This window comes from Lagenorhynchus albirostris, chromosome X (genome assembly GCF_949774975.1).
Source record: "Lagenorhynchus albirostris chromosome X, mLagAlb1.1, whole genome shotgun sequence".
Classification (NCBI taxonomy): domain Eukaryota; kingdom Metazoa; phylum Chordata; class Mammalia; order Artiodactyla; family Delphinidae; genus Lagenorhynchus; species Lagenorhynchus albirostris.
In genome coordinates, this window is record NC_083116.1 from 108,475,352 (window position 1) to 108,547,440 (window position 72,089).

Here is a 72,089-nt window from a genome sequence, read left to right on the forward strand (position 1 = left end):
CCTTTTTCAAACCATCACCACTAAAGACTTAGTATTACTACTAGATAGCATTTTGCAGTGCACAAATGCTTGTAACAAATATAGCGCCAGATTTCTCTTAATACAGCCTGACAGACGAAGAGAGCAGATATTATTTCCATTCTAGAGGTAAGGAAACAGAGGCCCAGAGTAGTTCTGTGACTTTTCCAAGTTCACATAGCTAGTAAGATCCAGGTGGAACTGTGTCTATGTTTATGAAGAAGCCACAGAACAACAATTCAAATACGTTATAAACTGCTGCTACGTAGTAATGAGTTAAAATAATGTATAATCAAATTATTCTTACCGTACATACTTTGATTTATTAATGGAGAAGTATTAGGTGAATTGTCACTAGAATCTTGTTTTGCTGAATGTGTGGCAATTTTGTGTACTGTTTCATCTAGATCTCCCAGAATTCTTTCCAACAAAGTGGGGATGCTTTGTTGCTTCATCAGAATGGATACATTAAGGCACAATCAAATGCTTTGGATGCATAGAGCATGCAACTTTCTGAACATTACTAGGAGAAGGAAATAATACTACATAATATTACAGGTTCTTCCCCTCTCCCCCTACACACACCAATAGGAATTCAGATTAATTCCTTTTCACATGACCCCTATCAAACAGGGGAGAAAGTATGATACATTTATAATGGCTTACACTGTGTTATCAAATAAGTTTCTGACTGGAAAGAATTTCTGCTTTGACAAGCATCAGTGGAAACCAGATCCTTCCCTTACAACATTGTGTGACTGATGAGTGGAAGAATTTCCCACAGCCCAGCTCCTGGTTTAAGACATTTCAAACCTTCTTTCTCCTCCCCTATCCACAAACTTTCAATCCTAAGCTCCTTAGAGCATGTTAATGTCAAAGTACTACTTCTGGTCCTGCATATCCCTGTCACAGCTGCACTGGGTCAGACAGAATGGGGAACTAGAGGAGTTTTCCTGGAAGCCATTGCTATATGCATGGCTAGAAATAACTTTTCTTGAACATGGCTAAAAATCACATAAATATATCCCAAAGTAAATCTTTCCCAACTCACCTTCACCCTAGTCATATCCCCAAAGTTTTTTGGCCATACTGTTGGAATTGACAGAAGGAAAACGTGACAGAAGACATGTCACAATGGAAACAAACAGTGACTACAAAAAATAATCTTAATTTGCAAATTTTACAAAGCACATGATTGTATGGACACATTGTTCAAGGCCCTTGAAAACGTCACCAACAAGTGCAGGGCCTTGAAGTTAGAGACTCCTCAGCCTTATGGAAAATCTGCTTCTGCCAGGTGCCCATATCTGTCCTTCCTGCACTGTCAATGTGTAATATGAATATGACTATATTTTTCAGTCTATCTTATATTTCCCCTTGACCTAAAAGTTTCTTTATACCAATGTATTGGCTCTTTAAGTCCACAGAATCCAATAATTAATTAATCATAAGGTTTAATATACATGCATTCTGAAACATACATGTTTCAGAAATCAGGTATGGCTGGATATCCTTAGGCTGGGAGGGCTCTCTCTAAGCTTCAGAGCCCTCCCAGCCTAAGGATATCCAGCCATACCAGATTTCTGAAACACAGTGATTAGTGTCTGTTCCAAATGTGTTTCCCTCAGTCCAATGTATCGCCTGCATGTTGCATTTTAAAAGTTCAGGAGTGAGTGAAAAGCTATTCCACTACTTCAGAAAAGCCCAAAGGTTGCCTAACTTTCAACCAGCCTCCAGTCTCTGTCACCAACATTCAACTGAACTGTCCTTGCTGAATTTTCTGGTTTCCAGATGAGCAGGCCCTGAGCATACTTCTGCACAATCTCAGTCATCTGTTTATTCACCACGGGTCTAAGTGTAACACACTGTAAATGTCTTTGGCTTGACTTTCTGGACTAGCTTACTTTGGTGCCTCTGACTATGAAAGATTGGCTTCAAGCATGTTCCTCAGGCAGGGCATCATTGCTCCCGTTATACCAGAAATACCTCTGAATAGCCAGAGGCCATCATAAGAGGATGGATTAAAATACTGAGAAATTTATGTCAGTTGCCCCAGCCACACTAACTGTTGGTGTGTGTGTAGATTTGTTTTTGTGTATATATGTGATTTCTTAAATATCTCTTATTTTCACACCTTAAGAGATGGGGAAAGAGTGCAGATGTCAACCATGCTTTTGGCAGAAAAGTGAAAATCTTGTACTGGTGACTGCTGATAGTGAAAGTGTGTTGGTAGCTATATTGACATACCCTGAAATATTTTTTAAAAATAGTTGGATCCATAGGAACTAAATCTTTTGATTTCCTGACCTTAGACAAGTGAACCAATAGGAAATAAGCCCCTACTTCTGATGTAGTAGCAGTGAGAGGAGACAGGTCAGTGAAGAGCAATCCCAGTGGAGGAAGATTATTTTAGGAGGATTGAGTCCTGTTCACTGACTAGAAATACTGCAGTGATATTGCAGATCAAGCTTTGAGACTTCCAAAAGTTTTCAGAGAATGTAACCCAAGTGGGAGCTCTAAGTCGACAAGCCATGGGAAAAGAGAATAACATGTACACAACACCCTCAATAAATAGATCTGTTGCAAGACCCTGACATTTAGGACTCAGTATTCATGGTCCTTATGGATAGACCAAGGAATACTGGGATATACTGCAGTTTTGCCCCTCTCCTTCCAGTACACATGTAACCACATTCTCCATCACATTACTTTAACTTTATTCCTGTAACAAAACTAAATTAGCAATCATTCTTCCATGTAAAAGTAGAAGACACAACACTTAACCTTTTGACTTAGAACAGGTTGGAGTTGAGCTTATATTAATCCCATCATGATAGATAGGTTACATTTTATCTCCATGTGGTCTCTTGCAGCAGGGTGGTCGTACTTCTCACATGGAAGCTCAGGGCTCCAAGCTGAAAATAGCAGAAACAGCCATAAAGCGATAAAATTGCCTTTTTAGCATTTTGGTCTTTCCCAGTGTCCCAGGAGAAGCTAACTGTGGTGGCCAAGAAACGTAGAAATCTAAGTCCTTGGAGAAATACTTGTCTATATGATAACTATCGAACCCTCTACATTAACCTCAGAGGTCACAGCCACAACCACATCCTCTTAGCTGGAGTACTTAAAGATACTTACATGATAAGGGGATATTGAGAGACATACAGAAAAGGTGGCAATATGGAGAAAGGGAATTGTGTTTCTTTCCTGATCTGCTTATCTATTGTTACATAACAAATCATTACAAAACTAGTGACTTGCTAGAACAATTTATTATTATCTCTTAAAATATTATAGGTCAAAAACTGAGGCAGGTCTTGGCTTCTCGGGGCTTCAAGAGGATAGAAGTGGTAGCTGCTAGACACAAGAATTTTCTCTGTCCCTGCCATGTGAGAATACAGTGAAAAGGTGGCTGTCTACAAGCCAGGAGGAGGGTCCTACCCAAGAAATGAATCTGCCGACACCTTGATTTTAGACTTCCCAGACTTTAGAACTGGGAAACAAATTGAGAAACAAAATGTTTGTTGTTTAAGCCACCCTGGGCATAATATTACTTCTTCCATATTCTGTTGGTCAAAGTAGTCACAGGCCAGCCCAGATTTAAGGGGAAGAAATATAGACTCAACTTCTTGGAAGTACAACCAAAAAATTTGTGTTCATCTTTAATTTACCACACCTCTCTTTGGTAGAGATTGCTGAAGCCCTAAAGTTAGCCCTGGCACTTGGAGTCATGATGTCAGAATCCTTCACAAAGTCAGAATTCTTAAGGATTGCACTCTCACCAAAGGCTTCAGAGCTCTAGCACTGATTATAGAAACCTTAGGTATACCCTGATTAAACATGAACTGCACCAAACCCAAGCAGCTATACACAAAGGCATTGTTCTATTCGTCCTGAGGGGAGTTGAACTTTGGTAGAGGAAAGTGTTTAATTATGCAGCTTTTTCCTGGGAACATTTGGAGGCAAAGTTTAAATCTTCCCATTTATAAAAATATGTGGGAGAAACTTTAAAGGATCCAGGGAAGATCAACTGAAAAGATTAAAGGATAGGAAATTACTTTTCTGAACAAAAATGAAGGCGTTCAGGCTATTGAGCCATAACAAAGGAAACTATCCAAGCTTAATAGATGTCTTGAAGTGTAGAAGAGGATATGCTCAGAAGGAAATTAAGCAGTTGCTCTGCTTAGAAAATGCTACAGCAAGAGGAAATGACCCAACAAAATAGATGAAACAGGAGTAGGATCTTTCTTTCTATGAGAGAATCAAAGAGCTTGAAGGCAGATGTTTTAAAAAGTAAAAGAGGCTTTACTGGTTTTTGGAGTTAATGTATTATTATTGAACTCTACTGCTTTAAATTAATGGGAAAAATAAACTAAGTAGCAAGATGAAAGATGAGGGAGGAAAATCATACAAATGTGAAGTGGCCCCTGACATTAGGTTGCTGACAGTCTATTTGGGAAGACAACAAGTGTGTGTTAAATGAATAATTAAAGGTAAGAGAGAAAATTTATAGACATAGATGAGCCCCCACCTGGGAAGAGTGGCCCTGATTGGCCTGCCCCAGGCCCATATTTATTTTACCCCTATGGAATATTCATTCTGTCTTCCTTTTGGTTGCTTCACAGGCTTCCCTTGCCTTTCACTGTAGGAAGAGTTATGGAAAGGGGAAAAGGGGAGAGACTTTCTCTTGAATTCTTTACAAATGCTCTCCATTAATTCACTGCACTGCAAAACACCCATGGGCGAAACAGGAACTGCAGGGGGGAGGGGTTTTCAGTCATTCTAGCAGTTACGGAAAGAATTGATGAAATAGAATTCATATTTTATGGCAAGAAGAGAAAAACTGAAACAAAATTTTTCTTTGCCTGCTTGGGCCTCCTCCCTCCCCTTTAGTATTATTTAGTTTGTATTGTGCATCTGCATTAACCAGACCTCCTTAGCAGATAACCTTCCTTCTTAATCTTGTAAGGGGCCACAATGACCCACAGCCCAGTACTCACTTTGTACATGTAGATCTGGATTGTGTAAACCATCAATAATACGTCATTTAGCATATAACCCTTTCTCTCAAAAACTTACATAACTGTGCTTTGACCTGTAATGGGCTGAACAGTCGTCAGAGCTTACTGAAAGATGATCTCCCAGGTTATAATCCTTAGGTTGGCTGGAATAAAATTTTCCATTTCTTTCTTAGATTGACTATTGATTAATTTTTTCATCAATAGAATCAATAGAAAGAAATAGGGATAGAAAAAGCCAACAAGTATCCCTCCTCCCAACCTAAATTGTTTGCATCTTCACAAACCAAGGAGCTTCAAACCTCTCCTCAATCAATAGCAATCTTTTCTCACTCTTAGCACACGCTAGCACACATCCTGTTTCTCACTTTTTAGATCACAGAAGTGTCAACCTACTTTTCCGTTACTTCTATCTTAGCCCCTCCCCTATGGGATACCCTTGAACCACCACCCAAAAACTTGTGGTAGGGAAATCATAACATTTTTAGAGGTAGGGAAGAGAACAAAGCAGATTCTGTGTTTCTACTACCAAGCTTCTGGAGGTGTAGTAGGAGGTATTATGGAAGGGGAAGTTCTTTACCAGGTTTCCCACAGAAATAACAAAAGCTACACGTTATTTAGTGGTTTCTGTGTACAAAGAGCTTTATATATAATTAAGATTGTGAACCACAAGAAAACTGCCAATTTTGTAGGTTTCCAAAAGTTGAATCTTGACAATTTTCATTTGGTTCAACCTACAAATATTATATAATACTTTAATCCTTATACTAACTCTCAGAAGAGGATATTATTAACTTTTTGTACTTAACACATTTAAGAAAACTGAGGCCATGAGAGTTTAAATAACCTGATGAATATCACACAGATAGTAAGAAAAGGACCCACCATATTATCAGAATTTTATTCCATTCCCAAACCCCATCTACTATCTCCATTATACCGTGTTCCGTTGATACCCACTGCTATTTTAAGTCAAGTATGTTTTATTTTGCATAGTTTTGTAAAAGCTTCCTCCTATCTTAAGCATAATTTCTATACTATTTTTAAATTAGAAAATCTTACTAGAGTTAAACATTTATTTTATTTTATTTATTTTTAACATCTTTATTGGAGTATAATTGCTTTACAATTGTGTGTTAGCTTCTGCTTTATAACAAAGTGAATCAGCTATACATATACATATGTCCCCATATCTCTTCCGTCTTGCATCTCCCTCCCTCCCACCCTCTCTGTCCCACCTCTGGGGGTCACAAAGCACCGAGGTGATGTCCCTGTGCTAATTGGCTGCTTCCCACTAGCTATCTATTTTACATTTGGTAGTGTATATATGTCCATGCCTCTCTCTCACTTCGTCCCAGCTTACCCTTCCCCCTCCCCATGTCCTCAAGTCCATTCTCTAGTAAGTCCACGTATTTATTCCCGTCCTGCCCCTAGGTTCTTCATAACCATTTTTTCTCTTTATTTTTAGATTCCATATATATGTTTTACCATATGGCATTTCTTTCTCTTTCTGACTTACTTCACTCTGTATGACAGACTCTAGGTCCATCCACCTCACTACAAATAACTCAATTTCGTTTCTTTTTATGGCTGAGTAATATTCCATTGTATATATGTGCCACATCTTCTTTATCCATTCATCTGTTGAGGGACACTTAGGTTGCTTCCATGTCCTGGCTCTAGTAAATAGAGCTGCAATGAACATTGTGGTACATGATTCTTTTTGAATTATGGTTTTCTCAGGGTATATGCCTAGTAGTGGGATTGCTGGGTCGTATGGTAGTTCAATTTTTAGTATTTTAAGGAACCTCCATACTGTTCTCCATAGTGGCTGTATCAATTTACATTCCCACCAACAGTGCAAGAGGGTTCCCTTTCTCCACACCCTCTCCAGCATTTATAATTTGTAGATTTTTTGACGATGGCCATTCTGACTGATGTGAGGTGATACCTCATTGTAGTTTTGATTTGCATTTCTCTTATGATTAATGACGTTGAGCATTCTTTCATGTGTTTGTTGGCAATCTATATATCTTTAGAGAAATGTCTATCTAGGTCTTCTGCCCATTTTTGGACTGGGTTGTTTGTTTTTTTGATATTGAGCTGCATGAGCTGCTTGTAAATTTTGGAGATTAATTCTTTGTTACTTGCTTGATTTGCAAGTATTTTCTCCCATTCTGAGGGTTGTCTTTTCATCTTGTTTATGGTTTCCTTTGCTGTGCAAAAGCTTTTCAGTTTCATTAGGTCCCATTTTTTTATTTTTGTTTTTATTTCCATTTCTCTAGGAGGTGGGTCAAAAAGGATCTTGCTGTGATTTACATCATAGAGTGTTCTGCCTATGTTTTCCTCTAAGAGTTTTACAGTGTGTGGCCTTATATTTAGGTCTTTAATCCATTTTGAGTTTATTTTTGTGTATGGTGTTAGGGAGTGTTCTAATTTCATTCTTTTACATGTAGCTGTCCAGTTTTCCCACCACCATTTATTGAAGAGGCTGTCTTTTCTCCATTATATATTCTTGCCTCCTTTATCAAAAATAAGGTGACCATATGTGCATGGGTTTATCTCTGGACTTTCTATCCTGTTCCATTGATCTATATTTCTGTTTTTGTGCCAGTACCATACTGTCTTGATTACTGTAGATTTGTAGTATAGTCTGAAGTCAGGGAGCCTTATTCCTCCAGCTCCGTTTTTCTTTCTCAAGATTGCTCTGGCTATTCGGGGTCTTTTGTGTTTCCATACAAATTGTGAAATTTTTTGTTCTAGTTCTGTGAAAAATGCCATTGGTAGTCTGATAGGGATTGCATTGAATCTGTAGATTGCTTTGGGTAGTATAGTCATTTTCACAATGTTGATTCTTCCAATCCAAGAACATGGTATATCTCTCTGTTTGCATCTGTTTGTGTCATCTTTAATTTCTTTCATCAGTGTCTTATAGTTTTCTGCATACATGTATTTTGTCTCCTTAGGTAGGTTTATTGCTAGGTATTTTATTCTTTTGTTACAATGGTAAATGGGAGTGTTTCCTTAATTTTTCTTTCAGATTTTTCATCATTAGTGTATAGGAATGCAAGAGATTTCTGTGCATTAATTTGGTATCCTGCTACTTTACCAAATTCATTGATTAGCTCTAGTAGTTTTTTGATGGCATCTTTAGGATTCTCTATGTATAGTATCATGTCATCTGCAAACAGTGACAGCTTTACTTCTTCTTTTCTGATTTGGATTCCTTTTATTTCTTTTTCCTCTCTGAATGCTGTTGCTAAAACTTCAAAAACTATGTTGAATAACAGTGGTGAGAATGGGTAACCTTGTCTTGTCCCGGATCTTAGTGGAAATGGTTTCAGTTTATCACCATTGAGAACAATGTTGGCTGTGGGTTTGTCATATATGGCCTTTATTATGTTGAGGTTTGTTCCCTCTATGCCTACTTTCTGGAGGGTTTTTATCATAAATGGGTGTTGAATTTTGTCAAAAGCTTTTTCTGCATCTATTGAGATGATCATATGGTTTTTCTCCTTCAGTTTGTTAATATGGTGTATCACATTGATTGATTTGCATATATTAAAGAATCCTTGCATTCTTGGGATAAACCGCACTTGATCATGGTGTATGATCCTTTTAATGTGCTGTTGGAGTCGGTTTGCTAGTATTTTGTTGAGCATTTTTGCATCTGTATTCATCAGTGATACTGGCCTGTAGTTTTCTTTCTTTCGGACATCTTTGTCTGGTTTTGGTGTCAGGGTGATGGTGGTCTCGTAGAATGAGTTTGGGAGTGTTCCTCACTCTGCTATATTTTGGAAGAGTTTGAGAAGGATAGGTGTTAGCTCTTCTCTAAATGTTTGATAGAATTAGCCACTGAAGCCATCTGGTCCTGGGCTTTTGTTTGTTGGAAGATTTTTAATCACAGTCTCAATTTCAGTGTTTGTGATTGGTCTGTTCATATTTTCTGTTTCTTCCTGGTTCAGTCTCAGAAGTTTGTGCTTTTCTAAGAATTTGTCCATTTCTTCCAGGTTGTCCATTTTATTGGCATAGAGTTGCTTGTAGTAGTCTCTCAATATCCTTAGTATTTCTGCAGTGTCAGTTGTTACTTCTCCTTTTTCATTTCTAATTCTATTGATTTGAGTCTTTTCCCTTTTTTTCTTGATGAGTCTGGCTAATGGTTTATCAGTATTTTTTAATCTTCTCAAAGAAATAGCTTTTAGATTTATTGATCTTTACTATTGTTTCCTTCATTTCTTTTTCATTTATTTCTGATCTGATCTTTATGATTTCTTTCCTTCTGCTAACTTCGGGGGTTTTTTGTTCTTCTTTCTCTAATTGCTTTAAGTGTATGGTTAGGTTATTTATTTGAGATGTTACTTGTTTCGTAAGATAGGATTGTATTGCTATAAACTTCCCTCTTAGAATTGCTTTTGCTGCATCCCATAGGTTTTGGGTCGTCGTGTTTTCATTGTCATTTGTTTCTAAGTATTTTTTGATATCCTCTTTGATTTCTTCAGTGATCTCTTGGTTATTTAGTAGTGTATTGTTCAGCTTCCATGTGTTTGTATTTCTTACAGATTTTTTCCTGTAATGGATATCTAGTCTCATAGTGTTGTGTTTGGAAAAGATACTTGATACGATTTCAATTTTCTTAAATTTACGAAGCTTGATTTGTGACCAAAGATATGATTTATCCTGGAGAATTTTCCATGAGCACTTGAGAAGAAAGTGTATTCTGTTTTTTTTAGGATGGAATGTCCTATAAATATCAGTTAAATCCATCTTGTTTAATGTGTCCTTTAAAGCTTGTGTTTCCTTATTTATTTTCATTTTGGATGATCTGTCCATTGGTGAACGTGGGGTGTTAAAGTCCCCTACTATGATTGTGTTACTGTCAATTTCCCCTTTTATGGCTGTTAGCATTTGCCTTATGTATTGAGGTGCTCCTATGTTGGGTGCTTTAATATTTATAATTGTTATATCTTCTTCTTGGATTAATCCTTTTATCATTACATAGTGTCCTTCTTTGTCTCTTATAATAGTCTTTGTTTTAAAGTCTATTTTGTCTGATATGATAATTGCTACTCCAGCTTTCTTTTGATTTCTATTTGCATGGAATATCTTTTTACATCCCCCCATTTTCAGTCTGTATGTGTCCCTAGGTCTGAAGTGGGTCTCTTGTAGACAGCATATGTATGGGTCTTGTTTTTGTATCCATTCAGCCAGTCTATGTCTTTATGTCTTTTGGTGGGAGCATTTAATCCTTTCATATTTAAGGTAATTATCAATATGTATGTTCCTATTACCATTTTCTTAATTGTTTTGGGTTTGGTATTGTAGGTCTTTTACTTCTCTTGTGTCTCCTGCCTAGAGAAGTTCCTTTAGCATTTGTTGTAAAGCTGGTTTGGTGATGCTTCATTCTCTTAGCTTTTGCTTGTCTGTAAACGTTTTAATTTCTCCATCGAATCTGAATGAGATCCTTGCTGGGTAGAGTAATCTTGGTTGTAGGTTTTTCCCTTTCATCACTTTAAATATGTCCTGCCAGTCCCTTCTGGCTTACAGAGTTTCTGCTGAAAGATCAGCAGTTAGCCTTATGGGGATTTCCTTGTGTGTTATTTGTTGTTTTTCCCTTGCTGCTTTTAATATTTTTCTTTGTATTTAATTTTTGATAGTTTGATTAATAGGTGTCTTGTGTTTCTCCTTGGATTTATCCTGTATGGACTCTCTGTGCTTCCTGGACTTGATTAATTATTTCCTTTCCCATATTAAGGAAGTTTTCAACTATAATCTCTTCAAATATTTTCTCAGTCCCTCTCTTTTTCTCTTCTTCTTCTGGGACCCCTATAATTTGAATGTTGGTGCATTTAATGTTGTCCCAGAGGTCTCTGAGACTGTTCTCAGTTCTTTTCATTCTTTTTTCTTTATTCTGCTGTGCAGTAGCTATTTCCACTATTTTATCTTCCAGGTCACTTATCCATTCTTCTGCCTCAGTTATTCTGCTATTGACTCCTTCTAGAGAATTTTTAATTTCATGTATTGTGTTGTTCATCACTGTTTTCTCTTTAGTTCTTCTAGGTCCTTGTTAAACGTTTCTTGTATTTTCTCCATTCTATTTCCAAGAGTTTGGATCATCTTTACTATCATTACTCTGAATCTTTTTCAGGCAGACTGCCTATTTGCCCTTCATTTACTTCGTCTGGTGGGTTTTTACTTTGCTTCTTCATCTGCTGTGTGTTTCTCTGTCTTCTCATTTTGCTTAACTTACTGTGTTTGGGGTCTCCTTTCTGCAGGCTGCAGGTTCGTAGTTCCCACTGTTTTTGGTGTCTGCCCCCAGTGGCTAAGGTTGGTTCAGTGGGTTGTGTAGGCTTCCTGGTGGAGGGGACTATTGCCTGTGTTCTCGTGGAGGAGGCTGGATCTTGTCTTTCTGGTGGGCAGGTCCGTGTCTTGTGGTGTGTTTTGGGGTGTCTGTGACCTTATGATTTTAGGCAGCCTTTCTGCTAGTGGGTGGGGTTGTGTTCCTGTCTTGCTAGTTGTTTGGCATGGATTGTCCAGCACTATAGCTTGCTGGTCGTTAAATGGAGCTGGGTCTTGGCGTTGAGATGGATATCTCTGAGAGATTTTTGCTGTTTGATATTACATGGAGTTGGGAGGTCTCTGGTGGATTAATGTCCTGAACTCGGCTCTCCCACCTCAGAGGCTCAGGCCTGACACCCAGCCACAGCACCAATACCCTGTCATCCAGGTGGCTGAGAGTAAAAGGGAGAAGAAAAGAAAGAAAGGAAGAACAAACAAACAAACAAATAAATAAATAAAATAAGGTTATTAAAATAAAAAATAATTATTAAAAATTTAAAAAATTAAAGAAAAGAAAGAAAGAAGAGAGCAACCAAAACAAAAAACAAATCCACAAATGATAACAAGTTCTCAAAACTATACTAAAAAAAAAATACAAAAAAAAAGGGACTGACAGAACCCTATGAGAAATGGTAAAAGCAAAGCTATAGAGACAAAATCACACAGAGAAGCATACACATACACACTCACAAAAAGAGAAAAAGGAAAAAAATATATATAACGTTGCTCCCAAAGTCCACTGCCTCAATTTGGGATGATTCGTTGTGTATTCAGGTATTCCATAGATGCAGGGTACATGAAGTTGATTGTGGAGATTTAATCCCTTGCTCCTGAGGCTGCTGAGAGAGATTTCCCTCTCTCTTCTTTGTTCTCACAGCTCCCGGGGTTCAGCTTTGGATTTAGCCCCACCTCTGCGTGTAGGTCGCCTGAGGACGTCTGTTCCCGCCCAGACAGGGCGGGGTTAAAGGAGCAGCTGATTCCGGGGCTCTGCCTCACTCGGGCCACGTGGAGGGAGCGGTACGGATTGCGAACCGAGCCTTTGGCAGCAGAGGTCGGCGTGACGTTGCACCAGCCTGAGGCGCGCCGTGCGTTCTCCCGGGTAAGTTGTCTTTGGATTCCGGGACCCTGGCAGTGGTGGGCTGCACAGACTCCCAGGAGGGGAGGTGTGGAAAGTGAGCTGTGCTTGCACACAGGCTTCTTGGTGGCGGCAGCAGCGGCCTTAGCGTCTCATGCCCGTCTCTGGGGTCCGTGCTGATAGCCGCGGCTCGCGCCCGTCTCTGGAGCTCCTTTAAGGGGTGCTTTTAATCCCCGCTCCTCGCGCACCAGGAAACAAAGAGGCAAGAAAAAGTCTCTTGTCTCTTCAGCAGGTCCAGACTCTTTCCCGGACTCCCTCCCGGCTAGCTGTGGCGCACTAGACCCGTTCAGGCTGTGTGCACGCAGCCAACCCCAGTCCTCTCCCTGGGATCCGACGTCCGAAGCCCGAGCCTCAGCTCCCAGCCCCGCCCGCCCCGGCGGGTGAGCAGACAAGCCTCTCGGACTGGTGAGTACCGGTCGGCACCGGATCCTCTGTGCGGGAATCTCTCCGCTTTGCCCTCTGCACCCCGTTGCTGTGCTCTCCTCTGCGGCTCCGAAGCTCCCCACCTCCTCCACCCTCAGTCTCCACCCGAGAAGGGGCTTCCTAGTGTGTGGAAACCTTTCCTCCTTCACAGCTCCCTCCCACTGGTGCAGGCCCTGTCCCTATTCTTTGGTCCCTGTTGTTTCTTTTTTCTTTTGCCGTACCCAGGTACGTGGGGAGTTTCTGGCCTTTTGGGAGTTCTGAGGTCTTCTGCCAGCGTTTAGTAGGTGTTCTGTAGGAGTTGTTCCACGTGTAGATGTTTTTCTGGTGTATCTGTGGGGAGGAAGGTCATCTCGTCTTACTGTTCTGCCATCTTGAAGGTCTCCCCAAACATTTAGATTCTAAACAGTCTTTGTGAATATAACCTCCTGACGTTAGACACTCCCTCATGCAAGGAAGTATATAGATCCTGACACATGATCTCAAACAATAACAAAGTCAATGAGAAGGGAGATTTTAACCCTAAGGTTTGTAAGCTAGTGATGCTAGGATTGGGAAATTGGTGTTCATCAGGTACCCTTCAAGTGTGGGAGGATAGAAAAGGCTTGGATCAAAATTTTAAATGTTTTATTTGTATTATTAGTTTGTGACCATTATGAAATCTAAGCCACCTTGGGGAAAATAGGGTTGGTTTTATTTAAAAGTAGCATTGCTAAGTCTAATCAGTGTTATCTTGGGTCAAGCCACTTTATCCATTGCCATAAGGCTACTAAGAAGAGTCACGTAGCTGGTGTCAATACAAGTTCAATTGGTTTCCGAAAAAAAAAAAATTAACTACCCTGTGCATACATTTTAGGTTCCAGAGTCTTGGTAAGTTGTGAGAGAGAAGGGAAAAGAATTAGGAACTGAGTGCCAACTAGTTCCTATACCTGATCCTTGCTCCACATGCCTCTTAATTGAATAAAAGTGTCATGAGGACAAAAAAATAGAAAATCTAGCTTCTAGCTGTTATAACTGAGTTTCAGTTTAAGTTATAGTTCTGACTAAAGAGAATAGTTTGTAGTGCCAGCACTCAGAAAGAATGACTTATTTAGATAATATAGTATTTTAAATTATTTATTTAAAGGCAAGACTTTGATTCATGTCATGCCTTAAGGCCAAGTTATGGTTCTCAAAAATTTTCCCATGGACAGAGGTAAACCAGATCGGCTAAAAGCTTTGAAGCTTGATTTGAAGAAAAGAGATTTATGGAAAGAAAATCTTCTATATCTGAAAAAAAAAATGAGCAAGATTATGAAATTATTTTAGGGAGTTTAATGCTCTTTCTTATGACATAAGCCTTAGTTTCAAAGAACACCTTCTAAGTTATATCTGGTTTCATATATATATGCCTCACATATATGATGGTTGTTCATTAAAATAAACATGTTTTGGTAAATAAAAGCAGGTTTTTTCCCCCATAACCAAATATATATTCCTGAGTTCTCTAGATGTCCTATTAATAGAAGAGATGTAAATCAGTAGTTTCTGCTGCCAAGGTTGTCATCTAGTGCTAGAACAAACAAACGCAGAGACATGATGACAGGGGAAAAGAATGCAGGACTGATAATTTGACAGTATCTCAATATCTCATATAATACAGATCCAATTTATTCCTATACTTATTTTTCTTAAGAGAGTAATTATTTCAGTTTAAGTTGTAGCCCACGTCTTTTTTTAAAAAATAAATTTATTTATTTATGGCTGCGTTGGGTCTTCGTTGCTGCGCGTGGGCTTTCTTTAGTTGCGGCGAGCAGGGGCTACTCTTCGTTGTGCCGCGCGACCTTCTCATTGCAGTGGCTTCTGTTGTTGCGGAGCACGGGCTCTAGGTGCACGGGCTTCAGCAGTTGTGGCTTACGGGCTTAGTTGCTCCGCGGCATGTGGGATCTTCCCCGACCAGGGCTCGAACCCCTGTTCCCTGCATTGGCAGGCAGATTCTTAACTGCTGTACCACCAGGGAAGCCCCTGTAGCCCACATTTTATCTCAACTCAGAGGCAGAAAAAAGAACAGGAAGTCACAAGATTTCACTTAACAAGAGTCACCTCTCTTCAGGATTTTGCCAGGACTGAAAGGATTTTAAAGAAAGTATGTCACCAAATTACTAGCAGTTGAGTTGTATGGACAACTGTGTTTCCACAGAGGAAAATTACCATTCTGTTCTTTAGCAACTATTTTGTTCGGGCCTTTTAGGATGAGAAGTAATCCTCTTATTCTGGTAGCTGAGATGGGCCCATCGACCCATTTCTAGTCTGTCTCTTATTTACTGTGATAAATTCTGTACAGGAGAAGAAAAATCAGATAAACTCCCAGGTGTCTTGATATAGCATAGAAGCCCATGTTGTGTGTGTGTGTGTATGTGTGTGTGTGTGTGCATTTCAGTTGGGATAAGAACTTACCCACTCTTTCTCATGCTAAAAATTCACTTTCATTTGCCTTTCATTTCAACTCACTGGAATTCACAATTTTCAGGCAACATACAGACACATCAAAGTTAAAGTGTTGAAAACATAGACCAGTGTAAAATACTTAGAATGAGAGACAGATACTGGACCCTCTTTAGTTAAATAAATACACAAGCTATTAAAATACAGAAGCCATTAGAGCATATCAAATGAAATGTCTACTTGTTGAGAAAAAAATAAAATACATATTGTACGAGAAAGTCATTGCCTAGAAAGCAATATCTAAATGTGTATTAAAAGTATTTTTCCTTGTTATTCACCTCTACATAAGCATATTTGAAACTACTTTGTATTAAGTATAAATGGGTAGTGTACCTGCCACTTAAGGTAGGAATTCCAATACAATTTGCCTTTTATAAGTATCTCTGTAACAAAATGGCCTAAACTGATTTAGGTTCTTCAAAGTGCATATTGTATTACATTTTATTTCAGTCAATTCTACACCCAAGAGTGAATGTCCAAAACATGAAAGTTCAGTGCATTTGCAATATAACAATTGAATATCGAAAGAGTCATGTTCTAATATCAAAAGGTCAAATTATAGAAAAGCCTAGAAAAGTGTGAGAAATGTGTCTATGGTTCTCTCTTAAGGCTAGTGGAACTTTGGGTAAAATTTTACCTTTTATTTTGTAATAAACTCCTTTGGCATGAAATTAAGTGCCTGTTGCAGACAAGAGTTTTCAAATGAGAGAAAATCATTTTGACCAATATCTAACTTTAAGAAGAAAGAATGTTAAGCAATGAAAACTACCAGAGTAGTGTGTGTGTGTGTGTGTGTGTGTGTGTGTATACATATATAGAGAGAGTGACTGATTGATTTTTTTCATTCAAGACCAAGTAACTCAGGCTATGCAATTTTATGAGTCATCAGGAGGAAACCAGTTTGTACTTCTATTTCTACAGAATGATAAATAGGCAGCAAAATATAAATATATGCAAATAAGTAAATAACTGAAAAGAGGAAATTAACCCCTGCATATGATATCTATCAACACTTCATATTCATCCCTTAATTATTTGATGTTTGAATATTATTCAACATGAGCAAAAGCTACTTAATAGTATATAACAATTATTAGGAAGGCCTCTAAGTTGTATCCAAGTACAATATATGTGGTAGACATGGTGATGTGATACCCAGATCACTATGGAAGGAAAAGATTTGTTGCCCAGCTTTTGGGAGGGAAGTCAGTAGACAGCCTCCAGCTGTCCACTCCTTCTGGTTTTACCTCATCTGCAGAGATTGGCCTTACTTGAGGTACACCCTTCTGAGGGCAGCCCACGACTGGTGGCTGGGTCAGAGAAGGATATAAAGACCTGACCATTTTGGCCTCAAACAGGACACTATGATGAGCAAGTGTTGTTCCAGAACTCTCCACCAGGTTAGCCAGGTCTGTCGGGCCTGCATTTCACTTTGACTTCATCCTCTGACAATCCTCCTTCCTCTATCTCCCTTTACAAATGTTGATTCCTAATAAAGTAGCTTATACCACAAACTCTTTCTCACATCTGCTTCTGGAAAATTCAATCAGCAAGAGTTGGCACCAGGAGTGATTTGAGAAAGCAGGCAATAAGATGGTGTTTTGGAGCTAGATCACTCACCACCCAAACTTCTGTGAAGACTCCTGGTGGCAAGTACAGCATGGTGAGCTCTTGTCACAAGGTGGCTATTAAATTGTTAAAACCTTCACTGCTGGTGAGTTAGTAGTATGTACCAATGGAAGGGAATGCCCTAGAAGGTGCAATGTACCTGGTATGTGATAATTATGAAGAAAATATTAGATAAAAGGATAAAGAAGCACAAAAAATGTGCTCAACATCATTATTCATTAGGGAAATAAAAATCAACCCACAATGAAATACCACTTCATATCCAGTTAGGATGGCTATAATGGAAAATGCAGACAATAGTAAGTATTGATAGGGATGTGGAGAAACTGGAACTCTCATATTTTGCTGATGGAATGAAAAATGGCCCAGTCTCATTAGAAAACAGTTCCTCAAAAATTTAGTCATAGAGTTACTATTGATATATGACCCTGAAATCCCATTCCTAGGTATATTCCTAAGGAAAGGAAACAATATGTCTACACAAAAACTTGTACAGAAATGTTCATAGCATCATTACTGATATAGCCAAAAGTGGAACCAACCTAAATGTCCATCAACTGATGAATGAATAAATAAAGTGTGATGTGTTCATACAAGTAAATATTATTCAAGAATAAAAAGAAATGAAGTACTGATACATGGTACCACATGAATGAACCTTGAAAAAATATTATACTAAATGAAAGAGGCCAGTCACTTAAAACCACATACTGTATTATTTCATTTATATCAAATGTCTAGAATAGGCAAATTTATAGGGATACAAAGTTAGTTAATGGTTGTTAGGGCTGGGAGCAGCAGGGAAGGTGGTGGGATGATTGCTAATGGGCGTGGTTTTCTTTCAGGGGTACAAAAATATTATAAAGTTAAATCATGGTGATGGTTGTACAACACTGTGAATATACTAAACAATATTGAATGTAAACTTTATAAATGGATGAATGATATGGTATGTGAATTATATCTCAATGAAGTTGTTAAAAGATTAAACCCACTCTGATCTGGGAATGCAGGGGTTTCTCTCATGGACAGAAAAAAAGATAATGGGATTGGATGGCTATAGCTAAGTGCCACTGTCCCAGTACAAAATGATAACAAGCAGCTGAGGGAGAATAGCAGATAATTGAAAGCCAAGTGTGAAAGTCCACGAACATCTTTGGTAGCATAAAGAAGAGATGCCTAGAATATAGAGGCCTTGGAAAAACACACAAGTTCACAAGAAATAGGGGATAAACCCTGCAAAGATGAACAGCCAATGACGGCGACGGCCTTAAAATTTTAGAAGTCCTCTAGTTAGGGCATGCTGAGACATTCCCTCCAATGTAAAAGGCAAGCAGGTCTCTTCAGGTTCTAAAAGCAGCATATTCCACACTTAGGAATACTGCTCCCACCCAAATATTGTGTAGCATGAAAGGCTGCCAGCTTTGAACAGGAAACAGAGAATAAGAGGGCTCTGCAGCAGTTCAGTACCGCAGTGCAAGCAGCCTTTCTGCTTAGGCCATAAGATTTGGCAGACGCTATCATGTTGGAAATATCGACAATTGGAAAAGATGTTGTGTGGAAATTGTGGCAAGCCCTAGTAACAGAATCACAATACAAGATCCTGGCAGTTCTGAAACAAAGCATTGCCATCAGCAACAAATAATTATATTCCTTTGGAAAAACAACTTCTGGTGTAGATGGAATGATTGCCCGTAGGACACCAAGTCACCATACGGCCAGAGCTGTTCAGCATGAGTTAGAACCTGTGAGAGTCACCAAATCATAAGGTTGGATAAATCCAGCAAAAATCCAATGTAAGATGGCAATGGTACATCCAGTATCGAGCATGAAAAGGAGTAGTGGCCAGAAGTAAGCTGCATGACAGGTAACCCAGCTCCCCATCACTGTCAGCATCACTCTCAGCTCACTCCTATGGCTACACGGGAGAAGGCTATATCATCATCTGAAGGAGGAGAAAAAAGCCCAAGAATGGTTTACACATTGTTTGGCTTAGCATGTGGGCACAAGTTGAAAAGTGGGCGGTAGTTGAATTACCACCTCACACAGTAATGACCTTGAGAGACTGGTAAAGAAAATCTTCCCAGTGAACAGAGCTTAAGGCAGTTCACCTAGTCATACCTTTTGTGTAGAACGAGGAGTATCCCAAGTTCAAAGTATATACAGACTCATGGACAGTAGCAAATAGTCTGGCCAGCTTGTCAGGGGCCTGACAAGGTAAAAGAGTGGAAGGTTAGGAAAAAGAAGTTCTAAGGTAGAGGCGTATGGAGGTACCTACAAGAATGGGCATGAAGTGTAAATAGAAGGGCTTTGTATCACTGTAACACTCAAAAGTAATCATCCGCCGTGGTAGAGGCACTAAACAGCAAAGTAGACAGTGACCTACCCAGCCAGTTATGTTGGCCAGCCCTTGTCATCAGCCATCCTCTAATAAACATCTTGTCTCCAAACTCTGTGGCAGCAGCTGCTCCTGCAGAATTAAACTTGGGACAACAAATTTAATAGCAATAGCAATTTTTATTCAGATTCAGACACATGTGGTAGTAATGCACACCATTATATTCCTTTCAATTGGTGAAATACTCTCCTAGAACATGAAAATGTCACTATTACTTAGTCCAAGTTCACTTTTAAAGGCATTTTTAATAATTACGATATTACCAAAGGTAAAGATTCAGTTTTCACATTTTTATTGTCTTTGAGATACCATGAAGGACATTAAAAATTGTTTGATAACAAGATAATCTAACCAAAAATACCTATAATATTTTGACCATTCAAGCTGAGGGAAGTAGCTTTGGTACAGAAAAAGTTATGTTTGACTTTTTTGACTGCTTCTATTCTTTTTTACACCTTTGAATTGGATACTTAAACATATTTCAAAATCACTTGCACAATTCATACAGAAGGATTTACATTTCAATTTCTTGACCCATTTTTTTTCTATACTACTAATTTGAATACTTGATAATATTTCGAAGCCATTTACCAAGTGAAAAATAACATTAAATTAATATATTTATGTGTTATTTAGGTCGGAGTATTTCCAGAGGTAAGACAAAGTTAATATTGGTGTTTAAATTCTCCATATTCCTTTTCTCACCAAAGTTCATCATGCACTCCCTTTAAAGGATGCATTTGGCAGATGAAAAGCACAGATGACCTGTCCCAAAGCACATACCTAATGGTTACATCTGGAGCTGATGTTATTTTCCTGGATGCATTAGCATTCAGCTGTGTGATAAATATCAACTGCCTGGAATTTCTAAGCTTTGTAAACTTGCTTGGGTGATTTTGCACTTCTAGTCTTCAACTGTTTGTCGTGTTCTTATGGCACTTCAGTCAGAATTCTTCCTCTAAGTGAAATTTTATGATAGAGAAGGGGATGTTTCATCATATCACAGCCTGCATTTTCAACTTTTCTGCATGAGTGAGAATGACAATTTGAAAATAAGCCACAAACAACTAGACCATTTTTCAGAATCAGGAATGGTGGTGGCATAATAACCAAACATTTGTATCAATAATCAGATATGAAGTTTGCAAAGTCAGTCATTTACCATTATTTATTAATATAAAAATAAAATAGCTTGCATTTATATTGCACTTAACAAAATGCTGTACATACATCATATCAATTGATCCTCAGAAACAACATGTGATCTTTGTGGGGTTTTAGTGCCTGTTTTATAGAAGGAAGTACTGGGACCCAGAGAAACTGTAATTAAAACAGGGGAATTTAATATAAATAACTATTAAGCTATGATAAAAGAATAATTATAAGATGTAAGAGAACTCTGTATGGTGCCCTGTGGCTGAGGAGACAGTACCCAAGGAGATACCAACTTGGAAGGGGACCTCCTTCCCCAGGGCAAGCATGCAGATTTCATTGGAGAAGGTGGAGTTGCAGCTCACTGGATGCCAGAAATTTTGCTGGTTTCTGTAGGCAGAGCTGGGTCCATAGTCACTGGTCAAGCAAACAAGCAACATAAGGTGGGTGGGTGAATGGGTGTGCAGAAAAGAGTGTGGGCATCGGTGCTAAAGAAAGGCTGGGACCATATGATATTAGTGTTGGGAGGGCCGGGGGAGGTGATCAACAGGCAAAGCCAGAGCTGTCAGGTCGCCAAGGGACTGCATGTTCTTCACACCTGGCTGGGGCAGAATACCACCCGAGATCCTCAAACTCACACCTCTGACTAGTGGCACAGCCGCAGGAATCAGCAGAAATTCCTTTCTCCTACAATGTCACGACAGCGACCTCTAGTGAGAAAGCTTAACATCATGTTCACCACACAGGAGAAATGCTTAAAGAATTCTGTCTGTTATTGCAGAGTAGGTATTGAAGGGTGAATCTGGAGCTGATAAATAATAAATTAATACAGTCATGACCTTGGGTGAGGCAGCTTTTTTGGCAGAGGGTAGCTCTTGGAGAGGGACTTGAATGTCTCTATGACACTTCCAGCCCCTGGGGAAATGAATGCCTCTGTTTTGAAGGGGAAATCTTAATGGCTCACCACAGTAACCATTACAACCATTAATCTATAAATCAGTGCTAAGAAGCTGTCTGAACTGTGATATATATATATATATATATATATATATATATATCCCCTTTAAGATAAGTTAACAGGCTTTTAATTTTAATTATTTCCCTCAGTGTTGTTTTCTCAAGCCTTCTTTTATTCACCAGAGTCGCCATTGAAATCTTTGTCCTGAATATGGAATGTATTTAAATTTAATAATAATACTGATAATTATCAAATCAAATATTGTTTGCCCTGGCAATCCCTAAATTTCATAATAAGCTTTCACCAACATTTCCTTCCTTAAAGTTGTCCTTCTTACAGAAAGCTTGGTATAGCTACTGTGCTGCTAGAGACCATTATTTTCAACTCACTGGCATGAATGGCAGTTAGCCAAATACCATGAAGATATTTTCAAGACGCTTGTGATCAATAATCTTTTTTTTCATGAGCTGAAAAAGGAATCACTGCATATGCCTTGTGTATTATAAGTGCCCTGTTTCATCTATTTTTCAGATTAAGGAGAATTTTTTCCAAAAAGCATTGTTATTTCAGAATTTGAAGGGGATAAAATAGAGGGATATTTCTCTTATATACTAATTAATGCAATTTCCACTAAATGATGCTGCCTCCCACTGGTTCTATAATAAAAATAATTATCTGTGTTCACTGCTGCAACTTCTTCTGCAGTCACCCAGAGGATTAAGGATGCATTCCACACTGCAAACATGGAGTTACAGCCTTGCGTTTTGCTTCTGTTCTGGATCTCTTTTGGTGTAGGCACATATACAGTATATTTATTTCTCTCTTTTATTTGTATAAGTCCTCTTCTTTGGCTAAAACGCTTAATGCTTACACACCACTTTGAAGAAAGAGTCCAAATATCTAGGCATAATAATAAAGACTCTCTTTAGTTATGGTAAGTTTTCCAGTTTTAGCTCCTCAGGAAACACTTTTCATTTCAGTGCCTGGTAGACCTGAATATTCTCTCACTCCTTTAGGCCTCTATACAAGTTATTGCTTCTGTTCTGAATGACTTCCTCCACCTGAAATATTCATACACATATTCACTGATCAGCTTCATTACTAGGTCCTTTATGAAGTCTGCCAATCTCCCCTTACCTACTCCTTACTCCCCTCTGTTCCCATGGCATTTAAGAACCATCTCGGTTATAGCATTCCTCATGCCTTTTTGTATACTTGGCTGTCTCCGCTACTAATTTCTAATCTCTTTGAACACAGGGTGCAACATACTCTATTGTTGTCCAGATTGCCTCTACCAAGCTAGGCACACAGCTGTGGTGCTGGTATTAACTTTCATTACTCTTCACTGGAAGACTGCTCTTGGCTAACTGGAGCCATCACACCTGAAGACACTAGGACGTTATAGTCCCCTTCCAGCAGCTCTAACAAATGAGTTACTGGTATTAGGTTGTAATAGCTTACCCCCACTACCCTGTCTGTAGACTGGCAAACCCCTGTGTTGAGATTCATACTCCCCATGGGATCAAGCTGAGGCTAAACTTCTCATGAAACCATGTCTTTGCCTAGGTTCTTCATCTGACATATTCTGCTTTCCTCTCTCCTTAAAATTTTTCTCCTGAGATCACTCCCTCAACAAGTCTTCTTGCTGAAGAATCTCCATTCCTAATATGCTGACACACAGGGATTTTCATCTGCAAATATTTGTAAACCTGGGCCTAACCTAGTGCTGTTAAGGCATAGCACACTCAAGAAGTTGGCTTAGTGGAAGGAACTGAGTAATTAAATTAAGTATATTTGATTACTCCTGTCTTTCCTGCTTCATTGCCATGCTGCCTGGCTTCTCTCTCTAAATTCCTGGTCCTGAGAAGAGGGTGATGCCTCAATGGGCTCCTGGTAAATACTTAGTTTCAGTTGAAGTTACCAATCTTTGAGATCCCAAGCCATATTTTTGCTTTTAGGTTTTGAATGAATGATTTTCTTAACTCCTTTTTTATCAGTTAGGCCCAGAGCTATCTGAATTATGTGATCAATGAGTAAATCACACATAAGCAAACATTTTTAGGAAGTGCAGAAGAGTAAAGAAACCATCACATTGTAAATGGCTTACATCAAAAGTCAGCTTTGGTGGTCTTAAGGTTTTATCCAATCCACAGATATGTTTTATTGGATTCATACACTGTTTAAAAATTTTTAGACCTATTGCCAACACAAAATTCCAAATTCAAGATTTTCACTCACACATAATTGAAAGATCTCTGATTATTTGCCTTCAATCTTTATGAATAATCTTGTTCGCCATAGTCCTGGTTACTCATTATTGTCTTACATCCAACCCACTTCTTCTTTTTTTTAAAAAAATTATTTATTTATTTATTTATTTTGGCTGCGCAGGGTCTTAGATGTGGCACGCAGGATCTTCATTGCGGCCTGTGGACTTTTTAGTTGTGGCATGTAGACTCAGTTGCGGCATGCAGACTCTTAGTTGCGGCATGTGAACTCTCATTTGCAGCGTGCATGCGGGATCTAGTTCCCTGACCAGGGATCAAACCCGGCCCCCTGCATTGGGAGCTCGGGGTCTTACCCACTGGACCACCAGGGGAGTCCCCAACCCACTCCTTTTTTAAGGGATTTCTTTGACTGCTTTAAATACTTTGGTTTGGGACCCCCTAAGAGGTACTTGGGAGCATATATACAAGGACCATTTTCAATCCATTTCTGAATCCCTAGCATTTAGCACAGTACCTGCCAATATAGGTGCTCTGTGTTTACTAAGTTTACTGTTTAAAAGGGAAGGGAAATATCTTTTGGAAAAAAACTGCTTTTCAACCCAAAGTAAGAGTCTTATAAAATACCCTTACTGCAGCAGAAAGAAGGCAGCAGTAAAAAGGCAGGAGTAATAGAGAGATGTAACAGAGGAGAGGTGCTTGGTTTACAGTGGCAGTGGCAGTTCCAATATCATACAGATGAGCACAACAGCAATTAGGAAGAGAAGTAGTAACAGTGACTGACCTAGTAGTACAGTTGATTAATTCTGTATTCAGGAAGAGAGATTTAAGGACTGAAATGAAAGCAACTGCAAGCAGAAGGACACTGACAAATTACCACAATTAACATTTCTGATAGCCTAAAGCAACTAGCACAGCATGATAAAATGTGGAGCATAGAAGTTACAACAGGTGAGAGATACAGACCTCAGTAGAAGATTGAGATGTCAATCTAGATAAAGACTATAATGCCTTCTGGCTAAGACAGCACCAACATCCCATTAAGAAATAGAAAACAACCCCCCCCAAAAAATGAATTAGTTCAGGCTTTACACCAGATATAGATTGTATAATTTTCTGCACTTATTTATGACTAACTTTACTACTTAACTATATACATGTGTATACACACAGACAGACATATGCACACATACAATAAGGATTCTCTCAGCAAAACTTTTAACAATTTTACTTTCAAATAAATATTGAAAGGATGAGCTTCAGGCATTGTTAGGGAAATATAGTTAAAATACATGAACCCAAATGTATATAGCATTCAATAACCTGGTGTTAAATAGGATAGACTACAAAGTACATCACTGACAAAAATGCACACTACTGTTACACTGACTGTCTCCCCTTCTAGTTTTTGTTCCTTATATTATGTTTCCTCTGCTTATACTGCACTCTTTTTCTGTTGTCCAGCCATCATTTGCCATAGGTCACTCTTACTGCTTCTAAGTCATAGCCAAGGCAAAGTTGTTTATTTAAGCTATCAAATTCTGCTGCTCTTCTTTCAGAGAGAGAACCATGAGCTTCTTTTTAATCACACAGATACCAAATAAAGTTATAAATTAAATATGCTTGTAATTAAGGAGGAAGTTCATCAGTAGGAAGAATAGGCATGGGTAGTGTAGAAGTCATTAGTGCAGTTTGCTAAGCATTTCTGTACTTTCAGGTACATGTTAGGATTACGTTTCCCTGACACTGATTAAGTGTGGCATAGATTCATGGATTCATCTGGCCAATAAAATATGAAATGGAAATGAAATGTGCCTCTTCTGTGGCAGATTTACGAAGCAAATTCTCTTCTCTCTGTCAAGACTATCATGGAAGAAGTTGTTGAGAAGCTGCTTTAATCAGTCTGGGTTCCTGAGTGTTTACAATGAGCGGGGTCTTTTTTTTTTTTTTTTTTTTTTTTTTTTGCGGTACGCTGGCCTCTCACTGTTGTGGCCTCTCCCGTTGCGGAGCACAGGCTCCGGACGCGCAGGCTCAGCGGCCATGGCTCACGGGCCCAGCCGCTCCGCGGCATGTGGAATCTTCCCAGACCAGGGCACGAACCCGTGTGCCCTGCATCGGCAGGCGGACTGTCAACCACTGCGCCACCAGGGAAGCCCATGAGCAGAGTCTTTAGTTCCCTGTGTCATATAGCATGAGTGAAAAATAAATTTTGTTGTCTTAAGTCACTGAGACTTGGGGTTTGTTTGTTATAACAGTATAACTTCACCCATTCTGCCTGACACAGCTAGTTAAGGTGCAAATAGCTGTGGTAGCAAAACTCTGCAGTGATGTACAGGGAATTAGAAAAAATTGTTTGATATCTCAGCTCAGAATTTGACAAACATGTAAGCTACAGGTGACAAACATGTAAACTAGGGAGAAATCTGCACACAAATAGTATTGGTCCAGACAACCTAGGGCAATGAACTTCAAACTGTGCTGGGGTGATTATCTCTAGGGATTTCTCTGCATCTCATCAGAGATCACCTGAGGGGGTTGAGGGTGGGAGGGAGTTATCTGTAGACTCTAATCAAACAAAGCATCTGTTTCTGAGATTATCTGAGATAATTTGTTTACAAATGGGGTTTCCAAATACTGCATTTGAGGAAGGGATCACATGGTGAAATAATATTGGGAAAACATTCTTTTTAGAATAATAGATAACGTAAAATGTGGTCAGTGATATATATCAAATTTCTCACCAGTTGTTAACTATACCATGCTCATTCATACCTCAGCATCTTTGCATGTGTGAAACACACTTCCTCTCCTTGCGAAGCTCTATCTCACAAACTGCTATGCACTCTTTAACATGCGCATAAAATGTTGCCTTCTCTGTAAAACCATCCCAGATGCACTTTTGGGAATGTGAGTGTGCAAGTGCACACACATACAGACTAATCTATGCCATTCTTTCCAGTCTCTTATCACATTATGGTGTTTGTAAATTGCTCTCCTTTACTAGATTATGAGAGGTTGACAGAGTCTAGAAAATATAAGTAGTTTGGAATGGCTAAAAGAATATTTAAACAATAAAACTTAGTTTAGTTTACTTAATTCATTTTGCTGTACGGTTTTTTGTTGTTTTTTTTTAACATCTTTATTGGGGTATAACTGCTTTACAATGGTGTGTTAGTTTCTGCTTTATAACAAAGTGAATCAGCTATACATATACATATGTTCCCATATCTCTTCCCTCCTGCGTCTCCCTCCCTCCCACCCTCCCTATCCCACCCCTCCAGGCTGTCACAAAGCACCAAGCCGATATCCCTGTGCTATGTGGCTGCTTCCCACTAGCTATCTACCTTACTACGTTTGTTAGTGTGTACATGTCCATGACTCTCTCTCGCCCTGTCACAGCTCACCCTTCCCCCTCCCCATATCCTCAAGTCCGTTCTCCAGTAGGTCTGTGTCTTTATTCCTGTCTTACCCCTAGGTTCTTCATGACATTTTTTTTTCTTAAATTCCATATATATGTGTTAGCATACGGTATTTGTCTTTCTTGCTGTACGGTTTTAAGCAAATTGTCTAACTTCAACTAAAACTTCCAAGTCTTTGCCATATTCTGTCTTAAGCATTTAACATAAATTCCCATAGGCTGTAAAATTAAATGTTGTCCAAATGATTTACTACCACAATTTCATAGTTGAATAATTTTTTGCTATTTCTGTGCTTGAACTATAATTATAAAAGAGGATAAACAACCCAGAATAATAAAAACTAAAGCCTTTGCTTATATTATTTCAGATACTCCTTACCTTTCCCTACTGACAGAAAGACCTCTAACCAATTCTCTTTGCCTTTCTGTTTTGACTTTTATAAGTTTTTGCTCTTACTGTAAATTCTTTTTTTTGTACATTCAGCAAAAACACACTTAATTTTCAAAATTTACCAACTACACAAACTGTCACACTGGATTCCATTTACAGACACCTCTACAGGTGAATAAAATGTTTAAATTTTGTAAATAACAGTATTTTTAAAAGGACGATTTATTCGGGAAAGGGTGCAACAAATAACAGTAATTTTAATATGCACCTATCAAATGAGAAAGGCAAAAAAAAGTTTGTCTTTTTATTCCCAAGTACTTACAGGAAGGAAAGGCATGAGCAGACCATCAACATTTTGTTTTCATTTCAAAACATAACAAAGGTATTATGGTCTGTATTCCTCCTTCCTCCTTAGAAGTGATTCCATCAGTGGGGTTTTTATATTCTGCTATATAAAGAAAAATTAAAAAGTGTTAAGGTGCTATATTTTAACTCTTAGTTTCAAAAAGTAAATACTTATTCCCAAAGAACACCAGAAACCTACCTCACCTTCAAAATTGTCTTGGCCTAGGGCCAAACTTCAAGTACATTGGTCAAAGCAGAGAGTTTAAAAACACAACTAATTAATATATTGATTTATGCATTTATTGAGTTTGGTTTTTCTGAAAAAATAAATAGAATGTCAAATTAGTAAGAATTACAAAGCTGAATAAAAGTACATTTTTGGAGAAGGCAATGTTCTATTTGGGATGCTGTATTTATGGGGGAAGTGTTTTTCAGATTTTCAATAACTATGTTTAAATTATGACATTGGACATCAGTAATTACATTTGTTGCCCTCAAGGCAATGTAATTATTGCTAATAACAACTTGCAGTGATTAAACTCTAAAAATTCAAAATACATTTTGTTTGTTTATTCTATACTTTAAGGGATAATACATATGACTGTGCTTTGATTTAAATATTTCAGTAAATATTTGTGGACATTTACTATACATCAAGTATGGTAAGTACTGGTAAATTAATGATCAATAAGTCCTTTTTAACTTCAGGAGCTCGGTAAAGAAAGAGATAAATACAAATCAGCAACTGGGTGATATTTGCATTGTAGAAGTATGCACCAGGTCCAGTGGTGTCCCAGCAGAGTAGGAAGGAGTATAGTATAGCACTCTGGCAAAGTCAAGTTATTCAAGATGGCTCTAGAAAAAACTTGAGGAAGATTGGGGGAGTGAGAGTAGGACAAAGAAGCGAAAGGAACCTTTGGGTAAGCAAAGGCCAGGGTATGAAGCCTTATCAAGGTGTTTGGAGGGTGTCCAATGGCCACTGGAGGCCACTGGAATGTTAAGCAGAGGAGTGGTAAGTCATGATCACAGATGCTTTTTAAAGTGATCACACTAGTGGCAGTAAATGTCCCAATATATGATGGCAATGGGATAGCGGTGATCTAATTTCTTTTTTTTCAGATTTTCTATACTGAATCTGTATGCTACTTAGTAATACTTGGTAATACAAATTTCCTTAAGTGGTAAAGAGGACTTACATTTAATTGTCTGCTTTTCCCATTAGAAAACAAACTTAACCAAAACTGAGCTACATACATCTTGTTCACTGCTCTAGTCCCAGTGCTGAATACATAGAAAATAAATATTTGTTGAATGAATGAATGTCAGTTTGAATGGAGACAAGAGAGATTAGTGTGTTTTCAGTATATAACTTGGTGAATATGATTTAGGATGCTACCATGTTTTGGGTTGGGGTGACTGATGCAATTAGTAAGTATAGAAATGCAGAAGCAGCAGTTGGGTTTCAGGAGAAAAATAACATACAGCTTTGAACATTTTCTGAATGAGTTGCCTATGGGAAATTAAAATGAAGGCATCCAGTAAGAAATTGGTTAAAGAAGTAAAGAATACAAGGAAAAATCTAGGCTTGAGATATAAATTTGGAACTCTAACTTCCAAAGTGGTGGTGTAAACCATAAAGCTAGATGCTACTAGTTAGGGAATGTATAGACCAAAAAGTCAAGAAACTCTAGGGAAAAGCAGTGTTTTCATAACAGCCTGAAGACATGCATCTAACATCACAGAATTCAGTATCATTCAATGCAGGGAATAGGAGTTTTCAAGAGGAGTGGTGAGCAATGTCAAATAAAATGGCACTCAAGTAAAATGAGGGCATGAAAGAAAATTTTGACCTTGGCATTTTCTTTTCTTTCCTTTTCTTTTTGTTGTATAATTTCAGGCTTAGAGCAAAAATAGTGTAAAGCTCTCCCAAATGTTAAATTTTTACCACATTGGTTTTGTTATTCTCTGTTTATCCGTAAGCCTGTATCTATATATGTGTGTATCTATATATCTACATACAGTTGACCCTTGAACAATGTGGGGGTTAATCTGAATATAATTTATAGTTTCTCCACATCCCCAGATTCAACCAACCACAGACAATTTAGTATTACAGTATTACAGTATTTACTATTGAAAAATATCCACATGGACCCTCACAATTCAAACCCACGTTGTTCAAGGGTCAACTGTACTTTTTCTCAAACTTTGAGACATTTGAGAGTCAGTTGCAGTTATAATGCTTTTAAATACTTACAGTGTGTTTTCCCAAAAATAAAAACATTCTTTTACATAACTGTAGTACATTTATCACAGTCAAGATATTAACATTAATATGAAAACAAACTTTAAACAAATCATGCCAATTAGCTCTTAGTGTCCATTACAGAAGATCAAATCTGGTGTAGAATCCAATCCAGGATTACAGTATAATTGCTCTATCTCTGTTGGTTCGAAAACTTGGGAGGTTTCTGGGTAAAATCTGAAACTGGCCCCTATACATGGAGGGCAAGGAGAGATAGAAGAAAGAGGCAACCACTCCAGATTGATAGGTGGCAGGTTTAAGCAGCAAGGGCACTTGTCCACAAGGCTTGTCTTAGGCACTGCAAGATGACTAGAACACCACGCCTGCCCACCAGAATCTTAAAAGTCTATATAGAGTCCTTAACAGGGTTCAGTCATGTATACTGTCTAGGTGGTCTCAACAGTACATTGCTCTTTTAAGGTTACATCCTTGAAAATGGCTCCCACTGTGGAAACAGTGGGTGGAACATACATATTCCTAGGACAGGGGTGGGGGTGAGGGGCCTCCAATTGCCTGGGTTCAGCTTTCAGGTCAACTGGCGATCACATTCTCTTGATGACCTCCTCCAACGGTCTCAAAAATGTTGACAATTTTGAGGAGTATAAACCATATATTTTCCAGAATGTCCCTCAATTTGGCTAGTGTAAGCACCTTCAAGTTGGTGCCTATGTCCTTTTGACATGTTCCTATCAGTTCTCTAAGCAGTCCCTTACTTTATGGCACAGCAGAATGTTCCAAGCTCATCTTGTACCTTCCCATTCCTAGCTTTGCAATCAGCCATTCGGTCAAGGAACCCTTGTTCCTTTTAGTGAACAATGGTATTTAAGAAGCAAGATGTGGCCCTAGGTGTGCTCATTGCTACTACCTTAAATATGCTTACTGTTAACCCAGTTCTCGAGAAGCTTATTGCTTCTGGGTTCTCTCAGTAGATATTATTAAGTCATATGTCTATGTATATATTTATGTCTATATTTATCTGTTAAATATGTATCTATCTCCCTACCTACCTACCTGTCTATCCATCCATCTATGCAGCTATTCATCCACCTATATATACTTAAAACTATGAGTTTATAATTAAATTTCTAATTCCTTGATCAGGTTAGTGATCTAACATTATATGATAAAGTGAGAGCTAGATTGGAAGCATTTTTAGCTACTAGCTCATCCATTGTGATAAGAATTCCTTTTCCATATATTGTGCATAGAGAAATCTGGGTAGGCAATATCCATTGTCTTTCCCTAGTACCGCTGAATGTACCAACCATAACTTTAAAATAAGCCTTCCGTTATTGGTTCTGCACTTTTTGTGAACTTCAGGACCAAGGCCTATTCCCAAGCACGTAGATGGAAAATAGATGTGGACCGCTCAAATACTGTATGGCTTGTCTTTGGCCTACACCCCTTGCGTAAGACAATGTGAGTGTGGATATAATGGTTTCTGTTCCTCAGTCCCTCTGCTGTTTTAGGCATTATGAAATCAAGGAAATGCATTTCTTTGGAGATTTGTTTTTCATAAGTCTTTTGAAGTTTCTAGTGTTTTTTCTTTTTTTTTAATATCTTTATTGGAGTATAATTGCTTTACCATGGTGTCTTACTTTCTGCTTTATAACAAAGTGAATCAGCTATACATATACATATATACCCATATCTCCTCCCTCTTGCATCTCCCTCCCACCCTCCCTATCCCACCCCTCTAGGTGGTCACAAAGCACCAAGCTGATCTCCCTGTGCTATGCAGCCGCTTCCCACTAGCTATCTATTTTACATTTGGTAGTATATATAACTCCATGCCACTCTCTCACTTCATCCCAGCTTACCCTTCCCCCTCCCCATGTCCTCAAGTTCATTCTCTACGTCTGCGTCTTTATTCCTGTCTTGCCCCTATGTTCTTCATAACCATTTTTTTCTTTAGATTCCATATATATATATATATATATATATATATATGTGTTAGCATATGTTATTTACTTTTCTCTTTCTGACATACTTCACTCTGTATGCCAGTTTCTGTGTCCATCCACCTCACTACAAATAACTCAATTTCATTCCTTTTTATGGCTGAGTAATATCCCATTGTATATATGTGCCATATCTTCTTTATCCATTCATCTGTCGATGGACACTTAGGTTGCTTCCATGTCCTGGCTCTAGTAAATAGTGCTACAATGAACAAAGTGGTACATGACTCCTTTTGAATTATGGTTTTCTCAGGGTATATGCCCAGTAATGGGATTCCTAGGTCATATGGTAGTTCAATTTTTAGTTTTTTAAAGAACCTCCATACTGTTCTCCATAGTGGCTGTACCAATTTACATTCCCACCAACAGTGCAAGAGGGTTCCCTTTTCTCCACACTCTCTCTAGCATTTATAGTTTGTAGATTTTTTGATGATGGCCATTCTGACTAGTATGAAGTGATACCTCACTGTAGTTTTTGATTTGTATTTCTCTAATGATTAATGATGTTGAGAATCCTTTCATGTGTTTGTTGGCAGTCTGAATATCTTCTTTGGAGAAATGTTTATTTAGGTCTTCTGCCCATTTTTGGATTGGGTTGTTTGTTTTCTTGATATTGAGCTGCATGAGCTGCTTGTAAATTTTGGAGATTAATCCTTTGTCAGTTGCTTCATTTGCTAATATTTTCTCCCATTCTAGGGTGTCTTTTTGTCTTGTTTATGGTTTCCTTTGCTGTGCAAAAGCTTTTAAGTTTCATTAGGTCCCATATGTTTATTTTTATTTCCATTTCTCTAGGAGGTGGGTCAAAAAGGATCTTGCTGTGGTATATGTCATAGAGTGTTCTGCCTATGTTTTCCTCTAAGAGTTTGATACTGTCTGGCCTTACATTTAGGTCTTTAATCCATTTTGAGTTTATTTTAGTGTATGGTGTTAGGGAGTGTTCTAATTTCATTCCTTTACATGTAGCTGTCAGATTTTCCCAGCACCACTTATTGGAGAGGCTTTCTTTTCTCCATTGTATATTCTTGCCTCCTTTATCAAAAATAAGGTGACCATATGTGCATGGGTTTATCTCTGGGCTTTCTATCCTGTTCCATTGATCTATATTTCTGTTTTTGTGCCAGTACCAGACTGTCTTGATTACTGTAGCTTTGTAGTATAGTCTGAAGTCAGGGAGTCTGATTCCTCCAGCTCCGTGTTTTTCCCTCAAGACTGCTTTGGCTATTCGGGGTTTTTTGTGTCTCCATACAAATTTTAAGATTTTTTGTTCTAGTTCCATAAAAAATGCCATTGGTAATTAGGTAGGGATTTCATTGAATCTGTAGATTGCTTTGGGTAATATAGTCATTTTCACAATATTGATTCTTCCAATCCAAGAACATGATATACCTCTCCATCTATTTGTATCATCTTTAATTTCTTTCATCAGTGTCGTATAATTTTCTGCATATAGGTCTTTTGTCTCCTAAGGTAGGTTTATTCGTAGGTATTATATTCTTTTTGTTACAATGGTAAATGGGAGTGTTTCCTTAATTTCTCTTTCAGGTTTTTCATCATTAGCATATAGGAATGCCAGAGATTTCTGTGCATTAATTTTGTATCCTACTATTTTACCAAATTCATTGATTAGCTCTAGTAGTTTTCTGGTAGCATCTTTAGGATTCTCTGTGTATAGTATCATGTCATCTGCGAACAGTGACAGCTTTACTTCTTCTTTTCTGATTTGGATTCCTTTTATTTCTTTTTCTTTTCTGATTGCTGTGGCTAAAACTTCCAAAACTATGTTGAATGATAGTGGTGAGAGTGGACAACCTTGTCTTGTTCCTGATCTTAGAGGAAATGCTTTCAGTTTTTCACCGTTGAGAACAATGTTGGCTGTGGGTTTGTCATATATGGCCTTTATTATGTTGAGGTGAATTCCCCCTATGCCTGCTTTCTGGAGGGTTTTTTTTATCATAAATGGGTATTGAATTTTGTCAAAAGCTTTTTCTGCATCTATTGAGATGATCATATGGTTTTTATTCTTCAATCTGTTAATATGGTTTATCACATTGATTGATTTGCATATATTAAGGAATCCTTGCATTCCTGGGATAAACCCCACTTGATCACGGTGTATGATCCTTTCAATGGGCTGTTAGATTCTGTTTGCTAGTATTTTGTTGAGCATTTTTGCATCTATGTTCATCAGTGATACTGGCCTGTAGTTTTCTTTCTTTCGGACACCTTTGTCTGGTTTTGGTATCAGCGTGATGGTGGCCTCATAGAATGTGTTTGGGAGTGTTCCTCCCTCTGCTATATCTTGGAAGAGTTTGAGAAGGATAGGTGTAAGCTCTTCTCTAAATGTTTGATAGAATTCGCCTGTGAAGCCATCTGTTCCTGGGCTTTTGTTTATTGGAAGACGTTTAATCACAGTCTCAATCTCAGTGCTTGTGATTGGTCTGTTCATATTTTCTGTTTCTTCCTGGTTCAGTCTTGGAAGGTTGTGTTTTTCTAAGAATTTGTCCATTTCTTCCAGGTTGTCCATTGTCTTGACATATAGTTGCTTGTAGTAATCTCTCATGATCCTTGGTATTTCTGCAGTGTCAGTTGTTACTTCTCCTTTTTCAATTATAATTCTACTGATTTGAGTCTTCTCCCTTTTTTTCTTGATGAGTCTGGCTGATGGTTTATCAATTTTGTTTATCTTCTCGAAGTACCAGCTTTTAGTTTTTTTGATCTTTGCTATTGTTTCCTTCATTTCTTTTTCATTTATTTCTGATCTGATCTTTATGATTTCTTTCCTTCTGCTAACTTTGGGGTTTTTTTTGTTGTTCTTTCTCTAATTGCTTTCAGTGTAAGGTTAGTTTGTTTATTTGAGATATTTCTTGTTTCTTGAGGTAAGATTGTATTGCTATAAACTTCTTTCTTAGAACTGCTTTTGCTGCATCCCATAGGTTTTGGGTCGTCATGGTTTCACTGTCCTTTGTTTCTAGGTATTTTTTTGATATCCTCTTTGATTTCTTCAGTGATCTCTTGTTTATTAAGTAGTGTATTGTTTAGCCTCTATGTGTTTATATTTTTTATCGATTTTTTTCCTGTAATTGATATCTAGTCTCAAAGCATTATGGTCAGAAAAGATAGTTGATACGATTTCAGTTTTCTTAAACTTACCAAGGCTTGATTTGTGACCCAAGATATGATCTATCCTGGAGAATGTTCCATGAGCACTTGAGAAGAAAGTATATTCTGTTGTTTTTGGATGGAATGTCTGATAAATATCAATTAAGTCAATCTTGTTTAATGTATCATTTAAAGCTTGTGTTTCCTTATTTATTTTCATTTTGGGTGATCTGTCCACTGGTGAACGTGGGGTGTTAAAGTACACTACTCTGATTGTGTTACTGTCGATTTCCCCTTTTATGGCTGTTAGTATTTGCCTTATGTATTGAGGTGCTCCTATGTTGGGTGCATAAATATTTACAACTGTTATGTCTTCTTCTTGGATTAATCCCTTGATCATTATGTAGTGTCCTTTTTGTCTCTTGCAATAGTCTTTATTTGAAAGTCTATTTTGTCTGATATGAGTATTGCTACTCCAGCTTTCTTTTGATTTCCATTTGCATGGAATATCTTTTTCCATCCCCTCACTTTCAGTCTATATGTGTCCCTAGGTCTGAGGTGCTCTCTTGTAGACAGCATATATGTGGGTCTTGTTTTTGTATCCATTCAGCCAGACTGTGTCTTTTGGTGGGAGCATTTAATCCATTTACATTTAAGGTTATTATTGATATGTATGTTCCTATTACCATTTTCTTAATTGTTTTGGGTTTGGTATTGTAGGTCTTTTCCTTCTTTTGTGTCTCCTGCCTAGAGAAGTTCCTTTAGCATTTGTTGTAAAGCTGGTTTGGTGGTGCTTCATTCCATTAGCTTTGGCTTGTCTGTAAACGTTTTAATTTCTCCATCAAATCTGAATGAGATCCTTGCTGGGTAGAGTAATCTTGGTTGCAGGTTTTTCCCTTTCATCACTTTAAATATGTCCTGCCAGTCCCTTCTGGCTTGCAGAGTTTCTGCTAAAACATCAGCAGTTAACCTTATGGGGATTCCCTTGTATATTGTTTGTTGTTTTTCCCTTTTCTTTGTATTTAATTTTTGATAGTTTTATTAATCTCTGTGTTGGCATGATTCTCCTTGGATTTATCCTGTATGGACTCTCTGTGCTTCCTGGACTTGATTAAGTATTTCCTTTCCCATATTAGGGAAGTTTTCAACTATAATCTCTTCAAATATTTTCTCAGTCCCTTTCTTTTTCTCTTCTTCTTCTTGCACCCCTATAATTTGAATGTTGGTGCATTTATTGTTGTCCGAGAGGTCTCTAAGACTCTCCTCAATTCTTTTCCATCTTTTTTCTTTATTCTGCTCTGCAGTAGTTATTTCCACTCTTTTATATTCCAGGTCACTTATCCGTTCTTCTGCCTCAGTTATTCTGCTATTGATTCCTTATAGAGAATTTTTAGTTTCATGTATTATGCTGTTCATCATTGTTTATTTGTTCTTTAGTTCTTCTAGGTCCTTGTTAAACGTTTCTTGTATTTTCTCCATTCTATTTCCAGGAATTTAGATCATCTTTACTCTCATTACTCTGAATTCTTTTCCGGGTAGACTGCCTATTTGCTCTTCATTTTTTTCGTCTGGTGTGTTTTTACCTTGCTCCTTCATCTGCTGTGTTTCTCTGTCTTCTCATTTTGCTTAACTTGCTGTGTTTGGGATCTCCTTTTCACAGGCTGCAGGTTCGTAGTTCTCGTTTTTGGTGTCTGCCCCCATTGGGTAAGGTTGTTTCAGTGAGTTGTGTAGGCCTCCTCATGGAGGGGACTGTTGCCTGTGTTCTGGTGGATGAGGCTTGATATTGTCTTTCTGGTGGGCAGGTCCACGTGTGGTGGTGTGTTTTGGGGTGTCTGTGACCTTATTATGATTTTAGGCAGCCTCTCTGCTAATGGATGGGGTTGTGTTCCTGTCTTGCTAGTTGTTTGGCATAGGGTGTCCAGCACTGTAGCTTGCTGGTCATTGAGTGGAGCTGGGTCTTAGCGTTGAGATGGAGATCTCTGGGAGAGCTTTCGCCATTTGATATTTCGTGGAGCTGGGAGATCTCTGGTGGATTAATGTCCTGAACTCGGCTCTCCAACCTCAGAGGCACAGGCCTGACACCCGACCAGAGCACCAAGACCCTGTCAGCCGCACGGCTCAAAAGAAAAGGGAGAAAAAAAGAAAGAAAGAACAAAGCAAAATAAAAAGAAATAAAGTTATTAAAATAAATTTTTTAAAAAAATTATTAAAAATTAAAAAGTAATAAAAAAAGAAAGAAAGCAACCAAACTGAAAAACAAATCCACCATTGATAACAAGCACTAAAAACTATATTAAAAAAAAAAACAGACGCACAGAACCCTAGCACAATGGTAAAAGCAAAGCTCTATAGACAAAATCACACAAAGAAGCATACACATACACACTCATATTAAGAGAAAAAGGAAAAAAATGTATATATCTCTATATGAAAGAAAAAAGGAAGAAAGAAATCAAATCAATAAACAAATCTACCAATGATAATAAACTCTAAATACTAAACTAAGATAAACATAAAACCAGAAACCAGTCAGTCACAGACAGCAAATCCCAAGTCTACAGTTGCTCCCAAAGTCTACCACCTCAATTTTGGGATGATTCGTTGTGTATTCATGTATTCCACAGATTCAGGGTACATCAAGTTGATTGTGGAGATTTAATCCGCTGCTCCTGAGGCTGATGGGAGAGATTTCCCTTTCTCTTCTTTGTTCACACAGCTCCTGGGGTTCGGCTTTGGATTTGGCCCCGCCTCTGCGTGTAGCTCACCAGAGGGCATCTGGTCTTCGCTCATACAAGACTGGGTTAAAGGAGTGGCTGATTAGGGGGCTCTGGCTCACTCAGGCAGCGGGGAGGGAGGGGTATGGAATGCGGGGCGAGCCTGCAGTGGCAGAGGCTGGCGTGACGTTGCACCAGCCTGAGGTGCGCCATGTGTTCTCCCGGGGAAGTTGTCCCTGGATCACGGGACCCTGGCAGTGGCGGGCTGCACAGGCTCCCGGGAGGGGAGGTGTGGAGAGTGACCTGTGCTCGCACACAGGCTCCTTGGTGGCTGCAGCAGCAGCCTTAGCATCTCATGCCCGTCTCTGATGTCTGCGCTGATAGCTGCGGCTCACGCCCATCTCTGGAGCTCGTTTAGGCGGTGCTGTAAATTCTCTCTCTTTGCACACCCCGAAACAATTGTCTCTTGCCTCTTAGGCAGTTCCAGACTTTTTCCCAGACTCCCTCCCGCCTGGCTGTGGCTCACTAGCCCCCTTCAGGCTGTGTTCACGCAGCCAACCCCAGTCCTCTCCCTGGGATCTGACCTCCGAAGCCCAAGCCTCAGCTCCCAGCCCCCGCCAACCCCAGCAGGTGAGCAGAGAAGCCTCTCAGGCTGGTGAGTGTCGGTCGGCACCGATCCTCTGTGCGGGAATCTCCCCGCTTTGCCCTCCGCACCCCTGTTGCTGTGGTCTCCTCCGTGGCTCCAAAGCTTTCCCCCTTCGCCACCCGCAGTCTCCGCCCGTGAAGGGGCTTCTAGTGTGTGGAAATTTTCCTCCTTCACAGCTCCCTCCCAGGCGGGGCGGTCCTGTCCCTATTCTTTTGTCTTTTTTTTTTTCCCTTTTCTCCTACCCAGGTATGTGGGGTGTTTCTTGCCTTTGGGGAGGTCTGAGGTCTTCTGCCAGCGTTCAGTAGGTATTCCATAGGAGTTGACCCACTTGTAGATGTATTTCTGATGTATTTGTGGGGAGGAAGGTGATGTCCACGTCTTACTCCTCTGGCATCTTGAAGATCTCCCCAAGTTTCTAGTGTTTTGATGTTCCCTATTTTTATTGTTGATGTGTTAAAAAAAACCTTCTTCTGTATGGCCTTGACTATTTTAATGTGGTTCATTCAACATACTTCTTATGCACTTTCTTAGTCGTTTTATCTAGGTTATGCTGCAGTAACAACCCACAAATCTTCATGATTTAACGTAACAAATTTTAGTTCTTGCTTATGTTTTGTGGCCAGTGTGGGTCATCTGGGGGTTTTGCTCATTGTTCGCATTCAGCAAACCAGGTTGAAAGACTCTTCATTTCATCATAGCTCATCATAGCTCACCATAGCTCATCATAGCTCACCATAGCTCACCGTAGCTCATCATCACCTCTAAGAAAATGTGCAGAATCATACACTTATTCTTAAGTATTTTTCCCAGAAGTGGCATATATCACAAAAGATAATATATCTTTTATTTATAGATAATATTATGACTTCCATAAATAGTCAATACATACATTGTGCACATATTCACTTTCTTTGTGCTGTATTGTGTTCCACAAACTCTATTCGTTAATCTTCAAAACTATAATTAAAGCCAAGCCTTAATTATTCCCCTTCACTAACACATTTTGTTGTAAGCAAAAGAATGAAAGAGTTGAGCTTATTATGATGATTAATTTGATTTCATGTCAGTGATAAGTTTACATTTGTCCTCACACAGAATGAAGAAAAGTCAGGGAACATTCACAGAAATGGTGTAAAAGCAAACTTAAATTTTCTAAAATACAGTAATCGTTAGACAACCTGCAATTGCTTTTCTTTTTTAAATTTTCATTTACAAGAATATTTTATGTAGACTTATAGTCTCTGTTAAGAAGTCAGGAAATGTCAAATTGACTGACAATGTTCTCATATACCAGATTTACAGCAATATCTATGCTCAGGTTTTTTAACAGGCAGCAGCTTTGTACAAATCCTTACAAATTAATCATGGATACCAAGTCAAGGGCTGAATCTCATTCAGAAATATTCAGCTAAGGGAAGGAAGGTGAATACCATGATGGAGATGGAGGGGAATGACACAGTGTCAGAATATCAGGGCTGGGGGAGATGTTTCAAATCTTAGAGTTTCTGAGTTTCTTATATGCTCTGTATCTTCACACTGACTCTCTAAAAGCCAGTGAAAAGCCACTGTAGCTAATGGCAGAATGCTCTATCTGCCATCTGATACCTAATAGAAAAAAACCCAAAAAACGTAAACTATTATCCTATTGGAACAGCTATTCTTGGCATAACAGTGGGTTTTGTGGCCATCTTCTATCTTAAGAGACGTCTAAGGATCTGAACCTAGCCCAGTCTTCCTTGCAACACTAACTCAAGGAATTTATGGGTGCATGTGAGATCCAAGAAAGTCCTCCTGAACACTATGAATCAGACCAAGCACCTTTACTTCATTGTCAAGGTGGTTTATCAAGTGATGTGTAACTAGTTATTGATGAGACACAGTTGCAATGAGAATAGGAGCTACTTTTTTTACCTTGAAGGAGCTACATGGCTTTCAGGTAACAAAAGTTGCAGAGTGCTCATAGACACTGAATTGCCTGAACTGAAGTAGTCTGTGCCAATCCATTCTCATCTAGTGTGATCACACATGTTCTAAGGGCGAAGTGACTGAGACATTAGAAGTTGTGTTTACAAATCACAAGATCACCACAGTGTTGCTGTGTGTATGCTGTGTTGCTCCCTGCCCAGTATCCCTTCTTAAAAAGAGTAAACTTGATGTTGGGTAAAGGGTACTATGTCTTATGTGCTTTTGACTGTTAGTCCAAACTTAGACCACTCCCTCTGGTTGACCACATCTATTTCACTGTGCTTCCACTTCATGTTCAAAGTGTATCTCTGGCTTGCCTGTTACAGTATGATCCTAGTTTTTTTTTTTTTTTTGTACTTCTCTTACTGTGCTTTTGGTTTTACTTCAAAAGCCTCTGCCCTGGGCTTCCCTGGTGGTGCAATGGTTGAGAGTCCGCCTGCCAATGAAGGGGACACGGGTTCGTGCCCCGGTCCGGGAAGATCCCACATGCCGCGGAGCGGCTGGGCCTGTAAGCCATGGCCGCTGAGCCTGCGCGTCCGGAGCCTGTGCTCCGCAACGGGAGAGGCCACAACAGTGAGAGGCCCGCGTACTGCAAAAAAAAAAAAAAAAAATCCTCTGCCCTTTCTTCTATCCCCTAAGTGTATAAATTTGGCACTGAGTTGGATGGATCAAAATTGTCAGACTTACTATACACATTTGGATTTGCATCCTAGCTCTGAAACTCAGTGGCTGTTTTCTCCTGAGAAGATCAGTTTACTTCTTGGAGCTTCACTTTCTTATTGGTATTCTAGGTCTTCTATATCTCATAACGTCATTTAAATTACAAAACACATATAAAGTTTTTTTGAATGCATAAATGGTTTAGTGAATGAGAACAAACCTAGTAAATATATTGGGTTGGCCAAAAAGTTCACTCAGATTTTTCCCAAATGAACTTTTTGGCAAACCCAATACTTATATGAACTTATATGTTGCAAAAATTAAGAATGACTGTATTCAACCTTGGTATCTTACAAAACCTGTGATGAAGGACCCCAGTATATGTTAAGGGCATATGCTGTGCCATATATTTATGCAGATTGTATCAGCAATAAAGACACTAAATTCATGTTACATAAGAAAATCAGAAGCTCTGAGTGGTTTTGTTTTTGTTTTAGTAATCTACACATTATTAAATATAATTGCTAGGAATTAAGGACATTTTATCAACTTTATCAAGAGCATTGTATTAATGCCATCATATTTAATCTTTAAAACAAGTCTACAAGATGAGTACTAATATACCATTTCACAGTTAAAAGAAATGGGTATTTAAAAGAATTAATAGCATGTAGCAAAGCAAGTATTGGAGTCTAAATTTGTCTGACTCTGTCACCTAATCTATGACAAAGGAGGCAAGAATATACAATGGAGAAAAGACAGCCTCTTCAATAAGTGATCCTGGGAAAACTGGACAGCTACATGTAAAAGAATGAAATCAGAACACTCCTTAGCACCAGACACAAAAATAAACTCAAAATGGATTAGACACCTAAATGTAAGGCCAGAGATTATCAAACTCATAGAGGAAATCATAGGCAGAACACTCTATGACATAAATCACAGCAAGATCCTTTTTGACCCACCTCCTAGAGAAATGGAAATAAAAACAAAAATAAACAAATGGAACCTAATAAAACTTAAAAGCTTTTGCACAGCAAAGGAAACCATAAACAAGAAGAAAAGACAACTCTCAGAATGGGAGAAAATATTTGCAAATGAAGCAACTGACAAAGAATTACTCTCCAAAATTTACAAGCAGCTCATGCAGCTCAATATCAAAAAAACAAACAGCCCAATCCAAAAATGGGCAGAAGACCTAAATAGACATTTCTCCAAAGAAGACATACAGATGGCCAAGAAGCACATGAAAAGACGTTCAGTATCGCTAATTATCAGAGAAATGCAAATCAAAACTACAATGAGGTATCACTTCATACCAGTCAGAATGGCCATCATCAAAAAATCTACAAACAATAAATACTGGAGAGGGTGTGGAGAAAAGGGAACCTTCTTTCACTGTTGGTGGGAATGTAAATTGATACAGCCACTATGGAGAACAACATGGAGGTTCCTTAAAAAACTAAAAATAGGGCTTCCCTGGTGGCGCAGTGGGTGAGAGTCCGCCTGCGGATACAGGGGACACGGGTTCGTGCCCCGGTCCAGGAGGATCCCACATGCCGCGGAATGGTTGGGCCCATGAGCCATGGCCGCTGGGCCTGCACGTCCGGAGCCTGTGCTCCACAACGGAAGAGGCCACAACAGTGAGAGGCCCGCGTACCGCAAAAAATAATAATAATAATAATAATGCCACCTCTAATTAATTCAGAGAACACAGTATGTAAGTAATATATACTTGATGAATGCACATAGATTACTTTTATCATTTGCTTTGTTGGTGTAATATTTTATTCTCTCACCCTCTAGAAGGCGTACAATATCAATCAACTTGTGGATGACAGGAAAATATCTGGCTGATATTAACAACCACCTTTTATATTAAAATAATTTATGATAGAGAATTTCATGACACCTGGGAACCCCTAAAATTAACATAAATTTCAGAGTGTTAAGATCAGGTGTAACAAAGGAAAAAAATATTCTGATTTAACAGATTTTTAAATGCTTCTTTGAGAAATAAAGCTGTTATTTTACTGGATTATATAAAGAAAACTCTGCTACAACACTGACCATAATCTCTTGAAACATACGACAATTAAAATATTGCAGGGAAAATAGGATAGTAGACAATTACATTACAGAAAGGAGTGAGATGACAAAGTATAATTTGTTTGACTGGCATAGAAAAAGTTGAATGTTGTAAAAAAGCCAGGAATAGATGTTAAAAAAAAAAAAAAGACCTTATAAGACAAAGGAAAAAAATACTAATTGCTATGGGTTGAATTGTATCTCCCCAAAAGATTTGTTGAAGTTCTAACCCCAGAAACCTTTGAACATGACCTTATTTGGAAATAGTCTCTGCAGATGTAATCAAGTTAAGATGAGGTCATTAGGGTGAGTCTTCATCCAATATGTACTTGCAAGAGGGAAATTTCAGACACGCACAGACAGGAGAATGCCATCTGAAAACACAGATGCACAAGAGAAGAAAACTATTTTAAGAGGAAGGCAGAGATTGGGGTAATCCTGCCACAAGCTGAGGAACACCTGGGGCTACCAGCAGCTGGAAGTAAAAAGGAAGGGTCTTCCCCCAGAGGCTTCACGGGAAGTAAGGCCCTGCCAAAATCTTGATTTCACACTTCTAGACTAATGTCTGTTGTTTTAAGCCACCAAGACTATGGTACTTCCTTACAGCTGTCCTAGAAAACTAATACACTATTTTGAAAATCCTCATTGAAAAAAAAGAAAAGTCAAAAAAAAAACCCCGAAACCCTCCATACTTATCTTTTCATAGGCCATAGAGTGTACAAATTTGTTTTGGAGTGGAGAGATGTGTGAAACTCACAATTTTCACTCTGTAAATATCTTAGCATGGCTATGTTCTCATTCTTGACAAAGACTTGAAGTGAGAATGAAAGTTTTTTCACTGTTTTATAAATCTGTGATAACATGATTTTTCTTTGTCTTCAATGATAAACATGAATTTTTTCTTCATTTCTCTGTTTGTTCAAATCTTGACAAACTAAGAGCAAAAAAAGATTGAGCCAACCTATATTTTCCTCTAAATTACCAAGATTATTTGAAGCTTTAGCCTCAGTTATTTGATAATTGCTTCAAGGTCACATTTCACTTTGATATGGGGTCCTGGCCAGAGCATGCCTCCAGAGTACCGCAGTTTAAAAAAGCATGATAACTTATTTGTATAAGTTATTTATTGCTATGTAACAAATTACCCCAAAAGTTAATGGCTTAAACCAACAACATTTTTTATCTCACAGTTACTGTGAGTCAGGTATCCAAACAGGATTTAACTGGGTCCTCTGACTTTAGGTTTCTCTCAAGGCTGCATTCCTCTACAGCCTCAACTGAGAAGAATCTGCTTCCTACTTTATTCATGTGGTTGTTGGCAGGATTCAGTTCCTTGTGGGCTGTTGGATTGATGCCTTAAGTCCTCATGACCTATTAACTGGAGGCCTCCCTTGTTTCCTTGCCATATGGGCCTCTCTTTAGAGTATCTCACAATATGGAATCTTGTTTTATCATCAAGTGAGAGGGCAAGAGAGAGAGTATCAGCAAAAAAAAAAAAAAAAAAAGTTCCAGCATGATGGAAGGCACACACTTTTGTAACCTAATCACACAAGTGACATCCCATCACTTTTGCCATATTCTATTCATTAGAATAAAATATTCTAATAATTATAATTCTATTCATTAGAAGTCACTAGGTCCAACCTATCCTCAAAAGGAGGGGGTTACACAAGGGTATGAGTACCAGGAAACTAGGATCATTGGGTTCCATACTAGAAGCTATCTACCATATTATTGTGGGGTCAAATGATAAATATGCCCACTACCATTAAATGATGATATATCTATTTATTGCAATAACAAGTAAATTATAATAAGTAGTTTCTCATAAGCTGAAATCAATAACTAGGTATAATAATCTTATAAAAACACTTTGCAATCAATAGTAAAGAAATTACATAAATTGTAATGAAAAAGTAAAAGACAGTGAATCAGAATTGCAAGTTAGTATTTTGGAAAATTCATATATCAAAGCCAAATATTTAGCCAGCAGTTTTACATATTCTGTACTGGATAAGAAGCAAAAGCTTTGAAGTCCTATATACATGGGTTCAAATCTAGAGTCTACCACTTACTAGTTGTGTGACTTTAGACAAGTTATTTAAAACTTCTGAGTTTCTACTTCATCTGTAAAGTGAGGGTACTAATGCCTACATATCAGATATTTAAATCTGATCTTACATATAAGGTGTTTAACCTGAATAAATAATAACCATTTTTTTACTATTTTAGGATGATCATTTGCTCCGCAATGAAAGAGAGAGTTATAATTAGAACAGAAGGAGTGTTTCAGTATCAGTTAGAATATAATTATTGAGATCAAAAGTAACACTGGGCAGAAGTATAGGCTTCATTTATGGCAAGAAAACATACAAAACAATCAATGAACCGGTGAAAAACTCTGCACATAAATGGAAGCAAAATGTGCTCAAAGTACAAGGAATAAAGTTGGGGAACAGACAGAAAATTCAGGTATAAAAAGACAGGACCATGAAATTTGGCAGTGATTCCTGGCAAAGATATCCTTCCACCCCAGGGATTGGTTTTATTGATACTCATATGTGTATGACAATTTTTGACCTATTCCTTCCTAAAGATTCAGCTTGAAATCTATGGCATATTGGTTGCCTCCATGAGTCAGTCCAATTCTTCATCTTCCCTGTATCCACTCCATTGGATTTCTTTCACTAGTAAGCAGTGGGACATAGGGGATGCTGTAAACCTTCTGAGTGATGAGACAGTGCCAGAGAAGGATATCTACCCACTTTCCCCTCATATGTGCCCTTCATTTGGTTTTCTATGGACTTACTGGCCCATGAACATGACTCTTCAAAAGAACAGTAAGTACATATGTCTTACTATTTGCCAAGCATTTTTATGAACAACACACACACACACACACCCTACATATTATTTCTGACTTTATGAGTTATTATATCATTTGTATAGAAGAGAAATCTGAATTTGAAAAGTTAAAAGATATGCCTAAAATCATAGAGCTATGTAAATGGCAGATACTGGGTTTAAACATAGGTCTTCTGACTCCAAAAGTGAATTTCCACTGTAATCCCTACTGCCAATAAAATGCTAGAATTAGCGTCAGATTAGATTGATCCAAAAGGTAATCAAATCATTTAAGCTAATGAAAGTTTTAAATGACTTTATGTTCATTTTCATTTTATTTGTGTTTCCATGTTGAAAAAAATATTTTCACACAACACAGTATTTCAACACAATGTAATGGATGTTGCACACTAATTATTGTGGATCATCTGGTAAAGCCAGAAAACTCAGGTTCATAAGCACAATCATTAGGTCTGTTTCTTCATATGTAATATGATAAGCAAGAAAATGCAATAATAAAATTCTACTTTGTCTCTGAATTTCTAAAACTCTTAAAAAGATAAAATTATATTTTCAGTCTCTTTTCTAATACACTTAGTGTGTTCTTTTAGGTAAAGCCAGGAAAGAGTAGTCTATACATGTATATAATGCTATGTAATGGCAATATAAATAATCCACAACCACATATTTCCTGCGACTGAATAAATAAAATGAACTAGAATAGCTTAAAATGATTTTGAAAAAAAGAAGAAAGTTGGAAGAATCATACTACTCAATTTTAAGAATTGCTATATAGCTACATGTGATATTGACAGAGACATAGATCAATGGGACAGAAGAGAGAACCAAAAAATAGACCCGTACAAATATGTCCAACTGATTTTTCCCCAAAGTGTAACAGCAATTGAATGGAAGAAGGATAGTCTTTCCAACAAACAGTGAGTGAATAGACATCCTTAGGCAAAAAAAAAAAAAAAAAAAAAAAAAAAAAAAAGAACCTCAACCTAAACCTCACATCTTATACAAAAATTAACACCAAATTTTTACAGACTTAAATATAAAACGATCAAAAGATAACTTGAATGGACATGACCAAATTAATTTTTTCTTTTTGATTTGCAAAATACCCTGCTAAGAGGACTAAAAGACAAGCCACACACTACTAAGAATATTTGAAAAATCACGTATCTTTCAAAGGACTCATCAAGTATATAAATATATCAGATCAACACGTTGTACACCTCAAACTTACACAATGTTTTATGTCAGTTATATCTCTATAAAAGTGAAAATAAAAAATAAAAATAATATATAAAGAACTCTCTAAATATAACAGTAAGACAATGAACAATCCAATTAGAAAATGGGCAAAGGCTTGAATAGACACTCTACCAAATAAAATGTCTGGCATGGACTTTCCTGACTAATGAAGCAGAAGATGAAAAAGTTTTGGAAAATATTTGCTATGCTGATATGGGTAACAACTTTTTATTTCTCCTCTTTCTTCATATTCCTGCCTAGAAAATGTATGTAATGTTTGGAAATGCAGTATCCATCTTGAAATGAGAAAGACAAAACTCACTTGATCAGGACGGTGGACCAAGAAGATGTAAGAAAACTGACACCCTAATGATACTATTGAGTTACTATCATCCTTTTCCCTATTTTTAGAGTTAAATTTCCTTTCTCTCTTGAATATTTTCCCATGGAAAAAATGTAGAAAGTAAATACATTGGCAATGTGAGTTTTCTGTATTGTTTGAGAACATTCAGTTCTGCTACAGAGGGCAAGAAAACAAATGGGATAGATGAAACTCATAAAGTGTTAAGCATAGAGATAAGCTAAGCAAGTAGCTTATGAAATACAGGTGAAGCTCATAGGATTTGTTAAGAATCAATAATAAGTAAGCAAATATTTTGTAAGCCATAGGTAAACTTCATAAGATGTGTTAAATTTAGGTAGTAAGTGAATAACTGGCTGAAGAGTCCAACTCCTGCTGTGCAACATAATGCCTATAGTTAAGAACACAATACTGTGCACTTAGTTATATGTTAAGAGAGTAGATCTCATGTTGTGCTCTTACAACAATAAAAAAAATGAAAAGGTAAAAATATAGAGACAGTAAAAAGATTAGTATTTGCTAGGGGTTTTAGAGTGGGGAGAGTGGATGATTAGGTAGGGGATTTTTTTTTTTTTTTTTTTTTTTTTTGCGGTACGCGGGCCTCTCACTGTTGTGGCCTCTCCCATTGTGGAGCACAGGCTCCAGACGTGCAGGCTCAGCGGCCATGGCTCACAGGCCCAGCCGCTCCGTGGCACGTGGGATCCTCCCGGACCAGGGCACGAACCAGCGTCCCCTGCATTGGCAGGTGGACTCTCAACCACTGCGCCACAAGGGAAGCCCTAGGTAGGGGATTTTTAAGGCCATGAAACTATTCTGTATGACACTGAAGTGGTAGGTGAATAACAGTATGCATTTATCAAAATCCATGGATTTGTACAGCACAAAGTATGAACCCTAATGTAAACTATGGACTTTAGTTTAAAATTTTTAAATATTGTGTCATCAATTGTATCCATTGTACTACACCAATGCAAGGTGTGCATTGCACACTTTGCACTACAGAAGTCTTCATTAAAGAAAGGCAAAGACAAGAAACACACTGGAAGAATATTGGCAAATCACATAACAGGTAACGAAAGTGAGTTCAGAATATATAAAGACTATTTTCAACTGAAGAAGTAAGTGGAACACAAATAACCAATTTGTTTAAATGGGCCAATATTTGAAGAGATATTTCACAAAGGCAGAAATATGAATGACCAAAAGCACATGAAATGATGCCCAAAACCATTAGTTAACATGAAATGCAAATTAAAATGAAAAGAGTAGAACACTTTTGCCCTGAAGAATTGCTGTAATAAAAAATTCCAGGAAATAATAAGCATAGTCAAAATGTGGAGTCACAAAGGACCCTTATATATTGATGATGGGAATGTAAAATTTTGCAGCTACTTTGGAAAACAGTATGACAGTTTCTAATAATTATTTCTTTTATTTAAAAATATATTTATTTTTGGCTGCATTGGGTCTTCATTGCTGCACACGGGCTTTCTCTAGTTGCGGCGATCGGAGGCTACTCTTCGTTGTGGTGCGCGGGCTTCTCATTGCGGTTGCTTCTCTTGTTGTGAAGCGTGGGCTCTAGGTGCGCAGGCTTCAGTAGTTGTGGCACGCAGGCTCAGTAGTTGTGGCTCGAGGGCTCCAGAGAGCAGGCCCAGTAGTTGTGGTGCACAGGCTTAGGCGCTCCGTGGCATGTGGGATCTTCCTGGACCAAGGCTCGAACCCGTGTCCCCTGCATTGGCAGGTGGATTCTTAACCACTGTGCCACCAGGGAAGTCCCTCTGATAATTATTTTTGATAGGATACAGCAATAGCAGGATTAATAAACTACACAAAAGAAATGAAAACTTATATTCACCTAATAACATGGACACAAAAGTCGTATCAGCATTATTCATAGCACCAAATAAATGAAAAGGAAAAAATGTCATTAACTAGAAATTATATATAAAAAACTACATCCAAACAGTGGAATATAAATCCATGGAATACAAATCCATGTTCACAGATTAGGAGATTCAATATTGTTAAAATGTCAGTAGAATCAGGTCTACAGATTCAAACCATCACTGTCAAAATCCCATTTGAATTTTTTGCATAAATTGACAAGTTAATGCTAAAATTAATATGGCAATGCAGAGGTCTGAGAAGAGTCTAAACAATTTTTAAAAAAGAACAACAAAGTGGGAAGACAAACACTTTCCAATTTCAAAATGTACTACAAGCCTATAGTAATCTAGAGAGTGTGGTACTAGCATTAGGATAGAAATATAGGCCAATGGAATGAATTCAGATCTATAAATAAACCCATATATGTTGATTCAGTTGAATTTCAACAACATTGTTAAGCCGATTTATTGCTGAATGGTGGTCTTTTCCAAATGTGATGCTAGGAAAATTGGATGTCCACGTGCAAAATGTGAATGCAGACCCTAAATTCATAACAATCAACTCAAAAAGGATCATAAACTTAAGTGTAAATGCCAAAATTTTTGGAAGAAAACATACTTGCATATCTTTGTTCCTCTGACATTTGCAATGATTGTTTATAAACAATACCAAAGCACACTAAAAAAGAAAAGAGAATATTTTGACTTCACCAAATTAAAAAACTTTGAGCTTCAAAAGTGAATATCAACAAAGTACTCAAGCCCAGACTCTATGATTTCACATTGTCTATATAGCAAAATCAGTATATCCTAACCTCTAAAGTAAAATGCCATCAAAAGATCACTGTAACTAGCGTGAGGACAGTGATGTGAAAGAAAAGAACTTAGATGCTGAAGCCTTATACCCTGGATTCCAAAATGAGCTCTACCACTTACTAAGTCTCACATTGGGCAAATAATTTAATATTTCTAAGTCTCTATTTTCTCACAAAATTGAATAGGACCTATTTTTGTAGAATCAAATAAGAAAAAGAAAGAGAAAATAGGAAGACTACAAATAACTCAATTAAATATGGACATTAATAGACCTTTCACTCAAAAAAGATATACAAATGGGAAAGAAGAACATGAAAAGACGCTCAAGTCCATTAGTTTTTTGGAAAATGCAAGTTAAAATACCAAGTAGATACCAATTCATACCCACTATAATGGTAATAATAAAACATGTTGTTGAGGATGTAGAGAAACTGGAAGCCTCATATATTGCTACTGAAAATATAAAATGTCACAATAACTTTGGAAAACTTTGCCTGATAATAAAATGTTAAAGAAACATTTAGTACAGGATTCTGCATTTGAAAAATTAATTTCTATCCAAGTTAGAGACTTTTACCAGAAGTTTTATAGTATCTTTATTCATAATAGCCAAATATCCAGAAAAGGAAAATCAAAGGAGACATAAAGTAGCATGAAAGAACCTGAAAAACATTAAGGTAAGTGAAAGAAGCCACTCAAAAATAGCAAGTATATAAAGTGTCTAGAGAAGGAAAATATACAGTGAATTAGTGTTTGTTTGAAGCTGTGAGTGGTAATGAGAAGTGACTGGAAATAGGTCCAAGGTTTCTCTTTGCTGTGGTAGCATCATTAAAAATTAGATTTTGGAGATTAATCCTTTGTCTGTTGTTTCATTTGCAAATATTTTCTCCCATTCCGAGGGTTGTCTTTTTGTCTTGTTTATGGTTTCCTTTGCTGTACAAAAGCTAAAAAAAAAAAATGGTACTGATGCAGCTAGTTGCAGGGCAGGAATAAAGGTGTAGACACAGAGAATGGACTTGTGGACACGGGGTTGGAGGGGAAAGCTGGGGTGAAGTGAGAATAGCATCGACATATATACACTACCAAATGTAAAATAGCTAGCTAGTGGGAAGCAGCAGCATAGCACAGGGAGATCAGCTCGGTGCTTTGCTGTGACCACCTACAGGGGTGGGATAGGGAGAATGGGAGGGAGGCTCAAGAGGGAGGGGATATGGGGACATATGTATGCATATGGCTGATTCACTTTGGTGTACAACTGAAACTAACACAGTATTGTGAAGCAACTATACTCCAATAAAGATCTATTAAAAAAATTAGATTTTGGTGATGGTATACAACTTCTGTATTTATTAAAATTCATTGAATTGGGCTTCCCTGGTGGCGCAGTGGTTGAGAGTCTGCCTGCTGATGCAGGGGACATGGGTTCGTGCCCCGGTCCGGGAAGATCCCACATGCCACGGAGCGGCTGGGCCCGTGAGCCATGGCTGCTGAGCCTGAGCGTCCGGAGCCTGTGCTCCGCAACGGGAGACACCACAACAGTGAGAGGCCCGCGTACCGCAAAAAAAAAAAAAAAAAAAAAAAAAATTCATTGAATTTTATATTTAACTACAGTGAATCTTATGCTATATAAATTATATCTCAATAAAATTTCTAAAATATCAATTCCATTTCTTTCTACCAGCAATGTAAAATCAGAAATAGCAATTGAGAAGACATTATCAGTGTCAAGAGCACGAATCAGAAGAGAATAATTGATGTAAATAAATAAGTATAGTGAAACTTGTATACTGAAAACTACAAAGCATTACTGGAAGAAATTAAAGATGATCACAATAATTGGAGAGACATTCCATGTTAACGTATTCAAAGAGTCATTATTGTTAAGATGTCAATAAGCCTAGTAGATCTAAAGATTCAACCACATTGTTGCCAAAATATCACTCAGCTTTCTTGAAGAAATTGGCAAATTGAGGGTAAAGTTCATACAGCAATCTAAAGGACCCAGCATAGCCAAAATAATCTTGAAATTTAGAATGATTTAGAGAATTTAACCGATTACAAAACTTACTACAAATCCACAGTTATCCTAATAGTGTAGTAGTACCAGCTTTAGAATAGACATGCAGATTAATGGAACAGAATTCAAAGTCACAGATAAGTCACAGCCTGAGGAAAATAAGTGCTAATCTTAGATAAGACAACTGTGTCCAGAATACGTAAAGTACGATTTCAACTCTAGAAGAACACTAATAACTCATCTAAATGTAGGCAAAAGATTTGAATAGAAATTTCATCCAAGAAGATACGTGAATGGACAAAAAGACATGAAAGAAATGGGGTGATGGATACATTAAAAAAAAATTAGGTTTCAGTAAAGTTTTCACAACTTAGTATATTTATGAAAAGTTGTTGAACTGTACCCTTAAAATTGGAGAATTTAAGGCATATAAATTTTACCTCAATAAAGTTGTAAAATAATTGCGTTTCTGTACACTAGCAACCTGAAAATGAAATTGAGAAAACACTGAAATTTAGAGTTAGAAATTTCTTTGTTACAAAACTCATTCGTATGTACTACTTCACAGGCTCAGCGGCCACGGCTCATGGGCCCAGCCGCTCCGCAGCACGCGGGATCCTCCCGGACCTGGGCACGAACCCGTGCCCCCTGCACTGGCAGGCCGACTCCCAACCACTGCGCCACCAGGGAAACCCCATATGTGCTACTTTTATTTCCAATATTGGAATCACATTTCTGACTTGGTGTCTCCTTCATTCATTTATTGCTTAAAAAATAATACCTAGAGTGGAACACAATACAATATTATTGTTATAGCCTAGATTTTTATTGAAGCCAAATTCCTATGACATTGAGTAAAGAAAATGGAGGTTTTATATCAGGGTCAATACTTGCATTTTAGTCTTTTTTTTTTTTTTTTGGTACGTGGGCCTCTCACTGCTGTGGCCTCTCTCGTTACTGAACACAGGCTCCAGACACGCAGGCTCAGCAGCCATGGCCCACGGGCCCAGCCGCTCCACGGCACGTGGGACCTTCCCAGACAATACTTGCATTTTAATAGAATATATATTTTTAAACTGATATATTTTTTAAATTTTTTGCAATTGGGCACATACCCTATAGCGACTTCAAATATTAGGATGTGAGATAGTTTTTAGTACATGTATTTCTGATTAGCAGTAATATGATTCAGGACCCGTTGGTGTCACAAAATTATCATTTAATATTGTCTGGAATTATACATGTTAAGAGGTTAAGTTAAATTTTGGATCACTCAAAGATTAACCTGTAAAATGCTTTATTGATTCAATTTGTTTTATCAATGTGTTAATTTGTGTGCTTAATCATACTATAGAATAATAAATATTTTTGGTTATTTTTACTTTATTCTTTGGATCCCAGATGATGATAAAACCACTACAGGTAGCTCTAATACAGAAGGATACTGAACTTCAACCCTAATCAATTTTTATATCAAAATCAACCTAAGAATGAAAGAATTTAGCTAAAGAAATCTGGCCCATAGCATGCCCTTTCTGTGGCTGTGTTTTCTTCACCATCCCTCCTCCTTCATTGTAGTTCACCAATAGCTAAGAGCCTTCAAATCGATTTTATTAGAATACGTGGAACTTTTGATTACAACATGCATGCCAAGAATTCAATACATTAACATATTAGCTCAAAAGAGTTTTATTTAGTAAAGCTCTTTACATAACTTTACCTTTTGAATTCCAACCCCAAGACTGAGAATAGCTATGTCTATGTAATTTCATGAAAACACACACACATACACACACACAAACAATATATTGTATTACCAACAGACTAGGTTCGTAAGGCAATTATATACTGTCTGATCATCTCCACTGCAGGTTCTGCATAGTCATTTTAATTTTTTTGTCAAATCGTGAAAATCCTTAGTGCTTATGACTTAAAACCTTGGAATAAACTCCCTCTTCTCAAAATCAAGTTATACCTGCATTTCCATTCTCTTTATAAAGAGATAACTGATTTCCTCTTTTTTTTTTTTTTGCGGTATGCGGGCCTCTCACTGTTGTGGCCCCTTCTGTTGTGGAGCACAGGCTCCGGATGCGCAGGCTCAGCGGCCATGGCTCACGGGCCCAGTCGCTCCGCGGCATGTGGGATCCTCCCGGACCAGGGCATGAACCCGCGGTCCCCTGCATTGGCAGGCGGACTCTCAACCACTGCGCCACCAGGGAAGCCCCTGATTTCCTTTTCACTGTGGATTTTTTTTCATTGTTTTTGCATTTATGCCTTTGCTCATATTTTCTGACTTGGTGCCTTGTTTGAGTCTCTGCTGCTCTTTTTCTCCTTTCAATAAACAGTTCAACAGCTAAAGATTTTTTAGAACAACTTAAGATTTTTTTAGAACTTTTATATATAATGCACACTCAGTAGTCTGTGTGTGTAATATAACAATATTTTTGCACAAAAGAAAAGGCACTTGGGCTTCCCTAGTGGTGCAGTGGGTAAGAATCCACCTGCCAATGCAGGGGACATGGGGTCGTGTTCTGGTCCGGGAAGATCCCACATGCCGTGGAGCAACTAAGCCCATGAGCCACAACTACTGAGCCTGCGCTCTAGAGCCCACGTGCCACAACTACTGAAGCCCACGTGCCTAGAGCCCGTGCTCCACAAGAGAAGCCACCGCAATGAGAAGCCCGTGCACCACAACAAAGGGTAGCCCCCACTCCCCGCAACTAGAGAAAGCCTGTGTGCAGCAGCAAAGACCCAACACAGCCAAAAATAAATAAATAAATAAATAAATCTATTAAAGAAAAGGGACTTGTTTAAGACATACAAATAATTGGAAATGTTTTAAACAAATAAAGAGTAACTTATTTACACAGTATTCTCATTTAATTAGGTACTCATTGTTTCCAAATAAGACTAATCTGATTCTAACTCATTATCAATATCTATAAAGTATACAAGATATATTTTATTTAGCTTAAACATAAAATCACAAGTTGCTTTGCTTTTGTTTTTACAGTTATTATTATTGTAATTTGGATGTATTACTTATTTGACATCACCTTGGGATGGGGAATTCCTACACTTCAGGGGTCACATTTTCTGATCTTTTCAAGTTAGTACAATAAAGATTTCACAAGTTTTAATAGAAGAGGATTTGTGAAGCTCTGGAGAAGGATTTGAATTTAATCTGAAAATCACTATGAGACCAAAAATAATTTTGAAAGGTTTGAATTTTCACTGATTACTATTCAATAGTTAAGACATTGCCAAGAGATGTGTAGACACTATACAAACACTTTCTTATATCTATCAGCATTTTTTGTTTGTTTTGCTGTCCCTGAATAGATGAATAATGTTTAATAATCCTCCAACTCTATTTGAAATTGTTAATACTTGTTAATCGGCAGTGCTAAGATAATCGAATCCTTTGATACCATTATCGAAAAACAGTACTTAAAAGAATTTACCTAGAGGCCAACAATATACCAACAATATGTCTTTATCCTTGAAATAACATCGATTAGAAATGGCAAACACCAGAAATATCTACTTGAGATTCTTATACATTGATTTAAATTTTAATTCATTCACATTAGTTTTCTTCATGCTAGAGTATTACACAACAGAGCATCTAAATCCATGGAGGTCACAGATCCTTTCCTCCACAACCCCTATGCATTTTCCTGCTTGACTGAGGTCAATTTGTTTGAAGCAGAGAATCACTTTTTGGTGGAGGTAGTCTGGACAGGTGGCATCTCAAAACTTAAAAAAATGGCATACAAGTGGGAGTGGGAAACGGAGAGGGAAGGGAGCCTGTTATCACTTGCAGCTAGTCACATCTTTGCTTCAACACCCAAACCTCGGCTGTGCACAATAACATTCTCCTTCATGCTTTAAACCTAAGTAAGCCCAAGTAGACAAAAGTAAAGTGGAAATAAGTCTATTCAAATCTAGATAAAGGACTTGATTTTTATATTAAATGACATAATTTGATGTGCTATAACTTAATACCAAAGTATGTCTAAAATGGTTTTATTATAATCTTATGCAAATTAAGCCATTCAATTTATCTGGTTTTCTTCCCCATCACAAATTACACAGTATTTTACAAAGAGTTAAATAACTTTATGCATTTACTGCTTCAAAAATCACCTTTTCATCATGTCTTGTATTAAGAAATGGTGAACCTTCCAAGTCCATCTTGCATGTCTTTGTGAAAAAGAGTGCATATTGTCTTGCCCTATGCATAGAGATGGTTGAACAGTTTATTCTCTTCTATTTGAGGTAGAACACTATCTCATTGATATGATTTTGCATTACTCTCATAAATTTTTCACAAAATTGATAAGATAAACTGATACAAAATGTTTAAACATTTAAGTAAAGGTGTTTGGGTCAATGCGGTGTTGTTTTAAATTACTCTGAAAAAGCAGCTGCCAGATTACAGATGATAGCTGCTTGAAGTTTTATGTTATCACTGACTTAATAAAACCACACATAGAATGAAGACACCAAAACACACACATACAGACAAACAAAACCAAGACAATTTGAAATTACTCTTTTCGGAATAGGGGGCTTGCTTGAAACATAAATTAGACGCTATGGTAAATGTAGAGTGGTAATCTCAAAATAACAGATTATGTGATCTTGACAGATGCCTTTCTTGACAGAAAAAAAAGAGTTTAGAATGTTAATGAGGTGAAACTGACATGTGAATTAATCTAATAACTTGCAGTCAGGAGAAGCTGTCCTCCATATTTTCTCCACAAATTCTTCCCACTAATACTCTACAAATCCCTAAAATAAGATAGTTCATTTATTGTAAAATACCCTCAGATTTTTTTAAAAGAGAGTTTTCTCTCTATATGAAAAAATCAGATTTTTCCTCCTAGTATTGTTACACTTGTCGAATGTCTGTAGTGAGTTGACTCAAACAGATGCCCACATTTTCATTCCATATACTTTGAAAATATTACAATATATCTAAACGTGAGTTTTGAAGAAAGACTAAAGATAAGAGGAAGCTATGTCAAGAACTTTAAATGAGTAAAAGTAATTAGCTCTTTTTCATGGAACCTAAAGGAATTCATATTTTCTGAACTCTGAAGTTTGAAATTAGCATTTGATCTATTGTACCTCTGAAATGTAGAAAATATTTGGCATTCTATTTTTCCCTCATACCCAAATCTTCAGATAGGACCATATTATCACCACAAACTAAGATAGTTATTGCATTTCTAAAATTCATTTAATTTGCCATGTGATTAACAATGTTAGTCTGGGAGGGAAAAACAGTGGGTGTCATTTAGAAAAACATATTTCTAATTTCCAAAACTTTATTAAGTATCTAGTACATGTCATGGGATGGGGAATTGGAAACACTAAAATGAATAATATATGCTTAGAGAAAATTAAGCTTTCCAAGCTGAGTTATTTAAGATATTTCAGAATGGAAATGCTTATCTTACCAAGATAGCAATTAAAAAATGTTCATCTAACCTATAATATGTCCAGATCAACTCTTGGCTAGCTGACCACCCAACAGGGCAAAAGTAAATAAATCCAGTTAAGGGGATTTATTAATGGTAAATCCAATACTGCCATCTTAACAAATAGACTTTTCTATTATGTTTCTGAAGACATTCAGATTCAACAGATCCAAAATGAGCTTGTATTATCTTCCTTCTCAAATCCATTCTTTCTCTAATTTTTCTAACCCACTAAATGGCATCATCATTCATATTTTTGCTAAGGAGAATCAATTTTGTCGCTTCCCTTACCTCATCTGATTTACCCTTTTATCTAAAGCATCACAAGTACTTTGAATAGCTTTAGGATTTTATCCAACATTGCCCAAGCTCGAATCACTTTTTGCAATAACCTTTTATCTGTTGCACCAGCATCTACTTCTACTCCCTCCTAATTTAGTCTCCACATATTAAAACTTTAAGCACACATTTAAAAACACACACATATTTAAAAATACACACATTTGAACATGTCAAAATACACACATTTGAACATGTCACCCCATTGCTCAAAACCACTTTCTCGAAAACCCATGAAAGGTTTCCCATTCCTCTTATGACAAAGACTAAAACTCTTAACGGTGACTAAAGTCCTGTAAAAGTTAGTATTTTATATACTTCATCTCATGCCATGCTCCACACTGCTTTCTAAACTTCAACAACACTGACCTTCAAGTTTTGGAAAATTATAAGCACATACTCTGCCTGGAATGTTCTCCTATCTGTCTTGCCTGATTTTGACTTAGTTAATACATATTCATAATTCATACTTCAGCTCAAATCTAACATCGTCAAGCCTTCCTGGCACATCTCTTCCCTAACCGGGTTGAGTGCTCCCTTGTAGCAATCGGGGACCAGTTAGAAAACAGAACCCACCCCAGGTAGGTAGGTCAATAGAGGGAGTTTAATATAGGAGCCAAGTTATGAAGGTGTTAGATGAGCTGAAAGAACAAACAGAAGATGAGACACCCATGGATTCACAATCGCAGGAAGTTGCCATCATGACTAGAGCCCTGGGGTAAAGTCTAAGGAAGTAATAGTGTTACCAGGTGTCAGGAGTTGGAACCACCAGTACTTGAACCACAGAGGTAGAAGCTGCCCAGTTGGAGCTACAGCCAAGGAGGAAACAGAACTCTTTATGATTAGTATCTGGTGTACCACAAAAGTTTAAGCTCCTTAGGAGAGGAATCACAGATGTCTTTTTTTTTTAAGACTAAATAGTACATGTTTTATTTTATTTATTTTTTTATTGGAGTATAGTTGCTTTATAGTTGTGTTAGTTTCTGCTGTACAATGAAGTGAATCAGCTATATGTATACATATTTCCCCTCCCTGTTGGACCTCCCTCCCACCCCCCGTTGTAACTCTAATGCCTAGAATGGTCCGCCATAAATGTGTTGAATAGAATAAGAATCATTTAATTGATCAACTAACTCTTGTATATTTTAACCACTATAACAAAATTAATCTGGTAGTGTATTCCAGGTATTCTAAACATATTTGGGAACCAGGACCCCTTTTTAGTAACTTATGAAAGTCATGAACCCTTTCACTAGAAAAACGCACATAAACATTAACAGTTTACAGTGATTTTTTGGAGAAGGGGCTCGTAGACAGGCTACAGCCCATCCAGGAATTTCTTGTACTTCTAATCTAGAAGCAATAAGATCCTCTCCAGGTGGGTGTGGAATTGCATGGGTGTATTTTTGTTTTCCCAGTATCTGGGACCCACTACTGACATTTAGTGAGAGAGGAACAGGTAATATAAACTTCTCGCAGAGAAAAAATTTCTCACCCAAAATTTCTGTAATAACCTATCATGAATCTCAGGACGTCAGATTAAAATTATACTGGAGAGGAAAATTACTTGTCCATCAAATTCAAAGTAATGTTTCTTCTTTCTCTGGTGACAACGAAATTCACCATGAATACAGCCTGGTTTAAAAATGGCTTCTTGGGGAACTTCCCTGGTGGTGCAGTGGTTAAGAATCCACCTGCCAATGCAGGGAACATGAGTCCGATCCCTGGTCTGGGAAGATCCCACATGCCACAGAGCAACAAAGCCTGCGAGCCACAACTACTGAGCCCATGTGCCACAACTACTGAAGCCCATGCACCCTAGAGCCCACGCTCCTCAACTACTGAGCCCGCATGCTGCAACTACTGAAGTCCATGCGCCTAGAACCTGTGCTCTGCAACAAGAGAAGGCCCCACTCACTGCAACTAGAGAAAGCCCACATGCGCAGCAAAGACCCAACACAGACAAAAAAAAAAAATGGCTTCTGGGACTACATACATGTTTCATATTTACAAATGTTTAATTTACATAACAGCTGTCACTGAGCCTTGATAAATTTACACACAATAGAAATGTAAATATATAAAACGCAGTATAGTAGTGAATTTTGGGGGGGATTTTGCTAATTACCTAATTCTCCATAGCAAATTATCCCCAAACTTAGTGTTTAAAACAACACACATTTATTATCTCACAGGACCTGTAGGTCAGGAATCCAGATGCAGTTTACATGGGTCCTCTGGCTCAGGGACTACGAGGCTGTAATCAGAGTGTTGGACAGGGCTATGATCTCATGAGAAAGCTCTACCAGGGAAGGATCTACTTTCAAGTTTACTTACATGATTGTTACCAGGATGCAGTTCCTCGAGGGTTGTTGGACAGAGGGCTTCAGCTTCTTGCTGGCTGTTGGTCAGAGGCTACCTTCAATTCTGCCACATAAGCCTCTTCGTATGGCATCGTGTTTCATCAGAGCAAGCAAGAGAGAAAAGCCGAGAGAGTGCCAGGTTGAGAGTAAGCAAGACAGAAGTCACAGTCTTTTATAGTTTCATCTTGAAATTGATGTCCCCTCACTTTTGCCATGTTCTATTTGTTAGAAGCAAGCCACTAGGTTGAGCCCATACACAAGTGAAGGGGGGTTACACAAAGGCATAAATACCAGGAGGCAGGATCATTGGGAGTCATCATATTGATAAAAGGCTCTGTACCACGGGGATGAAGCCATAAAGGCAAAAGGAAATAAGTTTCTTGAAAAAATTTAAGTTATATTTGAGCTGCTAAACAGTCAATTCTTATATTCCTAGTTTGTTTTTTTTTAACAATTGAATTTCCTCTTCATCAAAAGACAAATACATAAATACTATCTAAGATTTCTCTCCATTCTCACTCTAGTAACTCTCACCTTCTCTGTATCTGAGCATTGTTTTAATGGCACATTTAAAAAGAAGAGATTATGTTTTAAATGTTAAGATAAAATAAACTTGAAAAGTTATTACAGAATAGTTTGACTATCTTACTCCTGGGAGTGATAATATAATTTTACTTTTGAGAAGACCTTTACAACTCATTAGCTTATGAATTATGTATCTTTCATGTAAAGAAAGGAAATGTAATCCTAACTCTTTATAGGTGGGACATCCTATATTTATTTCTCTTAAAACAAAGTAGAGATGCCTTCAGATATTTCATTACTCTTAGAGAATTAAATGGCTTAGCAAAAGCCAACTTTCTCTTCTCAGTAGGCAAATTTAAAAAGCACTTATTAATCCAGGAATCCACTCTCCAACTTGTATATACTTTACTAACAAGAAGAGGAAATTTACATTTTCAAAATGATCTTTAATTTTGTATGTCCTCCATAATTAAAACTGCTACTGTGCAAAAAAGGAGTGAGTGCTAATACTTTATTTTAATTCAAAATGTCTGCCTTACCTGGAAGTATAGAGTTAACAATATTTAAAGCTCTGTATATAACTGAGAAAGAAATTCACTTGCTGGATATCAAGTCTAAAAATATCCATCCCCCAAATAAGAGAATGGCAAAGCAGAATTGGACACATGAGACTAAAGATTCATCGAAAATCATAGTTGGGAGTGAACTCAATTAAATCAATGGGGCCATTGCAACCAGGCCATATATCTCTACTTGGTGAGCTAAAAATCCACTTTCTAGGCATTTTTCTAAAAGTAACTGAAAGATTTATAATAGAAGGCTTACTTGAAGTTGAAAATGTGGGGCATTTTTTAGGCTTGTAAGTTGTCTTTGAATGATTTTACATAGTCTAATTTGACATTGCTTATTACTAAAAGCCCATTGAGCCCCCTTCCCCATATACTGTATACGCTGAAATATAGTGTCTGTAGGTTTTGATGGCAAAATGGGTTTGGGGAACTTCTCGAATTCTTCGGCAGAAGAATACTGAGCAAATGCCTGCACAGGAAAAGGTCAAAATAAAGTCCAAGAGAGACAGCTACACACACACAAAGAGAGAGAGAGAGAGAGAGAGAAATTGAGAGAGAAAGAAGCATTGAAAATAGGCTTATTTTTTTTTCCAGTTTTGCCTGGAATCATTTCTATTCACTCCTTGTCAGAACAAGGAAGTCCAAATTCCAGACTTCCCCAGACCAATTACCGTGCTATTTTAAATCTACTCAAAGAAAGCAGGAGGTTATGTCCTACATATCATTCTTGCAACTTTTCAGGAAAGGAAATGTAGAAGAGCTGGGAAGACAAATCTAGTTCTTGTTCACTGTTACTTGTAGGAGTTTAAGGGTGAGAAAAGAACACAGGCTGTGTCATCCTTGTTTCAATGAGTTGCCTACTATTCCTTTGTCCTAGGTGGTAATTGCTGGCAGAGGAAGAAAGAGAAGGACTGCAATTCTCAACTTTGCCTTTCACAACGTATGAAGCACATAAGTTTACCTGTTGATATGGCGATAGATTTTGGCCAGAATTAAACAGGAACTAACCTAAAAAAGAAAGAAAAACAATGCTACAAGAAGAGAAGAGAGAGGCACAGGAGGTAAAATTAATCTCACCAGTTTTGCAGTAGTTCTTTTTTACTATGCATTGACACCTCTTTCTTTAGCCTTGAGAGTTACCTTAGCTTTTCTGATGGAACCATGAAAACAGTTCTATGCCATGAAAATATTCAGTTCATCATGCCATGAAAATATTCAGTTCATCATTTCTAAAGTCCCTCCAAACACTCTTTGCAGAGCATCACTGTGTCACATCCATGTAAGTAGAAGAAAAAGATTAAATAATTATTTTATCATACCATAGCCCTATTGTTATATTCTGTCTTATAAGTACCTCAACCTCAATTTGTCCAAACTAAATTAACCTTTCCCTCCTAAACCTACCCTTGTTTCTAACTAAAACACATCACCATCCACCAAGTTGGCAATTATTTTTTATTGTGTCCTCACTTGCCCTGATTGCCTTCATTCTAATCGGAAGTTCTGTTAATTAAAACCTTTAAGTGTCTCTTGAATTTATCAATTTCTCCTTACCCTCACTGCTAAAATTGTAGTTCAGATCACAACCATGTCTCACTAGATTTCTGCAACATTCCTTATTAAGATGCCTTGCTTGCTTTCCTTCTCCATTCTCCATACAATTCTAATACAGATAAGATACTGCCACGTTCATCCTTTCAAGTTTACTTAGTTTACATGATTTTTATGACCTAGTACTTACTTTTCTTTACAGCTGTGGTCCCTTTTCCTCCTGCCCCCTTGCCACCCTCCCACTCACACATCCATAATTCCAATTATACTACAAGATACAACTTAATCATTATTTTCTCTGGGAAGACTTTCCTGATATGTCTATGTTGTCTTGTGTGCCCTTTAAGGTATTTACATTACAGGTGTTTAACTGTCTCCCTTTCAAGGCTGAAGATTCAAGAAAGACTAAGGGTGAGCATTCTTCTTAGCATTTACCTTTGAGTCACCAGCAAATTTCCTGGCTCATATTAGGCACTCAATACTGGATACTTGAAATAACTTCCTTTACTGTTCACAAATATCAGTTCCAATTTATTTTATTTATTTTATTTTTTAAAATAGATTATTTTATTTTATTTATTTTTGGCTGCGTTGGGTCTTTGTTGCTGCACGCAGGTTTTTCTCTAGTTGCAGAGAGCGGGGGCTACCCTTCGTTGCAGTGTGCGGGCTTCTCATTGCAGTGGCTTCTCTTGTTGCGGAGCACAGGCTCTAGAGTGCAGGCTCAGTAGTTGTGGCGCATGGGCTTAGTTGCCTCACAGCATGTGGGATCTTCCCAGACCAGGGCTCCAACCCGTGTCCCCTGCATTGGCAGGCGGATTCTTAACCACTGTGCCGCCAGGGAAGCCCTCAGTTCCAATTTTAAATGTCTAATCATTGACAGTGTGTTGGTTTGCATTTAAACACTACCACAATGAATTTTGTTAGTTGAGCATGAAATTCATTCTCTGGTATTTTCAGCTCTTGTATGCCAAAACTTAGAGGCCCACATATTTAAAATTTTATTTCCCAGGTCCAGCCTCAAAAGAGAAGTCTCATTATTATTCTAATCACGTCACAAAGAAAACTGAGGCAAAAAGAGGAGTTATGTGACTTACACAAGTGACACCCTGACAATCCAAAATAAATCCAGGACTAATCCTCTGAATATTCTGAGTCCAATGTGATTGCTTAGCTCCTGAGTGTGCTCTTTAACATTCATGGGGGAAAATGTATTTTTCAAAACTGTTACACCCTTGAAGATGAATGTTATTTCTGTTTATAAGAGATAGGTAAATATCTTCAAATATAAAATGGCTTTAGATCAGAAACATCTAGCAAAGTTTAGAAATTTTTAAAAGTGAATTGGTAACTAAAGAAAATATACAGGAGTTAGGAAACAACTTTGGTGATCAAAATATCATTGTAGGAAATTTTACAACTCAGGGTAGGGTACTTACCCCTGAGGAAAGTGGGTGTCCTGATCCTAGCGTTCTCAGCAATTTAAAGTCCTTTTGTTCAAGTAATAACCCATGAAAAGGTTGCGACTGCACAGATTGACTCTGCTCTGGACTCAAGCTGTAAGTGAAACCAAGCAACTTGACCTATTTTCCCAAGAAAACTAGTTAACAGCAAGGGTATTGAGAAAGGGCAGGATTACCTGGAGCACCGTGGGCTCCTGGGGACGAACCCTCTTACACAGCACTCACCAACTCACTCCAAATGCCCTCAGACCAGCTCCTCCTCCAAAGCTTCCCAGGCAGGGAGCCAATCCTCGGGTCCCTTTCTCTGAGGTTTTCCTTTGCTGCCTTCATCTCAGGAATGTGGGGAGAGCGACTTCCTGTCTCTAATGCAGTTTTCTCAGGTCTCTAAACAGCTTACCCTTTTGTTATACAGGGACACATCCAAGCCTTGATAAATTTGCATTTAACACCTAGGCACCCAGCTAAGAACAACAAAAAGCCTTCAGTTTCTTGGACCCATTCCCTTTAAAAGGGAGTGAAGTGTGTTAAAGAACACTTTTTGTTGTTGTTGTTCAGGTATAAGATTTGTAAATGAACCAGTATGTTTAAATAATAACTTCACCAGGCATCGGTTTAAGTATTTTATATCTGTTACTTCTTTTAATCCCATAACAACCAAATGAGGTAGGTAACGGTTCCACTTTAGAGATGCGGAAATTGAGGCCCAGACATGGTAAGTATCTCGTCTATGTCACATGACCTGGCAGAGCCTCAGTTTCAGCTTGAGGTATCTATTTTTGCGCTTGAGCTCTTAACCACCAGGTCTGCTTCCTCTGACTTACAGACCGGATACATGTGCATATACGGGTGAAATATAAATATGGATGCAGATGTAGATATAGATGAATATAGCTATAGTCACTATATCTATATTTATCTTTTGAATATAAAATAAATAGTAAATTACATCATTGTACTTTTTTCAGTGTGCTCCTTTCTTTTCTCTGTGCATTTTCTTCTTTCAGTACCTTGTTGCACTAACTAGGTTTCTTCCTTTCTTTCCCTGAACTGTTTTCTGCATGGAGATAATTGCTTGTTGTACCGTAAGCAACTGACACTTCCCTGAAATAACTGAAAAGACCTGAGGGACAGATTTATAGTCAGAAGCGTTAGGTGTTAAAATACCCTTGGGACTCCAATTGAGCCTGAACATTAGAGCCCTAGGGAATGGATATGCCTTATCATTTTTCTTCGCTTTCCTTTGCTGATTATTCTTAGTAAATGGCAAAGACTCCTGTAAGTATGTGCCCAGAACAACTTCAAGAATATTGCAAAACAAGAGGGCATATTCCTCCCCTCATTTTTCCATTGTTGAACTAAAGTGAAGTACAGGCTTATATTCCCAAAGGCCATATGAGTACACACAACATGGAGATTAGATAATTAGGCATGTATAGTTTTAGAATAATGGAGGATTTCTTTAAAGATATTTAGAATTGCTATACATTAGAATGATATTTCTCTTTGAAATATACAACTAGAGTTAGTTGTTGTGAAGAGAGAAAATGCAACCCCCCAAAAGTCAAATTAACAGTCTGTTACAAAAGCGATCATAAATGCCATGGTAAGGTCACGTATGTGTGGCCTGAAGAAGACTGGCACTTAGCTTCAGATGAAAGAAAGTAATTCAGCATATGTGAACCCTCGTTCTTGCCTCTGCCATTGAACAGAGAATAGTAGAATGGTAAGAAATTAAAATAGGAAGGCTTATTTGAGAGAAAAGGCAAGAAAGTGTCCCGCTGGTACAAGCTGAATTATACTAGAAGATATTATATATGAAAGTTATCTCTCTGCCTGGAGGTCTTTAAAATGAAAGCAAAAGGAATAGCTGCTCAGACTAATACAGCCATTTAAGCAATCCAATTCTAGCTGTCAAAGGCATGTGTTTGTGTGGGAGAGAGGAGAAAGGTATCAGTTAGATAATCTCAAATAGAAAATTTTAAAAGGGGCTCTCCATATACAACTGCATTAAAAGAGATGTAACTGGAGAAATTAATGGCAGGCTCCATAATATAATTAGTACAGAGAATGATCCTATTGAATAAGGAAAAAGACAAATGGCTATAAACCCTATGTTTACAAAGATCTTTTAAGAGTCCACAGTAGAAAGAAATACAGAGAGAAAAAAGAAAGACATATGGAAAGAAAAAAAGTGCGAAAAGTAAAAGGGGCAAGATATTGCTGAAGGGGAAACTAGCATTTCTATTGGAGCTTAACACAATTAGAGGCAAGAGAAAAAAGAAGAATTAAATTCAAAGTTAGTTTATCTCTCTTTAAAGCAAAAATAGTAAATAAGATAAGAATGTTTCTCTTTGGCTGGTGGGGGTCAAATACTTTAAGTGAGAGGTACAACCAACTAGAAGCACTAGATATCTAACTGTTCTCTGTGCTTTCCATTAAAGAGAAAAAGAGGGGGGTGAGGGATAGGAAGGGCAATATAGAGACACATATTTGCTTGTCCCAAAAGGCTTAGGATTCTAACTTGGTGATTGTATACCATAGATATAAAACATAGCTTCAGTATCTATTTAAAGAAAAGGAAAAAAGAATGGTGACTTGCTATGTAGCAAAGAGCTTAAGTGCACAGATTCTTGAGTCTGACTACTGGGGGGACTTAAATTCTTTTTATAATGAAATATTTCCACCTAGAATTGAACACCGTTCAATATAATAGAGATAGAGGTAGGTAGATGGATGGATGGATAGATAAATAGATGGAGATTTATATGTGAATAATATATAAATAGATAATATAAATCTCTATCTTTCTATTCACCATCCATCTCTTGCTGCAGGTACAACTATCTATTTATAGTTGAGAGATAAAGCAAGTCTAGAGATTGAGTGCAAGGCATCCGTGATCTTGAAGAAATTACTTATTTTTGATGTACCCTGATTTCTGTATCAGTAAAGTGACACTAATAATTATATCTACCATATGAGGAGTAAGTGAGAGCACCTATGGAGTATTTAGAATGGTATCTGCCACACAGCAAACATTAGCAATTGTTAAGAAATGGTTAATGAAGGAATCTTAATTCTGTGTGTCTGCTATGTACCAGGCTCTTTTCTAGACCCTGGGAACACAGCAGTGAACATCACAGACATTTTTGCCGTCATTTTAGGGTAATCAGTGTTACTGTTAAAGTTATGAATGTGATTCTTGTTTTGAGAGTCTGTTTGTTTTAAGATGGAAAACACTTGAACCCATTTTATTGAAGGGGGAAAAGAAATTACTCCTAGCCATAGTTTAAATATTGAAATCACAGAATAATTTATGGCATAAGAGGTTTCAGGAAGCCAGAAAAGGGCATGATATGTAAAGTACAGGTTAAGAGGTTATTCTTTTTTTTTTCCGTAACGCTCCCAACTTTATTACAAGGATGTCATAAAATATTTAAGATATACAAAAAAGTGTTAAGTATAATACAATGAACACTCACATATCCAACTCCCAGTTTAAAGATTCAAGCATTAGCAAATGCAGCTGAAGCTCTGAATTCCCTCCCTAATTGTAACCCCTTCCCAATCCCCACTAATCTGAATCTGGTGTTTTATCATCACCAAGCATTTAAAAAATATTTTTATTTTTTAAGTATGTATCCCTCAAAACAAGTAGCACTGTTCAGAGTGTTCTTACACTTTAAGTCAGTGGTATCATACTTGGTTTTTTTCTTGCCTTTTTTGCTCAAAATTGTTGATATTTATCCCCTTTGATGCTGGAGCTCACTGATTATCTGTGTGCCATTCCATCACTATTCTGCATTTGTTCTCCTGATGAAGTACATTTCACGTGGTTTCTACCCCTCCCCCACCTCACTATCACTTTTACTAACAAAGCTGCTGGGAACATTTTTTTTTTTAACATCTTTATTGGAGTATAATTGCTTTACAATGGTGTGTTAGTTTCTGCTTTATAACAAAGTGAATCAACTATACATATACATATATCCCCATATCCCCTCCCTCTTGTGTCTCCCTCCCACCTTCCCATACCCACCCTTCTAGGTGGTCACAAAGCACCGAACTGATCTCCGTGCTGTGCAGCTGCTTCCCACTAGCTAGCTATTTTGCATTTGCTGGGAACATTCTTGCATACCCTCCTTGGATTCATTATACCTTAAACTACAAAATATGCACATGCATGGAAAACCAAGCCTTTCAGACACAGTTCCTACATAAAGTCATTATTTTCAGAGTGATTTACTATCACTCATGTTTGATCCTTTATAATGGCTCCAAGGTGGATATTTTATAAGAAGATGCAATCCGCAGAGGGATAGAATGACTTAAAAATCAGAATTATGGAACTTTTGAAAAGCCCTGCAAAGTACCAAGGAGTCATCTAATCGAACACCTTCATTTTATAGACGAGGAAAGTGATTCCAGGACGGGGAAGGGGCCTCCCCAGTGGTGAGCACTGGGCTTCAGAGTGGATCCTATACTGGTCTCCACCATGATGGACATACATGTGAAATAAATATAATGTAAATAAATCCCTTGCTTTTTCTTCTGTTCACTAAGACCCACTAAACAATGCACCATGGGATGTGGACCACTCGTAAGTCCTTCCTGGCTGAATTATGACTGGGCTTCCCTTGGTCAATTCAAACCCCATTCTTAATTTTTCAAAAGTCAATTTCACCGTAGCTTTGCTGGAGTCGAAGCAAACATCAGAAGATAAAATAGATTTTCTAATCAAACACAAGAATAGTTGGATTTGCAAAGGGAAATAAAATCATAAAGGAAAAGGAGTTAGAACATAAATATGTTTGGAAGAATTTCTCAGAGCAAGAGAGTTATTACAGTTGGGAAACTATGGGTTTCCTTGGAGAAGAGTGAGTTTTAAAAGCTGCCTGTCATTTGATGAGATTCCGTAAGAATTCCCTCTTTGACTAAACTTTAGTCAGGCTCCTTTGAGTCCATCCTCTCCTTAACAAGGCCTCATCCTCGGCTGCAGTCTCTGTCCCACTGGGCCCAGCTCAGCAAGTATTCCCATGCCCTTCATACCTAACCAATTCCCCTTAATAATCTTCCATCCACTGACCCATCCCTGCCCACTGGCTACACCTCCCCAGCTGCCCCTGTTGTATTCAGCGTGGAGGTCAATCTCTCTCCCCTATTGCAGTAGTCTTGAGTAAACACTTCCTTGCCTGTTTGATTTCTGCCTGGTGCAATTTTTCTTGGACAGATTCACGTCTCAATGCCAGAATGTCACTGGGTCCCAGAGTACAAACTGCCCATAATTAGGAGAACCGTGTCTTGGTTAACCTGAAAAGGTTTTAATTTCTCTGTCAAATCTGAATGACATCCTTGCTGGGTAGAGTAATCTTGGTTGTAGGTTTTTCCCTTTCATCACTTTAAATATGTCCTGCCACTCCCTTCTGGCTTGCAGAGTTTCTGCTGAAAGATCAGCTGTTAACCTTATGGGGATTCCCTTGTATGTTATTTGTTGCTTTCCCTTGCTGCTTTTAATATTTTTTCTTTGTATTTAATTTTTGACAGTTTGATTAATATGTGTCTTGGCGTGTTTCTCCTTGGATTTATCCTGTATGGGACTCTCTGTGCTTTCTGGACTTGATTGACTATTTCCTTTCCCAGAAGTTTTCAACTATAATCTCTTCAAATATTTTCTCTGACCCTTTCTTTTTCTCTTCTTCTTCTGGGACCCCTATAATTTGAATGTTGGTGTGTTTAATGTTGTCCCAGCGGTCTCCGAGACTGTCCTCAATTCTTTTCATTCATTTTTCTTTATTCTGCTCTGCAGTAGTTATTTCCACACTTTTATCTTCCAGGTCACTTATCCGTTCTTCTGCCTCAGTTATTCTGCTATTGATTCCTTCTAGAGAATTTTTAATTTCATTTATTGTGTTGTTCATCATTGTTTGTTTGCTGTTTAGTTCTTCTAGGTCCTTGTTAAACGTTTCTTGTATTTTCTCCATTCTATTTCCAAGATTTTGGATCATCTTTACTATCATTACTCTGAATTCTTTCTCAGGTAGACTGCCTATTTCCTCTTCAATTGTTTGGTCTGGTGGGTTTTTACCTTGCTCCTTCATCTGCTGTGTGTTTTTCTGTCTTCTCATTTTGCTTACCTTACTGTGTTTGGGGTCTCCTTTTCTCAGGCTGCAGGTTCGTAGTTTCCGTTGTTTTTGGTGTCTGCCCCCCATGGGTAAGGTTGGTTCAGTCGCTTGTGTAGGCCTCCTGGTGGAGGGGACTGGTGCCTGTGTTCTGGTGGGTGGGGCTGGATCTTGTCTTTCTGGTGGGCAGGGCTGCATCCAGTGGTGTGTTTTGGGGTGTCTGTGAACTTACTATGATTTTGGGCAGCCTCTCTGCTAATGGATGGGGTTGTGTTCCTGTCTTGCTAGTTGTTTCGCATGGGTTGTCCAACACTGGAGCTTGCTGGCCATTGGGTTGAGCTCGGTGTTAGTGTTGAGATGAAGATCTCTGGGAGAGCTCTCGTCAATTAACATTACGTGGGACCGGGAGGTCTCTGGTGAACCAGTGTCCTGAACTGGGCTCTCCCACCTCAGAGGCTCAGGCCTGACACCTGGCCGGAGCACCAAGACCCTGTCAGCCACACGGCAGGTGAGTGGTTTATTACCAAAGATATTAAAGAACAGGAACCAACAGTCAGATGAAGAGATTCATAGGATGAGGTCGAGAACAAAGAAACTTCAGTCCTCTTGGAGTTTGGAGCCCAGCATGGTGGCACGTGGAGGCATTCTGCTTCACCAACCTGGAAGCTCTCTGAAACCCCTACTTTTGGATTTTAATGGTGGCTTCACTACACAGCATGGTTGATTAAATCCCTAGGCACTGGTGATTAATTCAACCTCCAGAACCTCTTGGTTAACCTGAGGTGGTCCCCGTGCCTGCCTGACACAGAAGCACTATCACCAATGGTGCACATTCCATTGTCAAAAGGGTCCTGGTTTAGACAATAACTTATATGGCCACCCACATGTGGTGTGAAATTTACTGGCTAAACTGTCACTGAGGACCTTAATGACAAGAGGACCTGTTGGACTTAAAAACGGTGTTACAGCAGCTACAAAGGACACAAGAGAGCAGACTCTTTAAATGAGAACATTCCTTTTTAGTCCTGACTCCCTAGGCATAGTTACGTTTGATTTTATGTCCCAAATTAAAATGTTTCTCCATAAATAAAAAATGATTTTCGTCACTTCGTATTTCAAACATGT